Source organism: Ceratotherium simum, chromosome 25, assembly GCF_057802395.1.
Source record: "Ceratotherium simum simum isolate JZ-2026a chromosome 25, ASM5780239v1, whole genome shotgun sequence".
Taxonomy (NCBI): Eukaryota; Metazoa; Chordata; class Mammalia; order Perissodactyla; family Rhinocerotidae; genus Ceratotherium; species Ceratotherium simum.
Window position 1 is genome coordinate 8,292,832 of NC_141924.1, and position 69,465 is coordinate 8,362,296.

Consider the following 69,465-nt stretch of genomic DNA (forward strand, 5'->3'; position numbering starts at 1 on the left):
CATCCTGGAATTTCTTCCACCTTGGCTTCAGTTACCTTTCGTTTGAATAGGAAAGGCATCTCCTTAATCGAATCCTGCTCACAGCGCCAATTATGTTATCAGAGGTTCGGGGATTCGATCGGAGACGTAAAAGACACTTTCCACTCCAAACAAATGGACTGAAGGTATATTTTATTATATAGAGGATAGTAAAGGTGACAGTCTGCAAACAGATCAAATCAAATATTAAGAGGAAAAAACATCAGCCCGACTGGAAAGGGAAAACACCCACATCGGCTGAAGAGAAATGACACAAATCAACCGGAAAGAGAAACACCAGGTTGACCGAAAAGAGAACACATCAAATCAATTACTTCATATCAAATCAATTACTTCACATCAAATCAGTTACTCACAACATCCACGCCCCACTGCCGGGAGAGCCCTGTCAATCGACGCGGCTGGGCAAGGATCACACGTCCTGGGCAAGGTGTCCCTTCCACAGGTGGAACTCTCACCCGGTCTCAGTTTCCAGCAGTTTTTATACCATCAGTAATTTTCAGAGTAAGCAATTACAGAGTTTGCAGAGCAAGCATTTAGTGTTCCCATGCACAAATGGTTATCAGTGGCGTACGTGCACTGAGCCCCCTGGCTAACGTCCCAGCCCAGTAGTTGCGTACGTGCATTGTTCTCTTTGGTTATCGTCCCAGCCCGGCACAGATGGCCAGTCCATCCCGTGCTACGACGCTCCAAGAGCCTTGAAATGTTACAACTTGCAACTCCCTCCGTGAGAGAAGGGCCAGTTCCCACCACGCAGAAAGCAGCCTTGTATTTCTTTTTTGTGCTGGTGGCTGTAGGTCAATGGAGCGGCCAAACATGGCTGTACTCATGTCAAGACACCCCGGTCCCACAGTCCAGGCCTTGGCCAAACTTGAAAAGCAACCGTCTTCAGCTGCCCCTCTCCAACTACCCCTCACCACCTTGCACAGGACTTTGCAGTGGCCCTTGGGTCTTGCTGCCAGGTCACCTTGGCTTGCAGTGCCAAGCCAGCAAAAGTCCTCCAGAAAGTCTTCCCAGAAGCCCTGCTCTGGCCTGGGACAGTGTCCCCACGACCCTCAAAGCAGTCCCCACACTGCTTGCCTGGCCTGTCAGCTCTCTGCCTTTCCACTCCTCCTCTTGGTCATGAGCACCTTGGAGCAGAGGCCCGCCATCGTCTTCTCGCCAGGCTGTGAGTACCCAGCCCAGCACCCAGCACATGGTCTGTCCTGTGGGCTGGAACAGAATCCAAGGCCTGAGCAAGACAAGATGCAAGGAAGGCCTGAAAAACTGAGGAAGGCCAACTGGGCCCCAGCAAGCTACACCCTCTGGCCCTGGTCTGGCAGGAGAATGGGGATGTGGGAATTCAGAAGGGGAGGAGCAGCTTTCACAAGCCAATCAGGAACTGCAAATGATGAAAGCCAATACCAAGAGGCACAGCCCCGGGGAGCCATCTCTGGGTGGCCATCTCTGAAAAGGGGAAGTCCGCAGGCACCCTGGGAAGAAGCTGGTCCTCTTACTGTTGGGGAGTGAGTGAAGGAGAGAACTGGGGGGACACGGGGGTGGGGAGTGCCTCCTGCAGGCCCTGCTTCAGCTGGGAGAAAGATATTCCGGCTGTTTCCAGAATGACAGCTTGCCTCACATACCCCTGGGATCGGTGAGGAGGCCTGACCCCTACCCAGGAAATGCCCCTTCCCCACCCTCTGGGCTCCTTTCCTGTCCCATTTGAGTGGGTTTTGGCTTCAGAGTTCCCATCAGCTTCGCTGGTTTAAAAACTCAGCCTCAAATCCCACCCGTTTTCTTCCTGAAGAAGGATGATGGTGTGGTCGGCGGGCAGTCGCCCTGCCCTGGCATGGTGTGGTCACCCCCCTGCTTGGAGTGGGCAAGAGATAGAGCAAGAGGGAGGGCCTGGTAGCCACAATTCCAGCCGGGAGGTGGCACACACTGGCGCGGGTTGGTGCAGGGTGGTGCCGAGGTTTGCATATTTCCTGAGAGACCACAGAGTCAGGACTGCAAGGGATGGTGCTGGAGCAGGGGGCACCTGGCCCAGGGAAAGGGAGAGAATCCCAGGCTGGCAAAGGGCGAGACCTGAGAATCCACTCCTTGTGGTCCTCAGCAGGCCTGTGAGGGTGTAAAGAAATTACATCATCCCCACTTGGTTTCCATCCCCTTGTCTTCCAGAAAGAGTTTGAGTAGCTGATGTTCAAGGACAAATGACAATGAGGAGGAGGAAGCAGGCCCCCTCCTCTGGGGACAGAGTCGCATCCTCTGCTAAGCCAACCTAGTACCCTGAGCTTCCTGACAGCTCAGTCAACAAGGGCGAGTGCCCATCCCACATTTCTCCAAGACAGGAAAGTGGACACAGGCACGAGGAGATTCATCACCTGGGTGGCCTCCAGAGCTAGGAGGTCAAGGACCCGTTTGTAACCAACTTAGGAAGGGTCTGAGGGCCTCTGAACTGGCTGTCGGGTGACTAGGGAGCTCTGAGAACAACGCTGCTGTCTCCCCACCCCCAGATTTAAACTTGCAAAGGCCACAACCAGTTGGAAATCCCAGAAGCTGAGAAAGGGCCAGCCTGGTGACGGTCCTCAGCATTGCTGCCCGCAGCCTCCAAGCCGGGAGAGGAGAGGCGCGACTCCAGGCAACCAATGAGAACAGCTGCCCTGGTGCTGTGTCTGTATGTGTGTGTGTGTCTGTGTAAGTGGTGCACATATTAATGTGTGTGTGTATATGGTTTTGTGGGTGTCTAAATGTGTGTGTTCATGTGCTGTGTCTGTGATCATGTCGGTAGTGTCTGAATGTGTGAGTGGTTTGTGAGTGTGGGAGTGTGTCTGTGTGTGTTGAGTGTACTAGTGTGAAGTGAGGGACACGGAGAACTTCGTCTCCCCCCCACGCCCTATTGTCCCTCTGATCGTTGTGACCTCCCTACAGCAAGTAGCAATACAAACCTGGGAGGTAAAGGTCACTCAGGAGGAGGCAAGTGAGACATGGGAAGGCAAGAATGTGTTCTGGGGATGAGGCTGTGACCACATTAGGGAGTGTGAGCCTGATATGACAAGTGGGTGGCAGGATTAAATCCAAAGACCCCTTGTTCCTCCTCAGAGCGTGTACAATGCTGGGGAGTCAGGCTGGGGGTGGGGCCTTCCCTTTTCTCTACCCCCACCCCGGGTAAGCACCTGGGGAGGGCAGCAGGGAGAGGATTCTGTGGCCACCCCTGCACTGACCTTCCTTGGCCCTCCCTGCACCCTGTGGCAGCACAGTCATCCCAACAGTCTCAGGTTAGAGTACAAAGGCCAGTCTCAGCTCCCTTTATAAAGAGGACCCAGGCTGGTCAAACCCTCAGGGTTGGTGAGAGTGCCCTGCCTGTCCTGGTCCTAGGTCCTGGTGTGGTGAGGGGTGCCTGTGTGTCCAGAGGAGCCCAGTGCCCACTGAGGCAGCCAGGAATGCTGGGCCCAGGGCATGGAGGAAGGAGCCTGTACCAGTGCTGGGGCAGGAGGAGGGTGGATGTAGCAGAGGACCTGGCCTGTAGGGAAAGTGGGGGAGACTGTGTGAGCAATGACAGGGGGCGGGGCCAGGACCTGTCCACTGTTGGAATAGTCACCAAATGGGGGGAGGGAGTTGGGGGATGGGGAGGAGAAGGCATGGGCATGCAGGGCTGGCAGGGGGTTGGCCTGACCCTAAGAGGTGGGACTGTCTGAGGCTGTGTTACAGTGGGCAGGACTGTGAGAGCAGGGCGGGGGTGGTGGGGCTGGGACCCACATTCACTCATCATTATCACCCAGAGTGCATACTTTACCTTACGATCACTCTTGGTCTTGCACATTCTATGAGTTTGTACAAATGTACACTGACATATATCCACCATGATAGGCTCATACAGAGAAGTTTCACTGCACTAAAAATCCTCTGTGTCCACCTATTCCCTCACCCCACCCCTGGGAACCACTGATCTTTTTTGTGTCTCCATAGTTTTGTCTTTTCCAGAATGTCATATAGGTGGAATCTTACAGTATGTAGCCATCTCAGATTGGCTTCTTTCACTTGGTCATCATAGGGACTTAAGGTTCATCCATGGCTTTTCATGGCTTGATAGCTCATTTCTTTTGAGTGTTGAAGAATATTCCAGTGTCGGGATGTACCACAGTTTATCCCTTCACCTCCTGAAAGACATCTTGGTTGTTTCTGAGGTTTGGCAATTTTGAATAAAGCTGCTGTGAACATCCCTGTGCAGGTTTTCTATGGACATAAGTTCTCAATTCCATCAAGTCAGTATCAAGGAGCGTGATTGCTGGATCACATGGTAAGAATGTTGGGTTTTGTCAGGAACCCCCAAAGTGCCTTCCAAAGTGTCTGTGCCATTTTGCATTCTCACCAACAATGTATGTGACTTCCTGTTGCTCCGCATCCTCCCCAGCATTTGGTGTTCTCAGTGTTCTGGATTTGACCATTTTAATAGGTGTGTAGTGGAAATGTATTTTTTTAATAATTTTAAATCATAAGGAAACATAAAATTTGCCATCTGAACCAGTGAGTGTACAGCAGAGTAGTGTTCAGTATATTCACATTGTGCAGCGGGTCTCCAGAACTTTTTCAGCTTGCCAAGCCCAAGCCCAAACCCTGCAACCACAAATCAACCCGGAGGCGGGCCCTGCCCCGCTCTGGTCCTACGCGTGTTCCCTCCTCGGCCGCGGCCTCCGGCGCCCCCCGGCGCCCGCCTGCGGAACTGCAGCCGCGGCCGCCCTGCCGGAGCCTCCACCTGGATCCCAGCGCTGCGCTGGGCGGGTCGGCACTGCGAGTCAGGTGAGGCGGCCAGGCCCGCGGCCCCACGAGCTGCACGCAGCTTCCACTCTTCCTTTCTGTCCCCAGGGAGGAGAGGAAATTGGAGGGTTTCCTCCGCGGGCGCTCCATGCCGCGGGGGGAGGGGCAAGGCGAGCCAAATGCCACCAACTTTCCCAGCGCCCTGGCTGGTGCTACAAGTCCCTACTTGCCTTCTAGCGCTGAAACCCACCCAGGGTTTGCCCCGCCTCTTTGGGGGTGCTCAGGGCCATATCTGGGTGCTTTGGGTACCCAGGGCCAGGCGCTTCCCGCTTCGCCATCCTGCTGACGTCACCCCTGGGGTCTAAGTCTCAGGCCACAGTGTCCAGAGGGCCCTTCCCTGTGCGGGTGAACACCTGTGACACGCGTGGTCCCTGGGGGCGCTCACCCCTCCACCCCAGCAGCTTCACCAGAGCAGAAGCCCAGCGAGGGCGGGCTGAGTGTGTTTCTAAAACAGTAGATCTCAATAATTTATAGTGTAGAGCAGCAGATTAGAGCCTGCCTCTCGTTTTTTTTTTTTTAGTATTAAAAAAATTATTTTATTGAGGTCATATTGGCTTATAACGTTGTGTAAATTTGAGGTGTACATTATTATATTCCAGTTTCTGTATAGACTGCACGGTGTTCACCACCAACAGTCTAGTTTTTATCCCTTACCATAGGCATGTGCTCCTTTACCCCTTTCTCCCTCCCCCCTCCCCTCTTTCCCTCTGCTAACCACCAATCTGTTCTGCCTGTCTATGTGTTTGCTTGTTAATCTTCCATGTATGAGTGAAATCATACGGTATTTGTCTTTCTCTGTCTGACTTATTTCGCTTAGCGTAATACCCTCAAAGTCCACCCGTTGTCACAAATGGCACACTTTGTCTTTTTTAAAGGCTTGGGAGTATTCCGTTGTGTATATATACGACATCTTCTTTATCCATTCATCCGTTGATGGGCACTTGGGTTGCTTCCATGTCCTGGCTATTGTGAACAATGCTGCGATGAACATAGGGATGCATAGATCTTTTTGAATTACTGATTTCATGTCTTTGGATAAATATCCAGTAGTGTAATTGCTGGATCATATGGTATTTCTATTTTTAATTTTTTGAGAATTCTCCATACTGTTTTACATAGTGGCTGCACCAGTTTGCACTCCCACCAGCAGTGTATGAGGGTTCCCTTTTCTCCACATCCTCTCCAACACTTGTTATTTCTTGTCTCGTCAGTTATAGTCATTCTGATGGTGTGAGGTGATATCTCATTGTAGTTTGTTTGTTTTTTTTTTTTTTTGGTGAGGAAGATTGGCCCTGAACTCACATCTGTTGCCAATCCTCTCCTCTTTTTGCTGAGGAAGATGGGCCCTGAGCTAACATCTGGGCCCATCTTCCTCTATTTTGTTTGTGGGACACCGCTACAGCATGGCTTGATGGGTGGCGTGTAAGTCTGTGCCTGGGATCCAAACCTGCGAAGCCCTGGCTGCAGACGCGAAGTGTGCAAACTTAACCACCACGCAATCAGACCAGCTCTTAAGTGTGGTTTTGATTTGCATTTCCCTAATAACTAGTGATGTTGAACATCTTTTTGTGTGCCTGTTGGCCATTTATTTGTATATCTTCTTTGGAAAAACGTTCATATCCTCTACACATTTTTTGATTGGGTTGTTCATTTCTTTATTGTTGATTTGTATGAGTTCTTTATATATTTTGGAAATTAACCTCTTGTCTGATACATGATTTGAAAATATTTTCTCCCACTTAGTGGGTTGTCTTTTCATTTTATTGATGGTTTCCTTTGCCTTACAAAAGCTTTTCAGTCTGATAAAGTCCCATTTGTTTATTTTTTCTTTTGTTTCCCTTGCCTGTGTAGACATGGTATTCCAAAAGATACTGCTAAGAACGACGGCAATATGTTTTCTTCTAGGAGTTTTATGGTTTCAGGTCTTACATTCATGTCTTTAATCCATTTTGAGTTAATTTTTGTCTATGGTGTAAGATAATAATCTACTTTTATTCTTTTGCATGTGGCTGTCCAGTTTTCCCAACACCATTTATTGAAGAGATTTTCCTTTCTCCATTGTATATTCTTGGCTCCTTTGTTGAAGACTAGCTGTCCACAGATGTGTGGTCTTATTTCTGGGCTCTCAATTCTGTTCCATTGCTCTGTGTGCCTGTTTTTCTGCCAATACCATGCTGTTTTGATTACTATAGCTTTGTAGTATATTTTGAATTCAGGGAGTGTGGTTCCAACTTTGTTCTTTTTTCTCAGGATTCCTTTGGTTCTTCAGAGTCTTTTGTTGTTCCACGTAAATTTTAGGATTCTTTGTTCTATTTCCGTGAAGAATGTCATTGGGATAATGATTGGGATTGCATTGAATCTGTAGATTCCGCTAGGTAATACAGACATTTCAACTATGCTTTATTCTTCCAATTCATGAGCAGGGAATATCTTTGCATTTCTTTATGTCTTCTTTGATTGCTTTCAATAATGACTTATAGTTTTCAGTGTATAGGTCTTTCACCTCCTTGGTTAAATTTATTCCTAGATATTTTATTCTTTTTGTTGTGATTGTAAATGGGATTGTATTTTTGATTTCTTGTTCTGCTAGTTCATTATTAGTGTATAGAAATGCAACAGATTTTTGTATGTTGATTTTATACCCTACAACTTTGCTGTATTCATTGATTATTTCCAATAGTTCTGTGGATTCCTTAGGGTTTCCTTTATATAGAATCATGTCATCCACAAATAGTGACAGTTTTACTTCTTCTTTTCCAATTTGGATCCTTTTGTTTTGAGAGGTTCGGTGGATTCCATTGGAGAAGTAAAAAGAAACTTTCCACTCCAAACAAATGGACTGAATGTACACTTTATTATATAGAGGAGAGTAAAGGTGATAGTCTGCAAACAGATCTGAATAGGTCAAATAACGAGAGGGAAATGACAAAAATCGATTGGAAAGGGAAACACCAGATCAACTGAGATAGAAGCAGATTCGAATAGGTCATATAATAAGAGGGAAAAACATCAGATCAATCGGAAAGGGAAACACCAGATCGACTGAAGGGAAATGACACAAATCAACTGGAAAGAGAAACACCAGGTTGACTGAAAAGAGAACACATCAGATCGGTTACTCACAACATCCATGCCCCTCTGCTGGGAGAGTCCCTTCAATTGACACGGCTAGGAGGGAGTCCGATCGTCAGAGGTCCTGGGCAAGGCGTCCCCTCCACAGGTGAGACTCTCACCAGGCCTCAGTTTCCAGCAGTTTATATAGCATGAGTAATTCCCACAGTAAGCAGTTACAGAGTTTGCAGAGCAAGCATTTGGTGTTCCCGTGCACAAATGGTTATCAGTGGCGTACGTGCACTCCGCCCCCTGGCTATCGTCCTAGCCCGGCAGTTGTGTGTGTGCATTGTGTTCACTAGTTATCATCCCAACCCAGCACAGATGGCCAGTCGGCCCCGAGCTACGATGCACAAAGAGCCTTGTAATGTTACAATTTGCAACTCTTTCTGTGGGAGAAGGGCCAGTTCCCACCACATAGAAAGCAGCTTTATATTTCTTTGTGTGCTGGTGGCTGTAGGTCAATGGAACAGCCAAACATGGCTGTACTTATGTCAAGACACCCTTTTATTTCTTTTTCTTGCTGAATTGCTCTGCCTACAACTTCCAGGACTATGTTGAATAAGTGGCAAGAGTGGGCACCCTTGTCTTGTTCCTGTTCTCAGAGGGATGGCATTCAGTTTTTCACCATTGAGTGTGATGTTTGTGGGTTTGACAAATATGGACTTTATTATGTTGAGGCAGAACATGGCTTATGAAAAGGACCTGAATGGTGCTCTGTGACTTTGACCTCCTGACGTGACCCCTGAGACTCAGTCTCCTCCATACAATGGGGACCATAAAGCCATCTGCCTTACAGGGCTGTGAGGAGGACGCATAGAGTGAGCAGCAGAGCCTGGCACACAAATGCCTGATCAATGGAAGCCACAATTGCACAATGATTGCAAAGGCCGTCAGCCTCATGATTGTACTGTGTACTCATTGTACTCACGAGGTTTCCTCAAGGCTCCCCGTCCTGGAAAAGGGACCCCTAGTATCAGGGGATCTGCCTGAATTACAGGCAGATCTGTCCCTGCCCTTCATATCCAGGTTAGGGTGACTGCTTGGGAGGGCATGACACATCCAAAACACAGGGTGGATAAAGACAGTTTATCCAGGCCACTGTGTGACCAACACTTGGACCATCCTGCCCCCTGACACCACCTGATTCTCTGACAGTCCTGGGTAGAAAGTTGCTGCTCACAGGACAGGACATTCAACTGATGTCACACGAGAGGCCACAGCCTGGATCCCAGAAGACCACAGGGTCCCCCAGACTCTTAACTTCTTGGTCTGTTGAGTGACCTCAACATTGGTCTCGCTGCCTCTTGGAGGGCCAGAGACCCTTGTCCCACAGTCCAGGCCTCGGCCAAACTTGAAAAGCTGCTGTCTTCAGCTGCCCCTCTCCGACTACCCCTCACCACCCTGCACAGGACTTTGCAGTGGCCCTCTGGTCCTGCTGCCAGGTGACCTTGGCTTGCAATGCCAAGCCAGCTAAAGTCCTCTAGGAAGTCTTCCCTGCAAGTCCTGCTCCGCTCTGGGGCAGGGTCACCACCACCCTCAAAGCAGTCCCCCACTTCTGGCCTGGCCTGTCAGCTCTCTGCCTTCCCGTTCCTCCTCTTGGTCATGAGCACCTTGGAGCAGGGGCCCACCATCGTCTTCCCACCAGGCTGCAAGTGCTCAGCCCAGCACCCAACACGTGGTATGTCCATCGGGGATGGAACAGATCCAAGGCCTGACCAAGGCAAGATGCAGGGAAACCCGGGTAAACTGAGGACAACCCAGCTATGCCCCAGCAAGGTACATCCTCTGGCCCTGGTCTGGCAGTAGAGTGGGGATGTGGGAATTCAGGGGAGGAGCAGATTTCACAAGCCAAGCAGGAATTGCAAACATTGAAATCCAATACCAAGAGGCCACAGCTCTGAGGAGACATCTCTGGGTGGCCATCTCTGAGTCAGAGATGTCCAGAGGCACCTTGGGAAGAAGCTGGTCCTCTTACTATTGGGGAGTGAGTGAGGAAGAGAACTGGGGGCACACGGGAGTGGGGAGTGTCTCTATAGGCTCTGCTTCAGCTGGAGGAGAGAATTCTCCAGATGTTTCCAGAATGAGAGCTTGCCTCACATACTCCTGGGATGGGTGAGAGGGCCTGACCCCTACCCAAGAAATGCGCCTTCCCCACCCTGTGGGCTCCTGAACCTTCCCATTTGAGTGTGTTTTGGCTTCAGAGTTCCCATCAGCTTCACTGATTTAAACACAGCCTCAAATCCCACCCCCTTTCTTCCTGAAGAAGGAGGGTGCTGAGGCTGGCTGGCAGCGGCCCTGTCCTGGCATAGTGTGGTCACCCCAATGCTGGGAGGCGGCGAGAGGTAGAGCAAGAGGGAGGGCCTGGGAGCCACAATTCCAGCTGAGAGGTGGCATGCACCGGTGTGAGGTGGTGCTGAGGTTTGCATCTTTCCTTGAGAGACCACAGAATCAGGCTTGGAAGGGAGTGGGCAGGAGCAGGGGTACCTGGCCCAGGGAGAGGGAGGAGGCTGGCAAATGGGGAGGCCGGAGAATCCACTCCTGTGGTCCTCAGCAGGCCTGTGAGGGTGTAAAGAAATTACATCATCCCCACTTGGTTTCCATCCCCTTGTCTTCCAGAAAGAGTTTGAGCAGCTGATGGTCAAGGACAAATGACAATGAGGAGGAGGAAGCAGGCCCCCTCCTCTGGGGACAGAGTCACATCCTATGCTAAGCCACCCTAGTACTCTGAGCTTCCTGGCAGCTCAGTCAACAAAGGCGAGTGCCCACCCCACATTTCTCTGAGTCAGGAAAGTGGACACAGGCCCGAGGAGATTCATCACCTGGGTGGCCTCCGGAGCAAGGATGTCCCATGACCAGTTTGTAACCAACTTAGGAAGGGTCTCCTGCCCTCCAAACTGGCTGGTTTCGTGACTAGGGAGCTCTGAGAACAACGCTGCTGACTCCCCGCCCAGATCAAACCTGCATTGGCCACAACCAAGTGGAAACCGAGGAAGCTGAGCCAGGAGCCCGCCAGGTGAGGGTCCTCAGCATCACTGCCAGCAGCCTCCAGGCGGGGAGAGGAGGGAATCAGCTCCAGGCAACCACTGAGAACAGGTGCCCTGGTGCTGGGTCTGCGTGTGTGTGTGTGCGTGTGTGTGTGTGCGTGTGTCTGTGTGTGTGGTCATGTATTAATGTGTGTGCATATGTGGTTTTGTGGTTGTCAAAATGTGTGCGTTCATGTGCTGTGTGTCAGTCTGTGATCATGTGGGTAGTGTCTGAATGTGTGAGTGGTTTGTGAGTGTTGGATTCTGTGTCTGTGTGTATTGAGTGTACTAGTGTGAAGTGAGGCACATGGAGAACTCATTCTCCACAACCTCCCTGTGATCCCTCTGATCGTTGTGACCTCCCTGAGAGTGCCTGTAACAGTCCTGGGAGGTGAAGGTCACTCAGCAGGAGGCAGGTGAGATATGGGGAAGACAAGAATGTGTTCTGGGGATGAGGCTGTGACCACATTAGGGAGTGTGAGCCTAACGTGACAGGTGGGGGAAGGATGAAGTCCAAAGACCCCCGATTCTTCCTCGGAGCCTGTACAATGCTGGAGAGTCAGGCTGGGAGTGGGGACATATCGTTTCTCCCCCACGCCCACCCAGGATAAGCACCTGGAGAGGGCAGCATGGATAGGACTTCTGTAGCCTACCCTGCACTGACCTTCCCTCGGTCCTCCTGCACCCTCTGGAAGCTCAGTTATCCCAAGAAGTTGGCTCAGGTGAGAGGAAAAAGCCCACTCTCAGCTCCCTTTATAAAGAGGGTCCAGGCTGGTCCAGCCCTCAGGGTTGGCGAGAGTGCCCTGCCTGGCCTGGTCCTAGGTCCTGGTGTGGTGAGGGGTGCCTGTGTGTCCAGAGGAGCCCAGGGCCCACTGACACAGCCATGGGGCTGCTGACCAGGGAGACACTGGGGCCCCTGGCCGTGGCCATGGCCATCTTCCTGCTCCTGGTGGACCTGATGCACCGACGCCAATGCTGGGCCCCACGCTACCCACCAGGCCACATGCCCCTGCCTGGGCTGGGCAACCTGCTGCAGGTGGACTTCCAGGACACACTGCTGCTTTACTCGGGTGAGGAAGGTGGGGGTGGGCACAGAGGTGCAGGGGACCCACATGGCAGCAGACAGTGGGTGGTGGTGAAGCCACAGGCTGGACAGGGAGCTGGGGGAAAGGCGGAGGCTGGTTTGAGAGGCCTCCTGGGGGAGGGCATCTGTGCAGGGCCTGGAGGACAGTCTGAATTTTCCAATCGAGGTCAGAGAGGGCAAAGGCCTGGAGGGGGTGAGACTTGGCAGTGGGTTTGGGATGTAGTGGGACAGAGCTTAAGTTATGTGAGCCTGAGTTCCTTCTGAGGACATCAGGAGGAAGAGTCTTGAGATTGGGGAGAGGAGTCTGGTCATGAGCCCAATTTACATCAGGAAATCGAGGTTGAGAGGGGACAGTGACCAGGGTCAAATCTTTTGCTGCTGTGAGACCTTGGGCCTCACTGCTCACCTCTGTGAACCTCAGTTTCTTCACCTGTAAAATGGGATGCTCTTGGTCTTCTGACAAGTTTGGTGACCTTTGCAAAGTCGTAGGTGGGAGGTCTGATGCAACATGAGGTCCTCAACCATAGAGGAGGTGACCCCCGGGGTCACGAGGCCAGATAAAGTCCTTGCATAGGCTTGGTTCTGGGGGCCTGGGGTCTCCCAAATCTAACCACAGGAGACTGGGGCCAGCAACGTTGCTAGGGGGCAGGGCTTCACCAGTGCCCGTGACCCTCGGCCTGCAGCTGCGGCGCCGCTTCGGGGACGTGTTCAGCCTGCAGCTGACCTGGACGCCCGCGGTCGTGCTTAACGGGCTGGCAGCCATGCGCGAGGCGCTGGTGGACCGCAGCGAGGACACCTCCGACCGGCCCCTGTGCCCATCTTTGAGCACCTGGGCTTCGGGCCGCGCTCCGAAGGCAAGTAGAGGAGGGGAGGACCATGGCCCTGCGGGGACTGGGCGCGCAGTGACCCATGACCCGACAGGGTCAAGTGTAGGCAGGTTGTGGACCTGCGGTGCAGGGAAGAGTCAGAGAATTTGAAGGGGCCTCAGGTGGAGGGAGCAGCCAGAGTGGGGAGGGGGATGTGGGCGGGCCGAGGCCAGGGCTTTACAGGGAGTGGGCGGGCCCCTGGCCACTTTGATGATGAGGTAGGGGATGTCTGGACGGAGGGAATGAAGACGACGGGGTCAGTGTGGGCGGGGCAGAGGGCGGGTCTGGACCATCTCTGAAGCGGAAGCGGGTCACGGCGGGCAGAGCCACGAGACGGGGCCAAGACCGGCCCGCATTGGGGAGACCTGGTGAGCAATGTGGGCGGACAGAGGGTGGGACCTGTCCCCAGTCGAAAAGGGGTGTAAAGAGAGCGGAATTTGCCGGGAAGGAGAACGAGGTTAGAGTGGGTGGGAAAGGGCAGAGAATATGATGGGAAGGGCGGGGGGCGGGGCATGTCGCTGGCTTAGACCGAAAGGCGGGCGAGCCATTGAAAATGGTGTGCGCGCAGAGGTAGGGCGGGGTCACACCAGAGCCACGCCCACATGATCGCCCCGCCCCCAGGGGTGGTCTTTGCCCGCTATGGGCGCGCGCGGCGGGAGCAGAGGCGCTTCTCCGTGTCCACCTTGCGCAACATTGGCCTGGGCACGAAGTCGTTGGAGCAGTGGGTGACCGAGGAGGCCTCGTGCCTCTGTGCCGCCTTCTCAGACCAGGCCGGTGAGTGCTGGGCTGAGGGACAGGAGACAGGGATGGAGGCTGGGAAGAGGAGATGGAGGGGACCCCCTGACCTGCACTGACCCCTCCCAGGACGCCCCTTTAGCCCCAACGCCCTCCTGAATAAAGCGGTGAGCAACGTGATCGCCTCCCTGACATTCGGGCGCCGCTTCGAGTACAATGACCTGTGCTTCATCAAGCTATTTGACCGACCACTGGACTTTCTGAAGAGGGACTCTGGCTTCCTGCCCGAGATTCCAGAGTGGAGGGGGCCAAGGAGCCCTGCAGGCGAGCTCCATGGAGGAGGCTGGGAACTGACTAGTGGAGGTGAACACCTGAGCACAGGGAGGACCCAGAGCCCCACATCTGTGGCTCTGACCGGTGCTGAATGCGATCCCCGTGCTCCTGCACATCCCGGGGCTGGCTGCCGAGGTCTTTCCAGGGCATAGGGCCTTCATGGCACTGGTGGATGAGCTGGTTGCTGAGCACAAGATGGCCGGGGACCTGGCCCAGCCACCCCGAGACCTGACTGACTCCTTCTTGGACGAGGTGGGGAAGGTGAGCTGCCAGGGACAAGGACAAGGTTGGAGGTTGAGGGACCCACGAGGTGAGCCTGGGCACGGTGGGGCCAGTGTATCACTCAGTGATCAGGACCCCGGGCTGATGGGTACAGAGTGGGAGGTAATTTGGGGGTTTCCTCCCTCTGCCCCTGAGCCCACACTCTCTGCATGGCCCAGGCCAAGGGGAACCCTGAGAGCAGCTTCAATGATGAGAACCTGCGCCTGGTGGTGTCTGACCTGTTCACTGCCGGGATGGTGACCACCTCGACCACGCTGGCCTGGGCCCTCCTGCTCATGATCCTGTACCCGGACGTGCAGCGTGAGCCCAGCTTGGGGGTCTGGTGACATGGGCCAGGGAGGAGAGGGACAGGCTGGGGACCCTGAGCTTGGTTTGGTTACCAGGAGCTCTGAGCAGAGGCTGGGCCCTGGCCGAAGGTCAGAGGGACTTCCTCCTCCCCGTGGGTGCAGCCCCTGCACAGGAGTCAGGAGGAGGTTGGGGCCCAGCCCCCTGGCTTCTGACCACTGTGGGGACGCTTGTCTGTCCAGGCCGTGTCCAACAGGAGACTGATGAGGTGAGAGGGCAGGCGCAGCAACCAGAGATGGGGAACCAGGCCCACATGCCCCTCACTATGGCCGTGGTCCATGAGGTGCAGCGCTTTGGGGATATCATCCCACTGGGCTTGCGCCACATGACATTGAAGTGCAGGGCTTCCTCATCCCCAAGGTAGGCCTGCGGCCCTCCTCACCCCAGCTCAGCTCCACCTGCCCCCTGGTAGCCCCAGCGTGGCCACTGCCAGGTGTGACCAGGACTGGAACCCAAGCCACTAATCCTCATTTCCACAGGCACCAACCGTCCAGCCTGGGTGGGTGTGGGGATGAAGCAGAGGCAGGGCTGGCCCTGTGCATTCAGGGACCCAGTAGGGGGCTCGAGGGGGTGACAACCTAAAATATGCCCCAGTGTGTTGGAGGAACCCATGAATGCAAGGACAGGTGGTAGGGATGGCTCCCGTGACAGGCATGTCACTTGGCCCTGCCATGGGGACAGGGAAGGTGTGGGGAATTTCTTAGGCTGAAATGGACTTGGAAGAGTCCATTTGTGTACCAGGCAGAAAGTGGCCCACACATGTTTGGTGTTAGGGGTTGGGGGTGCTCCAGCCCAGACATCACCAATACAAGGCATCTCCTGCCAGGGGACGACGCTCATCACCAACCTGTCCTCGGTGCTGAAGGATGAGACCGTCTGGAAGAAGCCCTTCCGCTTCCACCCCGAGCACTTCCTGGACACCCAGGGCCGCTTCGTCAAGCAGGAGGCCTTCATGCCCTTCTCAGCAGGTGCCTGTGGGGAGCCTGGCTCGCTGCCCCCTCCTGAGGGAGTCTTGGAGGCATAGAGCCCAGGCCCCCAGGCTCACTGACCCCCCCATACCCACCCACAGGCCGCCGCTCGTGCCTCGGGGAGCCCCTGGCCCGCATGGAGCTCTTCCTCTTCTTCACCTGCCTCCTGCAGCGCTTCAGCTTCTCGGTGCCCACTGGGCAGCCCCGCCCCAGCGACCACGGTGTCTTTGGCTTCCTGGTGACCCCGTCTCCCTACCAGCTCTGTGCTGTTACCCACTAATGGGGGACAACCTGCTCCTTGAGGGTGCCCTGGTGTCCAATAAACCAGACTGATGGCTCCAACCTGGCTTGAGTCCCACCAGGCCCCCTGAACAGCCCCTGGCAGAGATGCAGCCTCAGCAGCCTCCCCAGGGCCAGCTCCTACCCCTGCCTGATCCAGCCTCACCTGGCATCTGACCCCATTTGAGAGACAGGTATACTGACGCTCAGAAGATGACAGCTTACCCCCTAGTCACCAATAGAGAGCCAGCACTGGCTGCCCTGTTTGGTGACTAAGTCCATGTAGAAGTCTTGACTCCTGGGTGTCAGGGAGTGGGAGGCGTGTGAATGGGCTTCTGATAGGAATCAGCCCGATCCCTGGCTGAGTGAGCACCCTCAGGTTCACGGATTCACTACAGGCCTCACAGGAGACAGAAAAGCTGTTATACTGACGGTTATGGTCTTTCCAGAGAGAGGATCCAGATAGAATCAGCAGTGGTCAAAGGCACATAGGTGGAGTTCAGGAAGAGCGGGCACAAGCTTCCAGCTGTCTCTCCAGAGGATTCATGCATACAGCGCTCAGTTCCTGCAGTGATGTTTTGTGACACAGCAGAGAGTATTGCTCACCAGGGAAGCTCACCCGAGTCTGAGTGTCCAGGAATTTGGTTGGGGGTCAGTCACTTAGACTTGGAGAGCCACATGGCTGACCTCAGTTACTCAGTCTCCAGCCCCTCTCGAGGTCAAACAGTGTGGCCCCAAATCCCCGCCATCAATCACATTGGTGGCAGGAACTGTGGTGTGACCCCAGCCCCAGGTACAGAGACACTCTTGTCAGGCAGGTCATCCCAAGGGCGTAGGAGAAGTTTCTCAGGAACTTGTCAGGGGCCAGGCACTTTTTCAGGAATGTGCAGGGATTGAAATCCCCAAGCCTGAGTAATCTTATTCCACAGTCCACTCCCCTGGTTTTTGGCTCCTACACTAAAATGGTGTTATTTGTTTGAGTATCTACATTTTGTGTGTGTGTTTGTGGTAAAATACACACAACATAAAATTTACCATCTCCATCATTTTTGAGTGTACAGTTCAACGCTATTAAGTTCTTATATTGTTGTGCAACCATCACACCATCCATCACCAGAACTCTTTCATCTTGCAAAACTGAAACCCTGTCCCCATTAGACAATAACTCCCTATGGCCCGTCCCCATAGCCCCTGGCAACCACCATTCTACTTTCTGTCTCTATGAATTTGACTACTCTAGGGACCTCATATGAGGGGAATCATACAGTATTTGTCTTTTTGTGACTGACATTTCACTCAGCATGATGTCCTCAATGTTCATCAATGTTGTAGCATGTGTCAGAATTTCCTTCCTTTTCTAGGCTAAATAATACTCCATTGTATGCATAGACCACATTTTGCTTATCCCTTCATCCGTCGATGGACACTTGGGTTGCTTCTCTCTTTCAGCTTTTGTGAACACTGCTGCTGTGAACATGGGGTACAAACATCTCTTTGAGACTCTGCATTCATTTTGTGGATATATAAGCACCAGACTGTTTTCCACAGCAGCTGCACCATTTTGCTTTCTCACCAGCAATGTACATAGTTCCGATTCTCCGTACCCTCGCCAGCACTTTCTATTTTCTGTTTTGATAATAATAGCCATTCTAATGGGTGGGAGGTGGTATGTCACTGTGGTTTTGATTTGCATTTCCCTACTGATGAGTGACGTGGAGCATTTTTTTCATGTGCTCATTGTCCATTTGTGTATCTTCTTTGTAGAAATGTCTATTCGAGTCCTTTGCCCATTCTACAATCAGGTTGTGCGTTTTGTTGTTGTTGTTATGAGTTTTAGGAGTTCTCTATATACTCTAGATATGAATTCCTTATCAGATACAGTCATGTGCCACATAAGGACATTTCGGTCAATGACAGACTGCATGTACGGCTGTGGTCCCTTAAGACTGGGCACCATAAGTTGGTACCACATATCCAAGGTGTGTAGTAGGCTGTACCATCTAGGTTTGTGCAAGAAACCCTATGATGTTCACGCAAAGACGAAATTGCCTAAAAATGCATTCTCGGAATGTGTCTCCCTCCTTAAGTGACATGTGGCTGTATATGATTTGCAAATATTTTCTTCCATTCTGTAGGTTGCCGTTTAACTCTGTTGATGGTTTTTGATGTACAAATTTTTTAATTTTCATGAAGTCCAATTTGTCTATTTTCTTTTCTTTCCTATGCATTTGGTGTCATATCCAAGAAATCACTGCCAAATCCAATGTTGAGAACCTTTTGTCCTATGTTTTCTTCTAAGAATTTTCTAGTTTTAACTCTTAACATTTAAGTCTTTGTTGCATTTTGAATTAATTTTTTTGTATATGGTGCTAGGTGAAGGTCAACTTCATTCTTTTGCATTAAGATATCCAGTTTTCCAAGCACCATTTGTTGAAAAGACTGTCCTTTCCCCATTGAATGGTCTTGCACCCATGTCAAAATCATTGGACTACATATGAGGGTTTGTTTCTGGGCCTTCTCTTCTCTTCATTGGTCTATATCTCTGTCTTTCTGCCACTAACACAGTATGTTGATTACGGTAGCTTTGTAGTAACTTTTGAAATCAGGCAGTATGAGTTTTATTCTTCTTTTTCAAGTTTATTTTGGCTATTCGAGGTCCCTTGAGATTCCATATGAATTTTAGGATTGATTTTTCTATTTTTACAAAATGTCAATGGGAGTTTGATAGAGATTGAATTAAGTCTGTAGATCACTCTGAGTAGTCTTGATGTGTTTACAATATTGTTTTCCAATCCATGAACCTAGGATGTCTTCCCATTTATTTGTGTCTTCTTTAATTTCTTTCAGCAATGTTTTGTAGTTTTCATGGTAGAAAGTCTTTCATCTCCTGGGTTAAGTTAATTCCGTGTATTTTTTTTTCTGATGCTATTGTAAATGAAACATTTTCTTAATTTCGTTTTTGGAGTGTTCATTGTTAGTGTATAGAAATACAGCTGATTTTTGTGCATTGATTTTGTATCCTGCTACTTTACTGAATTTGTTTATAAGTTCTAACATGGTTTTTTTGTGGAATCTTTAGGTTTTTCTACACACAAGATCATATCATCTGGGAACAGAGATAATATCACTTCGTATTTTCCAAGTTGGATGGCTTTTGTTTCTTTTTCTTTCCTAATTGCTCTGGCGAGAGCTTCCAGTACTATGTTGAGTGGAAGTGGCCAAAGTGGGCATCCTTTCTTTCTTCCTGAAGTTAAAGGAAAAGCTTTCAGATGTTTACCATTGAATATTGAGTTTGCTGTGGGTTTGCCTATATGGTTTTTGTTATGTTGAGGTAGTTTCCTTCTATTCCTAGCTTGCTGAGTGTGTTTAACAAACACTAGCTTGAAAGAGTGTTGAAGTTTGTCAAATGCTTTTTCTGCATCAATTGAGATGATCATGTAGTTTTTGTCCTTCATTCTGTTAACGTGGTGTATAACACTGATCAATTTTCATATGTTGCATCATTCTTGAATTCCATTAATAAACCGCACCTAGTCATAATCCTTTCCCACGTGTATGATCCTTTGAATATGCTGCTCAATTTGGTTCGCTAGTGTTTTCTTGAGGACTTTTGCATCAGTGTTCGTAAGGGATATTGGTCTGTAGTTTTCTTTTCTTGTAGTGTCTTTGTCGGGCTTTGACATCGGGGTAATGCTGGCCTCCTAGAATGAATTAGGAAGTGTTCCCTCCTCTTCAGTGTTTTGGAGAAGTTTGAGTCGAATTGGTGTTAGTTCTTTAAATGTTGGGTAGAATTCAACAGTGAAGCCATCAGGTTTAGGGTATTTTTTATAGGGAGATTTTTGATGACTTATTCAATCTCCTTATTAATTAAAGTTCTATTCAGATTTTTTCCGTTTCTTTATGATTCAGTCTTGGCAGCTTTTTTATTTCTAGGGATTTGTCCATTTCATCAATAGATTATTCAATTTGTAGGCATATGGTTGTTTACAGTACTCTCTTATAATGTTTTTTATTTCTCTAGAATCAGTAGTAATATCCCTGCTTTCATTTCTGATGTTAGTAATTTGAGTCTTCTCTCTTTTTTCTTAGTCCATCCAGCTAAAGGTTTGTCAGCTTTGTTGATCTTTTTGAAGAACCAACTTTAGGTTTAATTGATTTTCTCTATTATTTATCTGATCTCCATTTCATTTATCTCAACTCTATATTATTTCCTTCTTTCTACTGGCTTTGGGTTTTCGTTGCTATTCTTCTAATTCTTTAAGGTGTAGTCTTAGGTAATTGATTTGTGATCTGTTTTAAGGTAGGCATTTACAGTTATAGACTTCCCTCTGAACACGACTTTTGCTATATTCCCTAAGTTTTGATATGTTGTTCTGTCATTTTCATTTATTGCAAGCTATTTTCTACTTTCTCTTATGATTTCTCCTTTGACCCATTGGTTGTTCATGAATGTGTTGTTTAATTTCCACATATTTTGTGAATTTTCCAGTTCTCCTTCTCTCATTGATTTCTATGTTGTGGTGGACGAATATCCTGATCACTATAAAGCCAATCCAGCATGATTTCCATGCACAGGCAGCATATCAGCTGCTTCATCTGGAAAGTTCCACATGGCATTTAATTGAGGGGAAGAATAATTCCCCTTCTCAGCTTAAAAGAACCTTTTCAGTAGTTTCTTGATTTCGCCCTACCCCCACTTGGACTACGTTCTTGGTGACCAGAGGTCATAGAGGTGCTTTCTGTTGTCCCAGCATAATCTTTCCCTTTGGAAGGAACCCTGAAACAAGTGGCCATAACTTGGAGCAGATGAAATCCCAGCATGGAATAGTGTCACCATATGGCCCCATCCTCTCCTTTATTTTCATTTCAGCCATTACATATAGCAATAACGATGAGATTGTACATTAGCCTGTTTTTTGGAGTTGCTTTTTTTTCTTACATATCCAGTGAGCCAGCCCCTTGGAGGTTAGCTCCATTATTTCCCAATTCCACAGGTAACTTTTACTTCCAGTAACAGACTACAGTGCAGCTGCTGTGTTACACCATGAGTGGTGCAGAAACCATTCAGGAAAGAAGGTTCATCAACCACAATCCCCCATTCTTCCTTTTCCCAAACTGTGCCTTCACCACTTTCCAGAGAGTCAGGTTTCTTCTAGTGAATGCCACTGTTGAAGCCAACTGTGTTTGGGGTCCCCAAGACCATCCTAGCTTTAATGTGCTCCTGGAGGATTCGCAAGACTTCAGAAATGCTGTTATAGTCACGGTTATTCTCTTAGTCTGTTTGGGATGCTAGAACAAAATACCCTAGAATGAGTGGTTATAAAAAGTAAAATTTATTCCTCACAGTTCTGGAGTCTGGGAAGTCCAAGATCAAGGCTCTAGCAGACTTGATGTCTGGTGAGGGCCCACTTTCTGGTTCATAGACAGTCACCTTTTCACTGTATCCTCAGTGTCTGCTGGCAGAAGGGTCAAGGGATCTCTCTGGGTTCTCTTTTATAAAGGCACCAATCCCATTCATGAGAACTCCATCTTCATGACCTAATCACCTCCCAAAGGCCCCACTAACAAATACTATCACATGGGGATTAGGTTTCAACATATGAATTTAGGGGGGACACAAACATTCCATCTACAGCTGCTATGGTTTATTACAGGAAAGGATACAGATTAAAATCAGGAAAGGTAGAAGACACATAGGACAGACAGACAGACACATAGGAGAGCCCAGCAGAGGTTTCCATTTGTCCCTTTCTAGGAGAGTCATAGGGACAGGGCTTAATACCCTAGCAACAAAAAGACACCTGAAGAGAATATTGCCAGTCAGGGAATGGCAACCGAGCCTCGGAGTCCAGGGATTTTACTGAGGTTGGTGTCGTAGGCACGGAGTACCTGTGTGGGTGATGGTGTGACTAAGTCTCCAGCCCTTCAAGAGGCCAGACTGATACAGGGAAATGCAGGGTCCCCAGGACATGTCTCATTGGTAGCATGAATGCTCTGGCATGGCTTGAGGCTCCAGGAAAACAGACACAGTTATCCAGCAGAATATTCCCAGAGCATAAAGGTCATCTCCCAGGAGCTGGTCAGCGGCCAGTCACTGCTTTACCAAGTGCAGGATTTGAACCGTCCAAACCTGCTGACTTTACTCTTTACTGCAAGTGACTCACTCAGCCTGGATACCCACATCCAAGGCCTAATTCTACCCACCACACCATGGGCCAGAGCTCAGCCAGCACCATCAAGTCTGCTGCCCCACTTCATGTATGATGCCCCAGTTGGTGGGGAACTCAGGGAAGGCCGGGAAGGGATGTGCCAAATTAACACCCAGGCTCGGTCCTCAGGTGCCAGTGCCCTCCCTGGAAAGCCGATGGCAGTCCAGGAGTGAGCACCTTGCTAAGCTCTCAGTCACCCCAAGATAGGATGATCCCACTGTCCCAGCCCCTCAGGGATCCTCATGTCCAAGTGCCTTCCCAGTAGGAGTTGCTCACATCCAGGCTGTAGCTGGTGGAGGACACATGTCTGGGATCCAACCCAGGGCACTGTCCTCTGAGTGGCTGGGTCAGGTAGGGCTCTCTGGAAGCCTGGCCAGGGGCAGGGAATAAGCCCTGTGAGCCCCAGGCATGCCCTAGTGTCAGGAATCAACCTTGGACCCTGTTGTAAGAGCTTCGGTGGATTCAATCAGAGATGTAAAAAGGAACTTTCCAACCCAAACGAATGGACTGAATGCACACTTTATTGTATAGGGAAGGATAAAGGCAAAAGTTAGCAAATAGATATGGAGAATACAGGAAGTAGCTATATTCAAAGAAACATCAGACCGGGTACTTATATCATCCAAATAAGTCAGTAAAAAGAGGAAACAAAATCAGATAGATCGAAAAAGAGAAACATCAGATTGATCGAAAAGAGAAACATCAGATCGGGTACGTAGAACATCCACACCCTTACACCAGGGAGAGTCCCTTTAATTGACACTGCTAGGCGGGAGTGCCAATTGAAAGATGTCCTAAACAAGGTGTCGCCCCCACAGGTGAGACTCTCACCAGGCCTCAGTTTCCAGCAGCTTATATAGCATAAGTAATTTCCAGAGTAAGCATTTTGGTGTTCTCATGCACAAATGGTTATCAGTTGTGTATGTGCATTGAGCTCCTTGGTTATCGTCCCAGCCCAGCACAGATGGCCAGTCCATCCTGAGCCCAAAGAGTCTTGTGATCTTACAAATTGCAACTATCTCTGTGGGACAAGGGCCAGTTCCCACCACACAGAAAGCCACTTTATATTTCTTTGTGTGCTGGTGGCTGTAGGTTCTTGGATCGGCCAAACATGGCTGTACTCATGTCAAGACAGACCCTTGTGACAGTAGATAGCCGGAGGAGAAGCAGGCCACATGGGGATGTTGGAGGAGGACACCCTGGCTCTCCTCCTTGCTCTGCCAGGACACTCTGTGACCCTGGGCCACCCCTCCCTGCCTTGGGCTTCTGTTTCCACTTCAGCCAATGAGATGGTATACCAGATGGCCACTGGGTCCTGTGTTCCTGCTCTGACTCTATCGCCATGACCTTGTTAGCCTGGACACCCAGCCAAGGGTAGGGACTGCCATCCTCTCTACTGTCCCCATCGCCACAATTGACTGGCTCTGGACTGAGCACACAGGCAGTGCCCAAGGGTTTATAATGACTGTTGCTTACCCAAGTCTTGGGCAGACCCCCTGCTGCATTTAGGTAACAGCTTAGAGACCACTGACACTCAGGGCAGAAGCAGCCCCTTCAGCCTCTGTTACAAGAGGACCTTCATCCAACAGCATCCCTGACGGGGGTTCCACCAGCGTCTTCTAAGTGCATTCACAACAGGAAGCTCCCAGATCTCAGCAATCAGGGAACTTGGTGTGTCCCTTGGCACTGAGTCAGAAAGCCAGACAGGGCATCCTCAGCCTCTCCAGAGTATCCACTGTCGTGTCAGGGCTTGGTGGCAGAAGGGGGTGCTCCTGCGGCTTGTCAGGACAGAGAGTGTGGACAGGGCCACAGTGGGTTTGAGAAGATGTGAGGCCCCTGAGAGGAGGAGGTGGGCCTGCAGAGGCAGCAAGTCTGTGGATTTACTGATACTTTATCCTTCATGGTTCTGAGTCTTGGGCACGTCAGAGGCTGGGAACGAGACCAGCCACAGCTTCCTCAGGAAGTGGGGCACCTAGTCCTCGGGACTTTCCTCCTTGCTTTCCATGTAAGAGGCCCTGAAAAGCACAAGCAGGCATGCCCTCTGGGTCCCTTGCTGGGAGGACTTTTTCTCAGGGCCAGGGGGCCTCTGATGCCAAGGGAGCAGATCAGCATTGATAAAAGGCTAGGTATTCCTCCAGCCAAAGGGATGTGGCCTCAAGTTCCTGCCAACCAGGAAGGAAGCCGGAGGCAGGGGATGGTCATTCAGGAAGGTCGGGGCATCTGGCTATCTGGGCTTCCTTCCTACTCTGAAGAGTGTGACTTGATTTTTTTGATGTTCTACTTCTGACAACCTTTAAGCATGTTCTCTGTCTCTTTGCCTGCCTCCCACATCTGCAGCAGCTGATAATAAATCCCTGGTGCTCTCTCTTTTGGTCCCTACTAGAGTTTCAAACCACCAAGCCAGTCCCCACACAAGAGAGCCCTCAACCCAGCCCATCATCAAGCCACAGTAAATATCCAGGACAGTCTCCTTTCCTGGCTCTCAAGCCCTTTTGGTCCTGCTTGAGAGGCCAGTCCTGCTCTGCCCAGAGACCTCAATGATGCAAGTAGTAAAGCTTTTCATACGCTCCTGGTATGGGAATGGTGTCATCAGTCCACATCCAAAGAAAATTTTGAATGGGGACGGGGAGTCCCTTCGGCCTTTGCAGAGTGACCATAACAAGAACTTAAGACTTGCAGAGTCTGAAGAATAAAGACGTCTCAGTTTAAAGATCAAGTAGCATCAGACTTCTCAACAGCAACCATTGAGGTAGAAGACAATGAGAATGGTCCTTAAAATTCTGCAGGAAAGTTATTTACAATCTAAAATTCTATACTTGGCAGAACTATTAGTCAAGTATGAATGGAGACATTTAAGACATCTAAGGTCTCATAAACACCCCTCAGGAGAGCAGTGATATCAGCAAAAACGGCAGAGCTCTGAGAATTGGCCACTTCAGAAGAGCAATGAAAACACTGGCAAAACGATCAGATCCTTTTTCAGAAGTCTGGGAATTAACCACTAGGTCACAGCTACTCAGGAGCATTTTTTTCCAAGACACATGGCTAAGTCTCAGGATGAACAGGAAGCTTTGTGGCATTTCCACTTCCCTGGTCCTCTCCTCCACTCTCCAGCTCTGCAGTAACCTTGAAAAGAACTGCCAGTACTCCCAGGGAAGCCTCCTGAATGAGCATAGGACATGGAGCATTTTCAAAGCCTCATTCCCAAAGAATTGTCACTATTTCCCTGGCTGGGGGTTCCCTGGAAGACCCAATGTACATTGGTCTGTGTGTGACCTGAGAGCTCCCCTTTTGCAAATAGCCTTTTTTCAGGAGAGTTTCTTGAAGGTAATCAGAGGCCACTGTTGAAAATCAAAGCTGCCTGAGGGAATGGATAAGAGTTGGGGCAAATGATACACTAACCACACATCTTAAAAGGAGAAGCTGGGGCATGAGGTGTCCACAGGGGCTTTGAAAAGCTCTAGCACATTCCTGGGAATCTAGGAGGCCATGCAAGTGTGTAGGCCTGTGTGCAGCTGTGTGCATCCTCATGAAAGACCTCGGGGGGCCCTAAGGTCTCCCCTCTGACTGACCCTGAGATTCTGTGCAAACAGGAATTGAGGGCAGAGGGAAAGTTGTAAACTCTAAAGCCAGTGCCTGGCTGAGTGTTAAATGTATGTCCCAACACACAGAGAGCACCTCTGTGCAGCAAAGACTGGGAGAGTGATTGGTTCCAGACATTTAAGGAAATCTCTAACCAATCATTAGCTGACCACGAAGCTAACTGAATAGACACTTTAGTGACCACACAGAACAAGGAATAGAGACTTTATTGAACTAGTTCAGAAAAGTCACTAAGCAAAGAAAGAACTATGATGATAACAAACAACCACACAAACCCTGGGGAGCAAAGAGAATCTGATTTCCCAAGTCGCCACAATATCTTCTTTAAAGTGTCTGGTTTCAACCAAAAACAACATAATATGCAAAGGAACATGAAAGTATACACACACATGAAAGAAAACCCATACACATGAAAAAGGAATCAATGGAAACTGTCCCTGATGGTGGAGTTGCTGGACACACACTGCGTATCAGCTAATTCAATATGTTCACAGAACTAAAAGAAGCATGTCTAAAGAACTAAGGGAAAGTGGGAGTATGATGTGTCACCAATTAAAGAATAACTATAATGAGATAGAAATTACAAAAAGGACCAAAGTAGAAATTCTGGAGTTGAGCAGTACAATAACGAAATGAACATTCAATACAGAAACTCAAGAGCAGACTTGTACAGGCAGAAGAAAAATCAGTGAACATGAGGACAGCTCAGCTGAGCTGATCCAGGATGAGAAACAGAAACAAGAATGAAAACATGAGCAGAGATTCAGAAACCTGGGGGCACCATCAGGGATACCACACACACGTAATGGGAGTCCTAGCAGAAGAACAGAGAGATAAAGGACTAGAAGGAATATTGAAGAAATATTGAAAACTGAATACTCCCGAAATTTGATGAAAAACATTAATCTGCACATCCAACAAGCTCAGTGAACTCCAAGTAGGATAAAAACAGAGATCTACACCTACACACATCATAATCAAACCATGAAAACACAAAGAGAGCTGCTTTCTTGCTTTGAAAGCAGCAAGAAAGATTTGAGCAGCTCCTCATCATGAACAAAGGATCCGAACTCAATAACATTGACGTTTCTAATCAGACACCACAGAGGCCAGAAAGCAGTGGGATGACAATATCCCTCAGGAAGTGACGGAAGGATGTCACAAGTTTGGGAGGGGGCCCCCAGACTCCACCAATTGTCCAGTCAGGGTAAATGGTGAGCCCAGAGAACAACCCTTTTGCCCCCCGACACCCAGATTTAAATTTGCCACGGCTACACCAGAGCCTAGGAATCTGGGCTGTGCTGCAAGCCGGGTGAGGACCCTGAGCCCCGCAGGGAGCAGCTTCCACCAGAAGAGGTCCCGCCCAGGCATCCACGGGCCTCGCTGAGAGCCAGGGCACTTGGTGCTCAGTGTGCATGTGTGTGTGCAAGAATCTGTGCACCTCGAGTTCAAGTGTGAGTTTGTTTTTTCACGTGAGTGTTGTCTGAGTGTGGGTGGCCTTGTGGGTGTGTAGATTTCTGTGTGGTGGGTCTGTGAGTGTGTGTGTGTGATAGGAGGAGTCTGGGAAGGTATGAGTGACTTGTATGTGATTACATGTGTCTCTGTGCATGTCAAGTGTGCAGGGTGAGTTGACGGGGACAAATGGAGACCCTCAGCCCCCTCTGTCTCCCTGCCACCCCCTGCAGGGGTGGTCCCTCTCATCAACAGGCAAGTGCCAATGACCTCCCAAGTGAAGGTCTCTCAGGAAGAAGTAGGTGAGACATGGGAAGTCAAGGATGTGTTCTGGGGACGAGGTTGTGACCACATTAGGAGCTGTGAGCCTAATGTGCGGTGGGTGGGAGGATCAAGTCCAAAGATCCCTGATCCTTCCTCAGAGCTTGTACCATGCTGGTAGTTAATCTGAGGGTAGAAAATTGCCTTTTCTCCCAGCCCACCTGGTATCAGCAGCAGGAGATGGGAGGAGGGACAGGACCTCCGTGGCCACCCCTGTGCTGACTGGCCTGGCCCCTCCCTACACCCTCTGGAAGCTCAGTCATGCCAAGAAGTTGGCTCAGGGCAGAGGACAAAGACCAGTCTCAGCTCCCTTCATAAAGAGGGTCCAGGCTTGTCGAGCCCTCAGGCTTGGTGAGAGTGCCTGCCTGGCCTGGTCCTAGGTCCTGGTGTGGTGAGGGTGCCAGTGTGTCCAGAGGAGCCCAGTGCACACTGAGGCAGCCATGGGGCTGCTGACTGGGGAGACACTGGGGCCCCTGGCCGTGGCCATGGCCATCTTCCTGCTTCTGGTGGACCTGATGCACCAGCGCCAATGCTGGGCCCCACACTACCCACCAGGCCCCACGCCACTGCCTGGGCTGGGCAACCTGCTGCAGGTGGACTTCCAGGACACGCTTTCCTGCTTTACTCGGGTGAGGAAGGTGGGGGTGGGCACAGAGGTCCTGGGGACCCACCTAGCAGCATGCAGTGGGTGGTGGGTGAAGCCACAGGCTGGACAGGGAGCTGGGTGGAAAGGAGGAGGCAGGTTTGAGAGGCCTCCTGGGGGAGGGCATCTGTGCAGGGCCTGGGGGACAGTTTGAATTTTCCAATTGAGGTCAGAGAGGGCAAAGGCCTGGAGGGGGTGGGACTTGGCAGTGGGTATGGAATCCAGTTGGACAGATCTTTAGCTGTCTGAGCCTGAGTCCCTTCTGATGACGTCAAGAGGAGAGGTCTTGAGATTGGGGGAGAGGAGTCTGATCATGAGCCTCATTTAAATCAGGAAATTGAGGTTGAGAAGGGACAGTGACCAGGTCCAAATCTTTTGCTGCTCTGAGACCTTGGGCCTCACTGCTTACCCCTCTGACCCTCAGATCCTCTCCTGTAAAATGGGGTGCTAACTTGGCCTACTGACAATGTTAGTGACCTCTTAAAGTCATAGCTGGGTGGTCAGATCCAACGTGAGGTCCTTGGCCATAGAGGATGTGATCCCCAGCATCACAAGGCCAGATACAGTTTTGCTCCAGCAATGGTGGGTGTCCAGGTGTCCCCCAAGGCTAGCACCAGGATACAAGGGCCTGCAGCTGGTTGGAGGCACATGGTCACACTCCTTGGGCTGGCGGCCGTGCTCAGGCGCTGGTGTACCTCAGCGGGGACTTGCCCACTGCTCTTTGGATCTCACACTTGGGTTGGGGTGTCGCCCAATGCAATCAGAGGACGGGTAGACCATGTCTCGACAGAGATTGGGCCCCCAGTGCCCGGATAAAAGACAGCGCCTAACCCACGTGGGTCTCAAACATGAGGCAGAAAGAAAGGCTAGGGAATGGTGGACCCAGGGCATGGATGAAGGAGCCTGTACCAGGACTGTGGCAGGAGGAGTGTGGGCTTCTCAGAGGACCAGGCCTGTAGTGAAAGGGGGTAGGATTGTGTTAGTAATGATGGGGAGGGGGAGCAGGAACTGTCCCTTGTTAGAAGGGGAGTCAAAGTGAGCGGCATTGGGGGCCAGGGAGGACAAGGCACGGGGAGCCTGGGGAGCTGGCAGGAGGTGGGCCTGATCCAGAGATGCAGGACTGTCTGAGCAGGTGCAGAGAGCAGGCCTATCAAAGGGGGTGGGTCTGTGACAGCAGGGCAGGAGGCGGGGCCAGGACCCACATCCACACATCATCATCACCCAGAGTCCACAGTTTACATCAGGGTTCACCCTTGGTGTTATACATTCTATGACTTTGGACAAATGTATACTGACATGTATCTACCATGATAGGATCACAGAGAGAAGTTTCACCGCCCTAAAAATCCTCTGTGCTCCACCTATGACCTCCCCCCAGCCCCTGGCAACCACTGATCTTTCTTCTGTCTCCAAAGTGTTGCCTTTTCCAGAATGTCATATAGGTGGAATCACACAGTGTGTAGCCTTTTCAGATTGCCTTCTTTCACTTGGTAATAGGCATTTACGGTTCATCCATGGCTTTTCATGGCTTGAAGGCTCATTTCTTTTGAGTGCTGAAGAACATTCCATTGTTGGGTTGTACCACAGTTTATCCATTCACCTGCTGAAAGACATCTTGGTTGCTTCCGAGGTCTGGTAATTATGAACAAAGCTGCTGTGAACATCCCTGTGCAGGCTGTTGTGTGCACGTAAGTTCTCACCTCCTTTGAGTCAATATCAAGGAGCACGATTGCTGGATCACATGGTAAGAATGTTGAGTTTTGTAGGGAAGCGCTAAACTGCATTCCAAAGTGGCTGTGCCATTTTGCATTCTCACCAGCAACGTATGGGACTTTCTGTTGCTCCACATCCTCGCAGCATTTGGTGTGGTGTTCTGAATTTCACCATTCTAATAGGTGTGTAGTGGAGATGTATATTGTTTTAAGAATTTTTAAATCGTGGTAAAAAAAAACACAACAAAATTTGCCATCTCAACCAGTGAGCGTACAGTTCAGTAGGGTTAAGTACATTCACACTGTTTTTCAAAGAATCTCCACAACTTTTTCACGTTGCCAAGACGAAGCCCTGTGCCCACAAACCATCTCTGAGAGGCGGGCCCTGACGGGGTCCCCCCTCCCACCCGTGATCCTTCCTTGTCCGCGGGCTCCTGCGCCCCCCGGCGCCCGGCCGCGGAACTGCAGACGCTGCCGTCCTGCTGGGGCCTCCCCCTGGATCCTAGCGCTGCGCTGGGCGAGTCCGCCCTGCGAGTTGGATGACGCGGTCAGGCCCGCAGCCCCACAAGCTGCACGCAGCTTCCACTCTTCCTTTCTGTCCCGAGGGAGGAACGGGAATTGGGGAGTTTCCTCCGCGGGCGCTCCATGCCGCGGGGGAAGGGCACTGCGAGCCAAATGCCACCAACTTTCCCAGCGCCCTGGCTGGGGCTGTAGCTCCCTACCTGCTTTCTAGGGCGCTCTCCCAGGGGTTGTTCTGCATCTTGTTGGGTTCCAGGGCCCAGGGCTCCCTGCTTTGCCATCGTGCTGACGTCACCCTTGGGCTCTAAGTCTCGGTTCACAGTGTCCAGAGGATCCTTCCCTGTGCGGGTGAACACTTGTGACTCGTATCGTCCCTGCGGCGGCGCTCCCTTCTACCCCAGCAGCTTCTCTGGAGGAGAAGCCCAGCGAGGGCGGGCTCAGTGTGTTTCTAAAACAATAAATCTCAGTAAATTACATGTAAAGCAGTAGCTCAGAGCCTGCCTTTTTTTTCTTTTTTTTAGTATTTTTGAAAAATTATTTTATTGAGGTCATAGTGGCTTATAGCAAGTTTCAGGTGTACATTATTATATTTCAGTTTCTGTATAGACTGCATTGTGTTCACCATCAATAGTCTACTTTTTATATCTCACCATACGTATGTGCCACATTACCCCTTTTGCCCTCCCTCCTTCCCTCTTTCCCTCTAGTAACCACCAATCTTTTCTCCTCATCTATGTGTTTGTTTATCTTCTACATATGAGTGAAATCATATGGTATTTGTCTTCCTCTGACTTATTTTGCTTAGCATAATACCCTCAAAGTCCATGCACATTGTCCCAAATGACACTATTTTGTCTTTTTTTTAATGGCTGACTAGTATTCCATTGTATATATATATATATACCACACCTGCCTGGCCTGGTCCTAGGGGCCTGGTGTGGTGAGGGGTGCCAGTGTGTCGAGAGAACCGAGTGCCCATTGAGGGACCCATGGGGCTGCTGACTGGGGAGACACTGGGGCCCATGGCTGTGGCCGTGGCCATCTTCCTGCTCCTGGTGGACCTGATGCACTGGCGCCAATGCTGGGCCCCACGCTACCCACCAGGCACCATGCCCCTGCCTGGGGTGGGCAACCTGCTGCAGGTGGACTTCCAGGGCACGCTTTCCTGCTTTACTCGGGTAAGGAAGGTGGGGGTCAGCACAGAGGTCTTGGGGACCTCACCTACCAGCAGACTGTAGGTGGTGGGTGAAGCCACAGGCTGAACAGGGAGCTGGGGGGAAAGGAGGAGGCAGGTTTGAGAGGCCTCCTGGGGGAGGGCATCTGTGCAGGGCCTGGAGGACAGTTTGAATTTTCCTATCAAAGGTCACAGAGGGCAAAGGCCCGGAGGGAGGTGGGACTTGGCAGTGGGTTTGGGGTGCAGCTGGACCGAGCTTAAGTCGTGTGAACCTGCGTCCCTTCTGATGACATCAGGAGGAAAGGTCTTGAGATTGGGAAGAGGAGTCTGGTCATGAGCCCCATTTAAATCAGGAAATCAAGGTTGAGAGGGGACAGTGACCAATTCAAATCTTTTGCTGCTGTGAGACCTTGGGCCTCACTGCTCACCTCTGTGAACCTCAGTTTCTTTTCTTTTTTTTTTTTTAATTTTATTTATTTATTTTTTCCCCAAAAGCCCCAGTAGATAGTTGTATGTCATAGCTGCACATCCTTCTAGTTGCTGTATGTGGGACGCGTCCTCAGCATGGCCGGAGAAGCGGTGCGTCACTGCGCGCCAGGGATCCAAACCCGGGCCGCCAGCAGCAGAGTGTGCGCACTTAACCGCTAAGCCACGGGGCCGGCCCCATCAGTTTCTTCACCTGTAAAATGAGATGCTAACTTGGCCTACTGACTATGTTGGTGACCTTTGCAAAGTCAGAGCTGGGTGGTATGATACATTATAACGTCCTCCACCACACAGGTAGTGACCCTAGTGCCACGAGGCCATATAGATTCCTTGTACTCCATCGCTGCTGGCGGCCCAGTGATCCTCCAAGACTAGGGCCATGAGACTGGGTCCCACACCTGGGGTGTGACGAGACTTCTCCAGTGCCCTTGACCATCGGCCTGTAGCTGTGGCACCATTTCCGGGACGTGTTCAGCCTGCAGCTGGCCTGGACACCCCTCGTCGTAGTCAACGGGCAGGCAGCCACACGCGAGGCACTGGTGGACTGCAGTGAGGACAGCGCCGACTGCCCACCTGTGCCATCTTCAAGCACCTGGGCTTCGGTCTGCACACAGAAGGCAAGCAGAGGAGGAAGGATCGCGGCCTGGCGAGGACTGGGCCCACAGTGACCTGAGACCCAGCAGGATCAAGTGGAGGCAGGGTGGTGGACCTGCGGTGCAGGGAGGATTCAAGGAATCTGTAGGGGCAACAGGTGAAGGAAGGAGCCTGTGCCAAGGGTGGGCAGGTTGACGTTGGCCGGGCGGAGGGCGGGGCCTTACAGGGAGTGGGCCAACCCCCACAACTGGGAGCAGGAAGGGGATGTCCAGGTGGCGGGAATGAGGAGGGAGTCAGTGTGGGCAGGACAGGGGACAGGCTAGGACCTTCTGTGAAGGTGAAGGGGGTCACGGTGGGCAGAGCCAAAGGCGGGGCCTCGACCTGCCCCCAGTGGGGAGACGTGGTGAGCGATGAGGGCGGGCAGAGGGTGGGACCTGTCCCCAGCCGGAAGTGGGTGTAAGGTGGGCGGGATTTGATGGCAAGGAGAACGAGGATATAGTTGGCGGAGCAGAGCCAGGGCTGCGTGAGATTGGGGTGGGGCTTCACCAAAGTGGGCGAGACTGGGGAAGTAGGGCAGGGAGCGGGACCGAGATCTGTCCTGTAGCAGGGCGGCGGGCAGACGAGCCCGTGAGCGAAGTGTGCGCACAGAGGCGGGGCCAGGGCACACCTGAGCCGCGCCCACGTCCGCTCCGCCCCCAGGGGTGGTCTTTGCCCGCTATGGGCGCGCGTGGCGGGAGCAGCAGCGCTTCTGCGTGTCCACCCTGCGCAACTTCGGCCTGGGCAAGAAGTCACTGGAGCAGTGGGTGACCGAGGAGGCCTCGTGCCTCTGCGCCGCCTTCGCAGACCAGGCCGGTGAGTGCTGGGCTGAGGGACAGGAGACAGGGATGGAGGCTGGGAAGAGGAGATGGAGGCGACCCCCTGACCTGCACCTTCCCCTCCCAGGACGCCCCTTTAGCCCCAACGCCCTCCTGAATAAAGCGGTGAGCAACGTGATCGCCTCCCTGACCTTCGGGCGCCGCATCGAGTGCCACGACTTGCGCTTCCTCAGGCGATTGGACCTAACGGAGGACTTACTGAAGGAGGAGTCAGGGTTTTTGCCCCAGGTGAGAGGTGGAGGGGCCCAAGGAGCCCCGCAAGAGAGCTGCATGGAGGAGGCCTCTGCCCAGCAAGGGGCTTCTGCAAAGGAGGATTTGGATAGAGGGGTGTTGGGTCAGCAGGCCCAGGAGAGGGCTAAGGAACTTGTACCTCCCTTGTTGGAAGCCACTGGAACCCACGAGATGTAGATTTTAGGTTTATCCTTCTGGGGCCTAGGCAAGGAGAGAGGGTAGAACTGCGAAGTGAGGGAGAAATCAGGTCAATGGTGGGGACACCTTGGGAGCGACAGGGACCTGACTGGTGGAGGTGAACACTTGAGCACAGGGAGGACCCAGGGCTCTACATCTGTGACCAACAAGGTGCTGAATGCGATCCCGGTGCTCCTGCACATCCCAGGGGTGGCTGCCAAGATCTTTCCTGAGCGTAGGCCTTCATGGCCCTGCTGGATGAGCTGGTTGCAAGCACAGGATGACCTGAGACCTGGCCCAGCCTCCTCGAGACCAGACTGACACCTTCTTGGATGAGTTGGAGAAGATGAGCAGCCAGGGACAGAGGTGGTGGGTTAAGGGACCCATGAGGCGAGCCCTGGCAAAGTGGAGCCTAATTATCACCCAGTGATCAGGTACCTGGGCTGATGGGTGCAGAGTGGGAGGCCATTTGGGGGCTTCCTTCCTCTGCCCCTGAGCCCACCCTCTCTGTATGGCCCAGGCCAAAGGGAACCCTGAGAGCAGCTTCAGTGATGAAAACTGCACCTGGTGGTAGCTGACCTCTTCTCTGCCAGCATGGTGACCACGCTGGCCTGGGCCCTCCTGCTCATGATCCTGCAGCTGGACTTGCAGCATGAGCCCAGCCTGGGGGCCTGGTGGGCTGGGCCAGGGAAGAGAGGGACAGGCTTGGGGCCCTGAGCTTGGTTTGGCCACCAGGAGCTCTGAGCAGTGGCAGGGCCTTGGCTCAGAGATCAGAGTGACCTCCTCCTCCCCATGGGCACAGACCCTGCCCAGGAGTCAGGAGGAGGTCGGGGCCCAGCCCCCGGTGTTCTGACCACTGTGGGGACACTTGTCTGTCCAGGCCGTGTCCAACAGGATATCGATGAGGTGATAGGGAAGGCGTGGCAACCAGAGATGGGAGACCAGGCCCACGTGCCCTTCACCATGGCCGTGGTCCATGAGATGCAGCGCTTTGGGGACATCATCCCACTGGGCTTGCCCCACATTACATCACGTGACATTGAAGTGCAGGGCTTCCTCATCCCCAAGGTATGCCTGCGGCCCTGCTCACCCCAGCTCAGCTCCACCTGCCACCTGGTAGCCCCAGCATGTCCATTAGCAGATCGGACCAAGACTGGAACCCAAGCCACCTAATCCTCATTTCCACAGGCACCAACCGTCCAGCCTGGGTGGGTGTGGGGATGAAGCAGAGGCAGGGCCGGCCCAGTCCATTCAGAGCCCAAGTTCTGGGGTAGGAGTGGGGGGAGAAACATGTAAATTTGCTGATGTGTGGAGGAGGACTCCATGCATGCAAGACAGGTGGCAGTGAGGGTTCCCGTGGAAGTAGGTCACTTAGCCCTGACATGGGAACACGGAGCGTGCTGGGAATCTTTTTGGGTGAGAGTGACATGAAAGAGTCCAGGTGTGTACCAGCCAGAGAGTGTGGCCCCTTGGGTTTTGGTGGCAGGGGTCAGGGAGTTGTGCAGTCCGGACCTCCCCATGCCGGGCATCTCTTGCCAGGGGATGACGCTCATCCCCAACCTGTCACCTGTGCTGAAGGACGAGACTGTCTGGAGGAAGCCCTTCCGCTTCCACCCCGAGCACTTCCTGGATGCCCAGGGGCACTTCGTCAAGCAGGAGGCCTTCATGCCCTTCTCAGCAGGTGCCTATGGGGAGCTTGGCTTGCCGCCTCCTCCTGAGGGAGTGTTGGAGGCGCAGAGCTGAGGCCCCCAGGCTCACTGACCCCCCATACCCACCCACAGGCCGCCACTCGTGCCTCAGGGAGCCTCTGGCCCGCATGGAGCTCTTCCTCCTCTTTACTTGCCTCCTGCAGCGCTTCAGCTTCTCGGTGCCCACTGGGCAGCCCCGCCCCAGCAGCCATGGTGTGTTTGGAACCCTTGTGAACCCATCTCCCTACCAGTTCTGTGCTGTGCCCTGCTAGAGGGAGACACCAAGCCACCAACCTGATCTCTCGGAGGCGCTGATGTACAATAAACCCGTCTGATGGCTCAACCTGACTTGAGTCCCTCCTGGACCCCCTGATCAGCCTCAGGCAGTGATGCAGCCTCAGCAGCCTCTTCAGGCTAGCATCTCCCCCTCCCTGATCCAGCCTCACCTGGCATTTGACCCCACTTGAGAGAGGCGTATACTGAGGCTCAGGAGGTGACAGCTTACCCCCTAGTCACCCTTGGAGACCCAACACTGGCTGCCCTGGTTGGTGACTAAGTCCATGTAGAAGTCTTGACTCCTGGGTGTCAGGGAGCAGGAGGAGTGTGAATGGGCTTCTGAGAGGAATCAGCCCAATCCCTGGCTGGGTGAGTACCCTCAGGTTCAGGGATTCACTACAAGGACTAACAGGAGTCACAAAAGCTGTTACACTCACGGTTATGGTCTTTCCAGAGAAAGGATCCAGATAGAATCCGCAGTGGTCAAAGGCACATAGGTGGAGTTCAGGAAGAGCAGGCAAAGCTTCCAGCTTTCTCTGCCAGAAGATTCGTGGAGACAGTGTTCAGTTCTCCCAGCAATGATGTGGGACACAGCAGAGAGTATCGCTCATCAGGGAAGCTCACCCAAGTCAGGGTGTCCAGGGGTTTTCTTGGAGGTCGGTCACTTAGACTCGGAGAGCCACAAGGCTGACCTCAGTTACTCAGTATCCTGCTCCTCTCAAGGTCAAACGGTGTGGCCCAAAGCCCCCATCATAAATCACATTATTGGCATAAACTGTGTGGTGTGACCCCAGCCCCAGGTACAGAGACACTCTCATCAGGCAGGTCATCCCAAGGGCGTAGGGGATGTTTCCCCAGAGCTTGTCAAGGGCCGGGCTGTTTTTTTAGGAATGTGCTGGGATAGAAACCCCCAAACCTACTGAGTAAACTTTTTACTGCTCAGGCCACGCCCCTGGATTTTGGCTCTTACAGTAGAATGGTCATATTTGTTTGAGTATCTACTTTTTCTGTGTGTGTGTGTTGTGGGGGGGAATACACACAACATGAAATTGGCCATCTTAATCATTTTTGAGTGTACAGTTCAATGCTATTAAGTTCTCATATTGTTGTGCAACCATCATACCATCCATCTACAGAATTATTTTCATCTTGTAAAACTGAAACTCTGTCCCCATTAGACAATAACTCCCCATGCCCCTCCCTGTAGCCCCTGGCAACCACTGTTCTAATTCTGTCTCTGTAAATTTGGCTACTCTAGGGATCTCACATAAGTGGAATCATACGGTATTTGTCTTTTTGTGACTGACTTATTTCACTTACCATAATGTCCTCAAAGTTCATCCATGTTGTAGCATGTGACAGAAGTTCCTTCCTTTGTTAGGCTGAATAATATTCCATTGTATGTATAGACCACATTTTGCTTATCGCTTCATCCGTCGATGGACACTTCGGTTGCTTCTACCTTTCAGCTATTACAAATAATGCTGCTGTGAACATGGGGTACAAATATCTCTTTGAGACTCTGATTCATTTTGTGGATATATAACCACTGGACTCTTTTCCATAGTAGCTGCGCCATTTTACATTCCCACCAGTAGTGCACGAGGGTTTGGATTCTCCACATCCTCGCCAACACTTGCTTTTCTCTTTTGATGATAGTAGCCATTCTAAGGGTTGTGATGTGGTATCACATTGTGGTTTTGATTTGCATTTCCCTAATGACGAGTGATGTGGAGCATCTTTTCATGTGCTAGTTGCCCACTCGTATATCTTCTTTGTAGGACTGTCTCTTCAAGCCCATTTAAAAATCCCATTGTGTGTTTTGTTGTTATTGTTGTTGTTTTTGAGTTTTAGGAGTTCTTTCTATGTTCTAGATATTCATCTCTTATCAGATGCAGTCACGCACCACATAACAACATTTCAATCAACAACAGATCATACATACAACAGTGGTCCCATAAGATAAGTACCATAGAGCCTAGGTGTGTAGTAGACTATACCATCTAGGTTTGTGTAAGTACACTCTATGATGTTCGAACAGTGACGAAATCACCTAACAACACATTTCTCAGAACGCGTCCCCGTCATTAATTGACATGTGACAGTATATGATTTGCAAATATTTTCTCCCATTCTGTAGCTTGGTTTCTTTACTCTGTTGATAGTATATTTTGATGTGCAAAATGTTTTGATCTTCATGAAGTCCAATTTGTCTATTTTTCTTTTGTTGCCTATGCATTTGGTGTCATCTCCAGAAATCACTGCCAAATCCAATGTTGAGAACGTTTTCTCCTATGTTTTCTTATAAGAATTTTCTAGTTTTAGCACTTTCATTAGGTCTTTGATCCATTTTGAATTAATTTTTGTATATGGTGCTAGGTGAAGGTCCAACTTCATTCTTTTGCATTAAGATATCCAGATTTCCCAGCACCTTTTGTTGAAAAGACTGTCCTTTCCCCACTGAGTGGTCTTGGCACACATGTCAAAATCATTTGACTATATATGAGGGTTTTTTTCTGGGCCTTCTATTCTCTTCCATTGTTCTATATCTCTGTCTTTATGCTGGTACCACAGTGTGTTAATTACTGTAACTTTGTATTAAGTTTGAAATCAGGAAGTACGAGTTTTATTCTTCTTTTTCAAGATTGTTTTGACTATTTGGGGTCCCTTGAGATTCCATATGAGTTTTAGGATTGATTTTTCTAATTCTGCAAAAAGTCATTGGGATTATCATAGGGATTGCATTAAATATGTAGATCATTCTGAGTAGTCTTGATGGCTTTACAATATTAAGTCTTCCAATCCATGAAGATAGGATGTCTTTCCGTTTACTTGTGTCTTCTTTAATTTCTTTTTGCAATGTTTTGTAGTTTTTATGGTACAAGTCTTTCACCTTTTGATTAAGTTAATTCCTAAGTATTTTCTTCTCTTTGATGCTATTGTAAATAAAATTTTCTTAATTTCAATTTCAGAAAGTTCATTGATAGTGTATAGAAATACAGCTGAATTTTGTGTATTGATTTTGTATCCTGCTTCTTTACTGAATTTATTTACAAGTTCTAACATGGCTTTTTGTGGCTTCTTTAGGTTTATCTGCATACAAGATCATATCCTTTGCAAACAGAGATTATGTTACTTCTTCCTTTCCAGTTTGGATGCCTTTTATTTATCTTTCTTTCCTAATTACTTTGTCTAGAACTTCCAATACTCTGATGAATGGATGTGGCAAAAGTGGGCATCCTTTCTTTATTCTAGATGTTAAAGGAAAAGCTTTCCGTTTTTCACCATTGAGTACCATGTTGGTTGTGGGTTTTTCATATATAGCTTTTGTTATGTTGAGGTACTTTCCTTCTAGTCATAGTTTATTGAGTGTTTTTAACATGAAAGATTATTGAATTTGGTCAAATGCTTTTTCTGCATCAATTGAGATGATATGTAGTTTTTGTTCTTCATTCTGTTAACTGGTGTATAACTGATCAATTATCATATGTTGAATCATTCTTGAATTCCATTAATAAACTCCACCTGGTCTTAACCCTTTCCCACTTGTATAATCCTTTCAATATGCTGCTCAATTTGGTTTGCTAGTATTTTCTTGAGGATTTTTGCATCAATGCTCATAAGGCATATTGGTCTGTCATTTTCTTTCCTTGTAATGTCTTTATCTGGCTTTGATATCAGCGTAATGCTGGCTTCCTACAATGAGTTAGGAACTGTTCCAGCCTCTTCCATTTTGTGGAAATGTTTGAGTAGGATTGGTGTTAGTTCTTATTTAAACTTGTGGTAGAATTCAACAGTGAAGCCATCAGGTCCAGGGCATTTCTCTGTCAGGAGATTTTTGATTCCTTATTCAATCTCCTTATTTATTACAGGTCTATTCAAATTTTCTCTTTCTTTATTATTCAGTCTTGGTAACTTTCGTGTTTCTAGGAATATGTGCATTTCATCAATAGGTTATTCAGTTTGTTGGCGTACACCTGTTCACAGTACTCTCTTATAATGCTTTTTATTTGTGTAGAATCAGTAGTAATGTCCCCACTTTCATTTCTGATTTAGTAGTTTGAGTCTTCTCTCTTTTTTTCTTAGTCCATTTAGCTAAAAGTATGCCAGCTTTCTTGATCCTTTGGAAGACCAACTTTTGATTTAATTGATTTTCTCTATTATTTATCTAGTGTCCATTTCATTCATCTCTGCTCCAGACTATTTTCTGCTAGCCTTGAGTTTAATTTGCCCTAATTTTCTGCTTCTTTTTTTGTTTTCACTTTTTTTCTTTTGGTGAGGAAGATTCACTCTGAGTTAACATCCATTGCCAATCTTCCTGTATTTTTTTTTTTTGCTTGAGGAAGATTAGCCCTGAGCTAACACCTGTGCCAGTCTTCCTCTATTTTCTATGTGGGAATGCCTCCACAACATGGCCAATGAGTGGAGTAGGTCCGCACCCAGGATTGGAACCCGTGAACCAAGGATGCTGAAACGGAGCATGTAAAACTTTAACACTCAATCACGGGGCTGGCCCCCTTTTCTGCTTCTTTAAGGTGTAGACTTAGGTAGTTGATTTGAGATCTGTTTTAATGTAGGCATTTACACTTATAAACTTCTCTCTGAACACAACTTTGACTGAATTCCATAAGTTTTGGTATATTGTGCTGTCATTTTCATTCATCTCAAGCTGTTTTCTACTTTCTCTTATGATTTCTTCTTTGACCCATTGGTTATTTAAGTGTGTGTTGTTTAATTTCCACATATTTGTGAATTTTCCAGTTTTCCTTCTGTTAATGATTTCTAGGTTGTGGTGGACGAATATCCCGATCACTGTCAAGCCAATCCAGCGTGGCCTGCATGCAGAGGCAGCATATCATCCACTTCATCTGGAAAGTTCCACATGGCATTTAAAGAAGAGGAAGAATAATCCTTCTCAGGTTAAAGGACAGTTTTCAGTAGTTTCTTGATTTTGCCCTACCCCCACTTGGACTATAGAGGTCATAGAGGTGGCTCCTGTTGTCTCAGCATAATTTTTCCCTTTGAGAGCATCCCTGACACAAGTGGCCATAACTTGGACCAGATGAAATCCCAGCTTGGTGCAGTGTCAGCATATGGCCCCACCCTCTCCTTTATTTTCATTTTAGCTAATTATATATAGCAATAGCCACTGAATTGTATATTAGCCTGCTTCTTGGAGTTTTTGCTTTGTTTTGTTTTGTTTGCATTTCCTTACATATCCAGTGAACCAACCCCTGGGAGCTTAGCTCTATCATTTCCGAATTCCATAGGTCACTTTTACCTCCAGTAACTGACCACAGTGCAGCTGCTGTGTCACACCATGAGAGATGCAGAAACCATTCAGGAATGAAGGTTCATCAACCACCACCCCCTTCTTCCTATTCTCAAAATATGCCTACACCACGTTCCAGTGGGTCAAGTGAATGCCACTATTGAAGCCACTGTGTCAGGGGCTCCCAAGACCATCCTAAGTTCAGTGATTTGCTGAAGGACTCAGAATGCTGAAATGCTGTTATATTCATGGTTATTGTCTTTGTCTGTTTTGGATCTTACAACACAATATCGTGGAATGAGTGGCCTTTAAATAACAAACTTATTTCTCACAGTTCTGGAGTCTGAAAAGTCCAAGGTCAAGGCTCTGGCAGATTTGGTGTCTGGTGAGGCCCCCTTTCTGGTTCGTAGACAGTCACTTTTTCACTGTGTCCTCACCTGGTAGAAGGCTCAAGGGATCTCTCTGGGTTCCCTTTTATAAGGGCACCAATCTCATTCATGAGGGCTCCATCCTCATGACCGAATCACCTCCCAAAGGCCCCACTAACAAACACCATCACATGGGGATTAAGTTTCACCATATGACTCTGGGGGGACTCAAACGTTCCATCTGTACCAGTTATGATTTATTACAGGAAAGGATACAGATTAAGTCAGCAGAGGCAAAAGACACATAGGACAGACAGACACACACACAGGAGAGCACGGCACAGCTTTCCATTTATCCTGTTCCAGAGGAGTCATTGGACAGTGCTTAATTCCCCAGCAGTGATGAGTGACATACGCAGAGTATTGCCAATAGGGAAGTGCAACCAAGGCTTGGTGTCCAGGGATTTTATTGGGATTGGTGTCACAAGCATGGAGCCAGTGTGTGGCTGACAGGAATGAGTAAGTTTCCATCCCCTCCAGAGGCCAGACTGATACAGGGAGATGCAAGGTCCCCACCACATGTCACATTGTTAATATGAATGATCTGGCATAGCCAGAGGCCCTAGGAAAACAGAGAGAAGGTTATCTGGCAGAATATTCCCAGGGCCTAAAGGACATCTCCCAGTAGCTGACAAGTGGACAAGGATTGCTTTACAAGATTCAAGTTCTGCACCCTCCAAATCGGCTGAGTGAGGGACTCACCAGCCTGGAGGCCATATCCCAGGCCCAACTCCACCCATCCGACCACAGACCAACAGCTCAGCCAGCACCGTCAAGTCTGCTGCCCCATTTCATCTACGACACCCCAACACGTGGGGAATCCAGGAATGGATGGGAAGAGATGTGCCAGGTTAACACCCAGGCTCAGTCCTCAGGGGCCAGAGCCCTCCCTGGGAAGCCTGATGGCACTCCAGGATTGAGCACCTTCCTGAGCTCTCAGTCACACCGAGATAGGATAGTCCACCTTTTCCAGCCCCTCAGGGTTGTTCTGTCCAGAGGCCTCCCTAGTATGGGTTGCCTCATGGCCAGGCTGGAGCTGGAGGTGGATACTTGTCTTGGCTTCTACCCAGGGCACCATCCTCTAGGTGGCTGCATCAGGCTGGACTCTCAGGAGGCTTGGCCAGGGGCAGGGAATAGCCTCGCAGGCCACAAGCATGCCGTAGGGACAGCGGTTAACCTTGGACCCATGTGAGTTGGATGGCCATAGGAGGAGAGGCACCATGGGGACCTCAGGGGAGAACACCCTGGCTCTTGTCCTTGCTCTGCCGTGAGACTCTGTGACCCTGGGCCAGTCCTTCCCTGCCCTAGGCTTGTTTCCCCTTGAGCCAATGAGATGTTTGTACCAGATGGCCACTGGATCCCGTCTTCCTTGCCTGAATCAGGGGCTGTGACCTTGTTAGCCTGGAGCTTCGGCCAAGCACAAGGACTGCCATCCTCCACCTGTCCCCATCCCTGCAATTGACTGGCTCTGGACTGAGCACACGGGCAGTGCCCAAGGGTTTCTAATGACTGTCTGCTTACCTGAGTCTTGGGCAGATCCCCTGGTGCATTTAGGTAACAGTTTGTGAACCAGAGACAGTCAGGGAAGAAGCAGCTCCTCCAGGCCTGTTTTCCAGAGGACCCCCACCCAACAGCATCTCTGACAGGGGATCCACCAGCATCTTCCAGGTGTCCTCATGACAGGGAACTCCCAGCTCTCAGCACTCAAGGAACTTGGTCTGTCCCTTGGCACTGGGTGAGAAAGCAAGCCAGGGGCCTCTCAGCCTCTCCAGAGTATCCACTGTCGTGTCAGGACTTGGTGGCAGGAGGGATTGTTGTTCCAGCAGTTTTTTGGGACAGGGAATGTGGACGAGGCCACACTGGGCTTGGGGAGACGTGAGGCCCCTGTGTGGAGGCAGGTGGGCCTGCAGAAGCAGCAACTCTGTGGATTTATTGATACTTTGTCATTCGTCGTTCTGAGTCTTGGGGATATCAGAGGCTGGGAACCAACCCAGCCACAGCATCCTCAGGAGCTGGGGGACCCAGCCCTGGGAACTTTCCTCCTTGCTTTCCACCTCAGAAGCCTCTAAAAACCACAAGGAGACATGCCCTGTGGGTCCCTTGCTGGGAGGACGTCTCCCTTGGCGAGGGAGCCATGATGCCGGGGGAGCAGGTTAGCATTGATAAAAGGCTAGGTATTCTTCCAGCCCAAAGAGAGTGGCCTCGAGTTCCTGCCAACCGGGAAGGAAGCAGGAGGCAGGGGAGGCTCATTCAGGAAGGTCAGGGCATCTGGCTGTCTGGGCTTCCTCCCCACTCTTAGGGATGTGACTCCATTTTTTGATGTTTGATTTCTGACAGCTTTTAAGCATCACCTCAGTCTCTTCCCTTGCTCCCCCACATCTGGACCAGCTGATAATAAATCTGGTGCTGTCTCCTTTGGTCCCCACTAGAGTTTCAAACCACAAAGCCGCTACCCACACAAATGAACCCTCTCCCCAGCCCATCACCAAACCACAGTAAATATCCAGGCCAGTCTCCTTTCCTGGCTCTCTCAAGCCATTTTGGTCCTGCTTGAGAGGCCAGTCCTGCTCTGCCCAGAGACCTCAATGATGCAAGCAGTAAAGCCTTTCATACCCTCTTGGTGTCATCAGTACACGTCCTAATCAAATTTGAGAGAGGAGGTCTCTCCTGCTTTAACAGGGTGACCATAACAAGAACCTAAAGATTACAGACTTATAAAGAAGAAATAACTCTCAGTTTTAGGAATTCAAGTAGCATCAGACTGAACACTAATACTTGAGGTAGAAGACAGTGAGATGGGTCTTAAAAATTCTACAGGAAAGTTATTTGCAATCTAGAGTTCTCTACCCAGCTGAACTATTAGCCAAGTATGAATGGAGACATTTAAGACATCTATGGTCTCTCAAACACCACAGGAGAGCAGTGATATCAGCAAAAACAGCAGAGCTCTGAAAATTGGCCACTGAGGAAGAGCAATGAAAACATTGGCAAAATGATCAGATACTTTTTCATAATTCTGGGAATTAAACAAAAGCTCATGGCTACTCAGAAGCATTTTTCTCAAGACACATGGCTGAATCTGAGAATGAACAGGAAGCTTTGTGGCATTTCCACTTCCCTGGTCCTGTCTTCCACTCTCCAGCTCAGCAGCAGCCTTGAAAATAACTGCCCACACTCCCAGGGAAGCCTCCTGAGGGAACACAGGACATGGAGCATTTTCAAAGGCTAATTCCTATAGAATTGTCACTATTTCCCTGGCTAGGGGTTCCCTGGAAGACCCCACGTGCAGGGCTGTCTGTGTGTGACCTGAAAGCTCCCCTTGTGCAAACAGCCTTTTCTCAGGAGAGTTTGTTGAAGGTAATCAGAGGCCACTGTTGAAAATCAAAGCTGCCTGAGGGAATGGATAAGAGTTGGGGCAAATGATACACTAACCACAAAACTTAAAAGGGGAACCAGGGGCATGAGGTGTCCACAGGGGCTTTGAAGAGCGCTAACACATTCCTGGGAATCTAAGAGGCCATGCACGTGAGTAGGGCTGTGAGTAGCTATTTTCAGGCTCAGGAAAGACCTGGGGGGCCCCTAGGATCTCACCTGTGATTGACTTTTAAGTTCTATGCAAATAGGTAGTGAAGGCAGAGGGAAAGTTGTAATCATTAAATCAGTGCCTAGCTAAGTGTTGAAAGTATGTCCAGACACAGACACAGAGCACCTCTGTGCAGCAAAGACTGGGAGAGGTTTTGGTTCCAGGTATTTGAGGAAATCTCTAACAAATCATTAACCAATGACCACCACGCTGAGTAGAGACTACAGTGGCCACACACAACAAGGAATAGAGACTTTATAGAATTAGTTCAGAAAAGTCACTAAGCCAAGAAACAACTATAACGATAAGAAACAACCACAACAACAAGCCGTGGGAAGCAAAGAGAATCTAATTTCCAGAGTTTCCACATTCTGTTATTTGAAAGGCCAGTTTTCAACCAAAATTACAAGACATGTAAAGAAACAAGCAAGTATGGCCCATACACAGGAAAAAGGAATCAAGGGGAACCGTTCCTGATGGTGGAGTTGCTGGACACAGACTGCATATCAGCTAATTCAATATGTTCACAAAACTAAAGGAAGCCGTGTCTAAAGAACTAAAGGAAAGTGAGAGAATGATGTCTCACCAATTAAAAAATACCTGTAATGAGATAGAAATTACAAAAAGGCGCCAAGTAGAAATTCTGGAGTTGAAAATAGAATAACTAAAATGGAAGTTCACTACAGGAACTCAAGAGCAGATTTGAACAGGCAGAAGAAAAATCAGTGAACATGAGGACAGGTCAGCTGAGATGATCCAGGCTGAGGAACAGAAACAAGAATGAAGAACAATGAGCAGAGATTCAGAAACCTGTGGGGCACCATCAAGCATACTGCACACATATAATGGGAGTCCTAGCAGAAGAAGAGAGAGACAAAGGACTAGAAGGAATATTTGAAGAAATATTGAAAACTGAATACTCCCCAAATTTGATGAAAAACATTAATTTATACATCCAAGAAGCTAAGTGAACTCCAAGTAGGATAAAATCAGAGATCTACATCTACACACATCACAAGAAAACCATCAAAAGTCAAAGAGAGAATTTTGAAAGCAACAAGAAAAAAGTGAGATGCACCTCATCATGAACAAAGGATCCATCCTCAATAACATTGATGTCAGATTTTTAATCAGACACCACAGAGGCCAGAAAGCAGTGGGATGACAATATCCCTCAGGAAGTGACTGGAGGATGTCACAATCTTGGGAAAGGGCCTCCAGACTCCAGCAATTGTCCAGTCAAGGTAAATGAGGAGCCCACAGAACAACCCTGTTGGCCCCCACACCCAGATTTAGACTTGCCACGGCTACACCAGAGCCTAGGAATCTGGGCTGTGCTGCAAGCCGGGTGAGGACCCTGAGCACCGCAGGGGGCAGCCTCCACCAGGAGAGGCTCCGCCCAGGCATACATGGGCCTTGCTGAGAACCAGGGCCCTTGGTGCTGGGTCTGTGTGTGTGTGAGAATTTATGCACCTTGAGTGCAAATGTGAGTTTGTGTGTTCATGTAAGTGTTGTCTGAGTGCGGGTGGCCTGTGGGTATGTAGATTTCTGTGTGGTGGGTCTGTGTGTGTGTGTGCGTGCTTGTGTTAGCATGACGGTAAGAGTCTTGGAATGGATGAGTGGTTTGTGTGTGATGATGTGCGTCTGTGTGTGTGCGTGTCAAGTGTGCAGTGTGAGGTAAACGGGACCTGTGAGGTAAATGGAGAACCTCAGCCCCCCGTCTCAGCTTCCACTCTTCCTATCTGTCACCAGGAAAGAGCAGGAATTGGGGGGTTTCCTCGCTGGCGCTCCATGCTGCGGGGGAAGGGGCAAGGCGAGCAAAATGCCACTAGCTTTCCCAGCGCCCGGGCTGGGGCTGCAGCTCCCTACCTGCTTTCTAGGGCTCTCTCCCAGCATTTGCTCTGTATCACTGGGGAGCCCAGGGCCCTGTCTCCATGTTTGGGGAACCAGGGCCTGGAGCTTCCTACTCTGCTATCGTACTGACATCACCCCTGGACTCTAAGTCTCTGGTCGCAGTGTAACCGAACTCAGCGGGTCCGTCTCTTTGTGAGTGCAGAGCCGAAAAACACAAACAAGGTTGAAGTGGGTGAAGAAAAACTTTCATTGCTTGCACAAGCAATGGAGGACATCAGGGAGAGTTCCTAAAGCAGTGTGTCTTCAAGCTTAGTGCCCATGGAGACTTTACACATCAGAGTGTAGAGGATAATGCACAACTGTGTAACAACTGGGCCCAATCAGGGTGCATGTGCATGCCATTACATAACGAGTTCAAGGAACATATCCTTACCTAATGGGTCCATGGAAACTTTTGGACACTTAGAGGTTGAGCAATTTGCAAAGATCTTGCTGCAACCATGTAAGTTTCACTGTAGAATGGCCACATCTGAAAAACTGCACATTTTCTCCTTGTCTGGAAAACATCTGACAGACCATGTTGGTTATGGAGCAGACTCTCGGTAACCCTTTCTTTGCCTGGTGTCTGGTTACAGCAGTGTCCAGAGAGCCCTTCCCTGCCTGGCTGAACACCTGTGATACCAGTGGTCCTGGGGTACTGCTCACCCCTCTAGCCCCAGCAGCTTCACCGGAGCAGAAGCCCAGCGAGGGTGGACTGAGTGTGGCTCTAAAATAAGAAACCTCACTAACTTACATGTAGAGCAGTAGCTCAGAGCATACGGGATTCTTTGGTATTTTTTTTTTAAGTATTTTATTGAGGTCATATTGGAGTATAACATTGTGTACATTTCAGGTGTACATTATTATATATCAGTTTCTATAGAGACAACATCCTGTTCACCACCAATAGTCTAGTTTTATCCATCATAATACATATGTGCCCTTTACCCCTTTTGCTCTCCTCCCCTTCCCTCTTTCCCTCTGGTAACCACCGATCTGTTCTCCTTATCTATATATTTATTTGTTTGTTCATCTGCCACATATGAGTGAAATCATATGGTATTTGTCTTCCTCTGTCTGACTTATCTTGCTTAGCATAATACCCTCAAAGTCCATCCATGTTGTCACAAGTGGCACGATTTTGTCTTTTTTGTGGTAAGTAGTATTCCATTGTGTATATATGTATATGACATCTTCTTTATCCATTCATCGTTGATGATGATGGGTTGCTTTCATGTCCTGGCTATTGTGAATAATGCTGTGATGAACATAGCGGTGCATATGTCTTTTTGTTCTTATTTTTTTATTTTATTTTTTTTTATTCTATTTTTTTTTAATTTTTTGTTTATTGCAGTAACATTGGTTTATAACATTGTGTAAATTTCAGGGGTACATCATTATACTTCTCTTTCTGCATAGATTACATCATGTTCACCACCCAAATACTAATTACAACCCATCACCACACACATGTGCCGAATTATCCCTTTCGCCCTCCTTCCTCCCCTCTTCCCCTCTGGTAACCACCAATCCAATCTCTGTCTCTATGTGTTTGTTTATTGTTGTTATTATCTACTACTTAATGAAGGAAATCATATGGTATTTGACCTTCTCCCTCTGACTTATTTCACTTTTCATAATACCCTCAATGTCCATCCAAGTTGTCACAAATGGCTGGATTTCATCGTTTCTTATGGCTGAGTAGTATTCCATTGTGTATATATACCACATCTTCTTTATCCATTCGTCCCTTGATGGGCACTTAGGTTGCTTCCAAGTCTTGGCTATTGTGAATAACGCTGCAATGAACACAGGGGTGCATGTATCTTTACACATTGTGTTTTCAAGTTCTTTGGATAAATACCCAGCAGTGGAATAGCTGGATCATATGGTAGTTCTATCCTTGAATTAATGATTTCATGTTCTTTGGATAAATATCCACTAGTGGAATGGCCAGGTCATATGATATTTCTATTTTTAATTTTTTGAGAAATCTCCATACTGTTTTCCATAGTGGCTGCACCAGTTTGCATTCCCACCAGCAGTGTATGAGGGTCCCCTTTCCTCCACATTCTCTCCAACACTTGTCATTTCTTGTTAATTACAGCCATTCTGACGGGTGTGAGGCAATATCTCATTGTAATTTTGATGTGCATTTCCCTAAAAATTACTGGTGTGGAACATCTTTTCGTGTGCCTGTTGGCCATCTGTATACCTTCTTTGGAAAAATTTCTGTTAATGTCCTCTGCTCATTTTTTGATTGGGTTGTTTATTTTTTTGTTGTTGAGTTGTATGAGATCTTTATGTATTTTGGAAATTAACCCCTCTTTATATATATTTGCAAATATTTTCCCCCATTTGGTAGGTTGTCTCTTTGTTTTGTTGATGGCTTCCTTTGCCGTGCAGAAGCTTTTTAGTCTGATATAGTCCCATTTGTTTATTTTTTCTTTTGTGTCCCTTGTCTGAATAGACATGGTATTCAAAAAGATACTGTGGAGACCCATGTCAAAGACCACACTGTTTACGTTTTCTTCTAGGAATTTTATTGTTTTGGGTCTTACCTTCAAGTCTTTAATCGATTTTGAGTTGATTTTTGCGAATGGTGTAAGATAATGGTCTACTTTCATTCTTTTGCACGTGGCTGTCCAGTTTTCCCAACTCTATTTATTAAAGAGATTTTCCTTTCTCCATTGTATGTTCTTGGCTTCTTTGTCAAAGATTAGCTGTCCATAGATGTGTGGTTTTATTTCTGGGCTCTCAATTCTGTTCCACTTATCTGTGTGTCTGTTTTTCTGCCATACCATGCTATTCTGATTACTATAGCTTTGTAGTATATTTTGAATTCAGAGGGTGTGATACCTCCAACTTTGTTCTTTTTTCTCAGGATTGTTTTGGCTATTCGAAGTCTTTTGTTGTTTCATATAAATTTTAGGATTCTTTCTTCTATTTCTGTGAAGAATGTCATTGACATAATGATTGGGATTGCATTGAATCTATAGATTGCTTTTGGTAATATGGACATTTTAACTATGTTTATTCTTCCAATCCATGAGCATGGAATATCTTTCCGTTTCTTTATGTCTTCTTTGATTTCTTTCAGTAATGTCTTGTAGTTTTCAGGGTATAGTTCTTTTACCTCCTTGATTTAATTTATAAATAGGTATTTTATTCTTTTTGTTGTGATTGTAAATGGGATTGTAATCTTGATTTCTCTTTCAGCTAGTTCATTATTAGTGTATAGAAATGCAAGTGATTTTTTTATATGTTGATTTGTACCTTTAACTTTCCTATATTAATTGATTATGTCCAATAGTTCTGGTGAATTCTTTAGGGTTTTCTATACATAGAATCATGTCATCCCCAAATGGTGACAGTTCTACTTCTTTTCCAATTTGGATCCCTTTTATTTTACTCTGGCTAAAACTTCCAGTACTACGTTGAATAAGAGTGGTGAGAGTGGGCATCCTTGTCTTGTTCCTGTTCTCAGAGGAATAGCTTTCAGTTTTTCACTGTTGAGTATGGGTATGTCATACATGGCCTTTATTATGTTGAGGTAGAGCACGCGTCTTGAGATGGCCCCGAATGCAGCTCTATGACATTGACCTCCTGATGTGACCCCTGAGACTGACTCTCCTCCATGCCTTGGGGACCATAAAGCCACCTGCCTTACAGGGCGATGGGGAGCAGAAGTACCTGGCACGCGAGTACCTGATCAATGGAAGCTGCACAATGATTGCAAAAGGCCATGGGCTTCATAATTGTACTGTGTATTCATTGTACTCACGAGGTTTCCTCAAGGGTGCTCATTCTGGACAACAAGCCCTGAGTAGCGGGAGGTTCTGCCTAAATTAGAGGCATGTCTGTCCCTGCCCTTCATATCCACATTAGGGTGACTGTTTGGGAGGGTGTGACACATCCAAAACAAAGGGTGGATGAAGATAATTTCTCCAGGGCCACTGTGTGACCAACACTCTGACCATACTGCCCCCGGCTGACACCACCTGATTCTCTGACAGTCCTGGGTAGGAAGTTGCTGCCCACAGGACAGGACATTCAACTGAGGCCAATGAGATGCCACAAAATAGATCCAGGAAGTCCCCAGGGTGCCCATGGGTCTTGCCGTCCTGGTCTGTAGAGTGCCTCAAAACTGGTCTCCCTGCCTCCTGCAGGCCCAGGGACCCCAGTTCCCCACAGTCCTGTCCTCGGCCAGATTTGTAAAGCTGCCTTTCTCCTGCGGCCCCTCACCCCCCTGCACAGGACTTTGCAGTGGCCCTTTGACCCTGCTGCCAGATCATCTTGGATGCAGTGCCAGGCCAGCCAGAGTACTCCAGGAAATCTTCCCAGAGAGTCCAGCTCCAGCCTGATGCAGTGTCCCCTGACCTTCAAAGCAGTCCCGGCACTGCCGGCCTGGCCCGTCAGCTCTTTGACTTCCCACTCTTCCTCTTGGTCTTGAGCACCTTGGAGCGGGGGCCCACCATCATCTTCCTGCCAGGCTGCAAGTGCTGAGTCCAGCACCCAGCATGGTCCATACAGCTGGGCTGGCACAGTATCCAAGGTCTGCCCAAGGCAAGATGCAGGGAAGGCCAGATAAACTGAGGAAGGCCCAGCTGGGCCCCAGCAAGCTACACTGGTCCTGGGCCTGGCAGAGAGTGGGGATGTGTGAATTCAGACGGGGAGGAGCAGCTTTCACAAGCCAAGCATGAACTGCAAATGTTGAAAGCCACTACCAAGATGCCACAGCCCCAGGGAGCCATCTCTGGGTGGCCATCTCTGAGTCAAGAACGTCCAGATATACCCTAAGAAGAAGCTGGTTCTCTTACTCTTGGGGAGTGAGTGAGGGAGAGAACTGGGCGGACACAGGAGTGGGGAGTGCCTCCTGCAGGCCCTGCTTCAGCTGGGGAGAGACTTCTCCAGCTGTTTACAGAATGAGAGCTTATCTCAATACCCCTGTGATGGGTGAGGGGGCCTGACCTCTACCCAGGAAATGCCCCTTCCCCACCCTCTGGGCTCCTTCCCCTTCCCATTTGAGTGGGTTTTGGCCTCAGAGTTCCCATCAGCTTCAGTGATTTAAAACCTCAGCCTCAAATCCCACCCCTTTTCTTGTTGAAGAAGGAGGGTGCTGAGGCTGGTGGGTATCAGCCCTGCCCTGGCATGGTGTGGTCAACCCCCTATTGGAGGGGGAAAGAAGCTGAGCAAGAGGGAGGGCCTGGGAGCCATAATTCCAGTCAGACAGTGGCACACACTGGCTCTGGATGATGTTGGTGTTTGCATCTTTCCTTGAGGGACCACAGAGTGAGGGTGGAAGGGATGGGGCTGGAGCAGGGGGGACCTGGCCCAGGGAGAGGGAGGAGGCCGGCAAAGGCAGAGGCCAGAGAATCCATTCCTTGTGGTCCTCAGCAGGCCTGTGAGGGTGTAAAGAAATTACATCGTCCCCACTAGGTTTCCATCCCCTTGTCTTCCAGAAAGAGCTGGAGCAGCTGATGTTCAAGGACAAAAGACAATGAGGAGGAGGAAGCAGGCCCCCTCCTCTGGGGACAGAGTCACATCCTCTGCTAAGCCACCCTAGTCCCCTGAGCTTCCTGGCAGCTAAGTCAACAAGGGCCAGTGCCCACCCCACATTTCTCTGAGTCAGGAAAGTGGACACAGGCACCAGGAGATTCATCACCTGGGTGGCCTCCAGAGCTAGGAGGTCAAGGACGAATTTGTAGCAAACTTCAAAAGTTTCTCCCACCCATTGACCTGGCGTGTTGGGTGACTAGGGAGTTCTAAAAACAACCCTGTTGCCTCCTCCACCCAGATTCAAAGGTGCAAAGGCCACAACCAAGTGGAAACCAAGGAAGGTGAGCCAGCAGCCAGCCAGGTGAGGGTCCTCAGATCACTGCCACTGGCCTCCAGGCAGGGAGAGGAGGGGTCAGGGTAGTCAATTCCAGGCAACCACTGAGAACAGGTGCTCTAGTGCTGGGTCTATGTGTGTGTAGCAGTGGTGCATGTATTAATGCGTGTGTGTATGTGGTTTTGTGAGTGTGTTGTCTTTCTGCATATGGTTGTGTGTCAGTCTGTGAGCATGTGGGTAGTGTCTGAATGTGTGAGTCGTTTCTGAGTGTGTGATCTCTCTATGTGTGTATTGAGTGTACTAGTGTAAAGTGAAGGACATGGAGAACTTCATCCCACCCCTCCTACTCACCTTGGTCCCTCTGATCATTGTGATGTCCCTACAGCAAGTGCCAGGAAAAAATCTGGGAGGTAAAGCTCACTCAGGAAGAGGCAGGTGAGACAAGGGAAGGCAAGCATGTGTTCTGGGGATGAGGCTGTGACCACATCAGGGACAGTGAGCCTAATGTGATAGGCGGGGGCAGAATCAAGCCCCAAGTCCCCTGGTTCTTCCTTGGAGTCTGTACAATGCTGGGGAGTCAGGCTGGAGGTGGGGCCTTCCCCTTTTATCTACCCCCCTGCCCTGGGTAAGCACCTGGAGAGGGCAGGTGCTTACCTGCGTGCAGGGATAGGATTTCCGTGGCCACCCCTACACCTGACCTTCCCTGGCCCCTCCCTCCACCCTCTGGAAGCACAGTCCTCCCAACTTGTTGGTTCAGGGCAGAGGGCAAAGGCCAGTCTCAGCTCCCTTTATAAAGAGGACCAAGGCTGGTCGAGCCCTCAGGGTTGGTGAGAGTGCCCTGCCTGGCCTGGTCCTAGGTGCCTGGTGTGGTGAGGGGTGCCAATGTGCCCAGAGGAGCCCAATACCCACTGAGGCAGCCATGGAGCTGCTGAGTGGGGAGACACTGGGGTACCTGGCTGTGGCCGTTGCCATCTTCTTGCTCCTGGTGGACCTGATGCACCAGCGCCAATGCTGGGCCCCATGCTACCCACCAGACACCATGCCCCTGCCTGGGCTGGGCAACCTGCTGCAGGTGGACTTCCTAGACATGCTTTGCTGATTTACGTGGATAGGAAGGTGGGGGTGGGCACAGAGGTCCTGGGGACCCCACCTAGCAGCAGACAGTGGGTGCTGCGTGAAGCCACAGGCTGGACAGGGAGCTGGGGGGAAAAAAGAGGAGGCAGGTTTGAGAGGCCTCCTGGGGGAGGGCATCTGTGCAGGGCCTGGAGGACAGTCTGAATTTTCCCATCACAGGTCAGAGAGGACAAAGGCCTGGAGGGGGTGGGACTTGGCAGTGGGCTTGGGATCCAGTGGGACAGAGCTTAAATTATGTGAGCCTGAGTCCCTTCTGATGACATCAGGAGGAAAGGTCTTAAGATGGGGGAGGAGAGTCTGGTCATGAGCCCCATTTAATAAGGAAATCGAGGTTGAGAAGGGACAGTGACCAGGTTCAAATCTTTTGCTGCTGTGAGACCTTGGGCCTCACTGCTCACCACTCTGAACCTCAGTTTCTTCGCCTGTAATACGGAATGAGAACTTGGCCTACTCACAATGTTGGTGACCTCTGCAAAGTCATAGCTGGGTGGTCTGATCCAATGTGAGGTCCTCAACAGTGCAGGTTGTGACTCCTAGCATCACTGACGCCACATAGAGTTCTTCTACCCACTTACTGCTGGCAGCCCACGGGTCCCCCAAGGCTAGTGTCAGGAGACTGGGTACAGCAGCCTTCCAGGCGCTGGGCTTGGCAAACGCCCTTGACCCTCGGCCTGCAGCTGTGGCGCCACTTCGGGGATCTGTTCAGCCTGCAGCTGGCCTGAATGCCCGCGGTCGTGCTCAACGGGCTGGGGGCCATGCGTGAGGCACTGGTGGACCGCAGCGAGGACAACTCCAACCGCCCACCTGGGCCCATCTTTGAGCACCTGGGCTTTGGGCCACGCTCCGAAGATAAGCGAAGAAGGAGAGGACCGCAGCCCGGCGGTGACTGGGCCCACAGCGACCGAGACCCAGCAGGGTCAAGCGGAGGCATGTTGGTGGACCTGCGGTGCAGGGAAGAGTCAGCGAATTTGAAGGGGCGGCAGGCGGAGGAAGTAGTCTGTGCCAAAGGTGTGGAGGGGGATGTGGGCGGGGCGGAGGGCGATGTGGGTGGGGCGGAGGGCGGGGCCTTAAGGGGAGTGGGCGGGCCCTGGCAATTGGGAGGAGCAAGGGGACCTCCTGGCGGCAGGAATGAGGAGGACGGAGTCAGTGTGGGCGGGCTGGGGCAGGGCGGGGCAGGGGGAGGCCAGGACTTTCCCTGAATCAGAAGCGGGTCACAGTGGGCAGAGCCATGAATGGGGCCGAGACCTACCCCCAGTGGGGAGAGCAGGCGAGAAATGAGGGCAGGCAGAGGGTGGGACCTGTCCCCAACCAGATTGGGGTGTAAAGTGGGTGAGACTTGGTGGAGTGGCGAATGAGGTCAGTGTGGGCCAAACGGGCGCGGTGTATATACAGGGTAAGGGCGAGGCCTGTACCGAATGAGGGCAGGACTGTGTGAACCAGGGCACGGAGTGGACCTTACCCTTGGCATAGAAGGAAGGGCAGACGAGCCCGTGAGCAAGGTTTGTGTGCAGAGGCGGGAACAGGGCACACACGAGCCACGCCCACGTCCGCCCGCGCCCATGGGTGGTCTTTGCCCGCTATGGACACGGGTGGTGGGAGCAGCGGCGCTTCTCCGTGTCCACCCTGCGCAACTTCGGCCTGGGCAAGAAGTCACTGGAGCAGTGGGTGACCGAGGAGGCCTCGTGCCTCTGCGCCGCCTTCGCAGACCAGGCCGGTGAGTGCTGGGCTGAGGGACAGGAGACAGGGATGGAGGCTGGGGAAGAGGAGATGGAGGCGACCCCCTGACCTGCACCGACCCCTCCCAGGACGCCCCTTTAGCCCCAACGCCCTCCTGAATAAAGCGGTGGGCAACGTGATCGCCTCCCTCACCTTTGGGCGCCGCTTCGAGTACAACGACCTGCCTTTCTTGAAGCTATTGGACCTCACAGAGGAAGGACTGAAGGAAAATTTAGGCTTCCTGTCCGAGGTACTAGGATGGAGGAGACGAAGGAGCCCTGTAGGAGAGCTCGGTGGAGGAGGCCTCCACCCTGCCTTGGGCCTCCGTAGAGGAAGATTTGGCTAGAGGGGTGTTCTGTAAGAGGGCTAAGGAACCTGTACCTCCTTCTTTGGAACCCATGAGATGTAGATTTTAGGTTTATCCTTCTGGGACCCATGCAAGTTAGGGTCTAGGGCCAAACTTAGGGAGGAACTAGGTCAATACTGAGGACACCCTGGAGGCAGCTGGGACCTGACTGGTGGAGGTGAACACCTGAGCACAGGGAGGATCCAAGACCCCACATCTATGGCCCGGACAGGTGCTGAATGCCATCGCCATGCTCCTGCACATCCCGGGGCTGGATGCCAAGTCCTTTCCAGGTCATAGGGCCTTCGTGACCCTGCTGAATGAGCTGATTGCTGAGCACAGGGTGACCTGGGACCAAGCCCATCCTCCCGGAGACCTGACTGACTCCTTCCTGGACAAGGTGGAGAAGGTGAGCTGCCAGGGACAGGGATAGAGGTTGTGAGTTGAGAGGCCCATGAGGGGAGCCTGGGCAAGGTGGGGCCTGTGTATCACCCAGTGAGGAGGCTCCTGGGCTGTTGGGTGCAGAGTGGGAGGCCATATGGGGGCTTCCTGCCTCTGCCCCTGAGCCCACCCTCTCTGCACGGCCCAGGACAAGGGGAACCCCAAGAGCAGCTTCAATGATGAGAACCTGTGCCTGATGGTGACTGACCTGTTCACTGCTGCGATGCTGACCATCTTGACCACGCTGGCCTGGGCCCTCCTGCTCGTGATCCTGTACCCAGATGTGCAGCGTGAGCCCAGCCTGGGGGCCCAGTGGGATGGGTCAGGGGGGAAAGGGACAGGCTGGGGACCCGGAGCTTGGGTTGGCCACCAGGAGCTCTGAGCAAAGGCTGGGCTCTGGCTTAGGGGTCAAAGTGACCTCCTCCTCCACGTGGGCACAGCCCCTGCACAGGAGTCAAGAGGAGATCGGGGCTCAGCCCTCCTAGGTTTTGCCCACTGTGGGGACACTTGTCTGTCCAGGCCATGTCCACAGGAGATAGACGAGGTGATAGGGCAGATACAGTGACCAGGGATGGGGGACCAAGCCACATGCCCTTCACCATAGCAGTAGTCCATGAGATGCAGTGCTTTGGGGACATCATCCCACTGGGCTTGCCCCACATGACATCCCGTGATATTGAAGTGCAGGGCTTCCTCATCCCCAAGGTAGGCCTGCGGCCCTGCTCACCTCAGCTCAGTCCCACTTGTCACTGGTACCCCCAGCATGGCCATTGCTAGGTGGGGCCAGGAATGGAACCCAAGCCACCTAATCCTCATTTCCATAGGGACCAACTTTCTAGCCCAGGTGGGTTTGTGGATGAAGCAGAGGCAGGGAAGGCTTTGTCTTTTCGGATCCCCAGTCAGGGAAGGCATGAGGGGGAGACAAACTAAAATGTGTCCCAGTGTTTTGGAGGAGCCATGCATGAGGGACAGGTGGCAGGGAGGGCGCCTATGGGAGACAGGTCACTTGGCCCTGCCATGGGGACAGGAAGGTGCCACAAAGCTTCTTGGGCTGAGATTGACTTGAAAGAGTCCAGGCGTGTGCCAGGCAGAGAGTGTGGCCCATGTGTGTTTGGTGGCAGGGGTCCCGGCGCCCACTAGCCAGGACCCCACCCATGCCAGGCATCTCCTGTCAGGGGACGACACTCATCACCAACCTGTCGTCTGTGCTGAAGGACGAGACCGTCTGGAAGAAGCCGTTCTGCTGCCACCCCAAGCACTTCCTGGACGCCCAGGGCCACTTCGTCAAGCAGGAGGCCTTCATGCCCTTCTCAGCAGGTGCCTGTGGGAGCCTGGCTCACTGCCCCCTCCTGAGGGAGTCTTGGAGGCATGGCGCCGGGCCCCCAGGCTCAATGAGCCCCCCATCCTTACCCACAGGCCGCCGCTCGTGCCTCGGGGAGCCCCTGGCCCGCATGGAGCTCTTCCTCTTCTTCACCTGCCTCCTGCAGCACTTCAGCTTCTCGGTGCCCACTGGGCAGCCCCACCCCAGCGACCACGGTGTATATGGTGTACTGGTGACCCCATCCCCCTACCAGCTCTGTGCTGTGCCCCACTAGAGTGGGCACTAGCCCCCCTACCCACTCCTAGTGGAGGCCCTGATGTACAATAAACCAGTGTGATGGCTCCAACTGGGCTTGAGTCCCACCCAGGCCCCCTGAACAGCCCCTGGCAGTGATCAGCCTCAACAGACTTCTCAGGGCCAGCTCCTACCCCTGCCTGATCCAGCCTCACCTGGCATTTGACCCCACTTGAGAGACAAGTATACTGAGGCTCAGAAGGTGACAGCTTACCCCCTAGTCAACCATGGCGACCTAACACTAGCTACTTGAATTAGTGACAGAATCTACACATATGTCCTGGCTCCTGCTGGGAGGAGATAGAATAGGCTTCTGAGAGACATCATTGAGGCCCTGGTGGGGATGGGGAGGGCCCCACTCAGCCTGGATGCCCACATTTCAGGCCAAACTCCACCCCCTCCACTACGGGCCCACAGCTCAGCCAAAACCATCAAGTCTGCTGCCCCACTTCATCTACGACCCCCCAGTTGGTGGGGAACTCAGGGACGGCCAGGAAGTGATGTGCCAGGTTAACATCAGGCTCAGTCCTTAGGTGTCAGCGCCCTCCCTGGGAAGCCTGATGGCAGTTCAGGAGTGAGCACCTCCCTGAGCCTCTCAGTCACCCCAAGATAGAATGGTCCCCCTTCCCCAGCCCCTCAGGGACACTCGTGTCCTGGCCCCTGCCCAGTAGGAGTTGCTCACGGCCAGGCTGGAGGTGGAGGAGGATGCTTGTCTGGGCTCCAACCCAGGGCACAGTCCTCTGAGTAGCTGTGTCAGGCAAGGCTCTCAGGAGGCTGGTCCAGAGGCGGGGAATGAGCCTGGTGGGCTGCAGGCATGCCCTAGTGAGAAGGTCCAGCCTTGCACCCATGTGACAGTGGGATGGCCAGAGGAGAAGGATGCCATGACAGAACTCTGGAGGAGGACACCCTGGCAGTCATCCTTGCTCTACCAGGACACTCTGTGACCCTGGACCACTACTCCCCTGCCCTGGGCTTCTGTTTCCCTTTCAGCCAATGAGATAGTTGTATCAGAGGGCTGCAGGGTCCTGTCTTCCTGCTCTGATTCTGCAGCTGTGACCTCGTTAGCCTGGAGCCTGGGGCCGAGGGCAGGGACTGCCATCCTCTCTACTGTCCCCACCCCCACAATTGACTGGCTCTGGACTGAGCACACAGGCAGTAACTAAGAGTTTCTAATGACTGTTGCTTACCCGAGTCTCGGGCAGACCCCCTAGCGCATTTAGGTAACAGCTTAGGGACCACCAACACTCAGGGCAGAAGCAGCCCCTCCAGGCCTCTGTTGCCAGACAATCCCCACCCAACAGCATCCCTGACAGGGGTCCCACCAGCAATTTCCAGGTGCCCTCATGACAGGGAGCTCCCCAGCTGTCAGCACTCAGGAACTTGGTCTGTCTCTTGGCACTGAGTCAGAAAGCCAGCTACGGCCCCCTTCAGCCTCTCCAGAGCATCCACCGTCGTGTCAGGGCTTGGTGGCGGGAGGGAGTGTTCCTGCAGCTGTTGGGGCAGGGGTGTGCACAAGGCCACACTGTGTGTTGAAGATGTAAGGCCCCTGAGAGGAGGCAGGTGGGCCTGCAGAAGCAGCAACTCTGTGAATTATTTGATACTTTGTCATTCATGGTCCTGAGCCTTGGAGATGTCAGAGGCTGGGCACCACCCCAGTCACAGCTTCCTCAGGAGCTGTGGGATCCAGCCCCTGGGCCTTTTTTCCTTGCTCTCGACCTCAGAGGCCTCTGAAAAGCACAAGCACCCATGCCCTGTGGGTCCCTTGCTGGGGGGACCTTTCCCAGGGACAGGGAACCCCTGATGCCCAGGGAGCAGGTCAGCGTTGATAAATGGCTAGGTATTCTTCCAGCCCAAGGGGAGTGGCCTTGAGAGTCTGCCAACCAGAAAGGAAACAGGAGGCAAGGGAGGCTCATTCAGGAAGGTCAGGGCATCTGGCTATGTGGGGTTCTCCACTGTGAGGCGTGTGACTCCATTTTCTGGTGTTTCACATCTGACAGCCTTAAGCATCACCTCTGTCTCTTCCCTTGTCCCCCACATCTGGACCAGCTGATAATAAACCCCTGGTGCTCTATCCTTTGGTCCCTATTAGAGTTTGAAACCACTAAGTTGCCACCCACACAGGAGAGCCCTCATCTCAGCCCATCACCAAACCACAGTAAATATCCAGGCCAGTCTCCTTTCCTGGCTCTCTCAAGCCATTGTGGGCCTGCTTGAGAGGCCAGTCCTGCCCTGCCCAGAGACCTCAGTGATGCAAACAGTAAAGCTTTATACCCTTTTGATGTGGGAATGGTGTCATCAGTCAACATCCAAATCAAATTTTGATTGGGAGGTCTCTCCTGCTTTTGCAGGGTGACCATAACAAGAACCTGAAGACTTGCAGAGTTAAAGAAGAAGGAATCCTCAGTTTCAGAATACTCAAGGAGCATCAGACTTGTCAACACCAATTCCTGAGGTAGAAGACAATGAGAAAGGTCTTTAAAATTCTGCAAGAATCTTATTTCCCATCTATAATTCTATACCCAGCTGAACTATTAGCTAATATAAATGGAGACATTTTAAAACATCTAAGATCTCTGAAAGACCCCTCAGGAGAGCAGTGATGTTAGCAAAAATGGCAGACCTCTGAAAATTGGCCACTCCAGAAGAGCAATGAAAAGACTGGCAAAATAACAGATACTTTTTCAGAAGTTTGGAAATTAATCAAAAGCTCACGGCCACTCAGGCACACATTTTTCAAGACAGATGGCTGAATCTCAGAATGAAGAGCAAGCTTTGTTGCATTTCCACTTTTCTGATCCTAACCTCCACTCTCCAGCTCAGCAGGAGCCTTGAAAAGAACCGCCCACACTCCCAGGGAAGCCTCCTGAGAGAGCAGTTGGCACTGGAGCAATTTCAAAGCCTCATTCCCAAAGAATTCTCACTATAGTACTTGGCTGGGGGTTCTGTGGAAGACCCCGTGTGCAGGGCTGTCTGTGTGTGACCTGAGAGCTCCCCTTGTGCAAACAGTCTATTCCTCAGGAGAGTTTGTGGAAACTAATCAGAGGTCACTGTTGAAAACCAAAGCTACCTGAGCAATGGACAAGATTTGGGGCAAATGATACACTAACCACACAGTGTAAAAGGAGAAGCTGGGGCATGAGGTGTCCACAGGGGTTTTGAAAAGCTCTGACACATTCCTGGGAATCTCAGAGGCCCTGCACTTGTGTAGGGCTGTGTGCAGATGTGTGTATGCTCAGGGAAGACCTGGGGGGGGGCCTAAGCTCTCCCCTCTGATTGGCCTTGATGTTCTCTGCAAACATAAAGTGAAGGAGGAGGGAAAGTTGTAAACTCTAAAGCCAGTGCCTGGCTGAGTGTTGAAAGTATGTCCCAACACACACTGGGAGCACCTCTGAGCAGCAAAGACTGGAGCATTGTTGGTCCCAGGCATTTAAGGAAATCTCTAACCAATCATAAGCTGACCACTAAGCCAACTGAGTAGAGACTTCAGTGACCACACACAATAAGGAATAGAGACTTTATGGAATTAGTTCAGAAAAGTCACCAAGGAAAGAAACAACTACAATGCTAAGAAACAACCACAACACACACCCTTGAGAGCAAAGAGAATCTGCTTTCCAGAGTTGCCACATTATCTTATTTGAAATGTCCAGAATTCAACAAAAAATTGCAAGACATGCAAAGGAACTAAAGGCTCTGGCCCATTCACAGGAAAAAAGTAATCAGGGAAACTGTCCCTGATGGTTGAGTTGCTGGACAGAGATGTCTATCAGCTAATTCAATATATTCACAGAACTGAAAGAAATCATGACTAAAGAACTAAAGGAAAGTGGCAGCATGATGTGTCACCAATTAAAGAATATCTGTAATGAGATAGAAATTATAAAAAGACACCAAGTAGAAATTCTGCATTTGAAAAGTTCAATAACTGAAATGAAAGTTCACTGCAGGAACTCAAGGGCAGATTTGAACAGGAAGAAGAAAAATCAGCGAACATGAGGACAGTCAGCTGAGCTGATCCAGGCTGAGGAACAGAAACAAGAATGAAGAACAGTGAGCAGAGATTCAGAAACCTGTGGGCCACCACCAAGCATACCACACACACATAATGGGAGTCCTAGCAGAAGAAGAGAGAGATAAAGGAATAGGAGGAATATTGAAGAAGTATTGAAAACTGAATACTCCCCAAATTTGTTGAAAAATATTAGTCTACTCATCCAAGAAGCTCAGTGATCTCCAAGTAGGATAAAATCAGAGATCTGCACCTACACACGTCACAATCAAACCGTCAAAAGACAGAGAATTTTGAAAGCAGCAAGAAACATGCGAGATGCACCTCATCATGAACAAAGGATCTGTCCTCAATAACATTGACGTCAGATTTGTAATCAGACACCACAGAGGCCAGAAAGCAGTGGGATGACAATATCCCTCAGGAAGTGACTGGAGGATGTCACAAGCTTGAGAAAGGGCCTCTGGGCTCCACCAATTGTCCAGTCAGAGTAAATGGGGAGCCAGGAGAAAAATCCTGTTGCCACCTGACACCCCGATTTAATCTTGCCACAGCTACACCAGAGTCTAGGAATCTGGGCTGTGCTGCAAGCCGGGTGAGGACCCTGAGCCCTGCAGGGAGCAGCCTCCACCAGAAGAGGCCCCGCCCAGGAGTCCAGGGGCCTCGCTGAGAACCAGGTGTTGGGTGTGTGTGTGTGTGTGAGAGAGAGAGAATCTGTGCAAGTTGAGTGCAAGTGTGAGTGTTGCCTGAGTGTGGATGGCCTTGTGCACGTGTAGATTTCTATGTGGTGTTTCTGTGGGTGTGTGTTCATGTGTGAGCATGAGGGTAAGAGTCTGGGAATGGATGAGTGGTTTGTGGGTGATTAGGTGTGTCTGTGTCTGTGCGTGTCAAGTGTGCAGTGTGAGGTGAAGGGGACAAATGGAGACCCTCAGCCTCTCTGTCTTCCTGCCACCCCCTACAGGCGTGGTTCCTTTCATCATCAGGCAAATGCCAATGACCTCCCAGATGAAGGCATCTCAGGAGGAGGCAGGTGAGAAATGGGAAGACAAGGACATGTTCTGGAGATGAGATTGTGACCACATTAGGGAGTGTGACCTAATGTGGCAGGTGGTGGCAAGATCAAGTCCAAAGACCCCTGCTTCCTCCTTGGAGCCTGTACAATGCTGAGGAGTAGGGCTGAGGGTGGGGATATCTTGTCTCCCCATATCCCCTACCCAGTGTAAGCACCTGGAGAGGGCAGCAGGGACAGGACTTCTGTACTACCCCTGCACTGACCTTCCCTGGGCCCTCCTGCAGCCTCTGGCAGAACAGTCATCCTAAACGTTTGGCTCAGGGAAGAGGGCAAAGGCCAATCTCAGCTCCCTTTGCAAAGAGGGCCCAGGCTGGTCGAGCCCTCAGGGTTGGCGAGAGTGCCCTGCCTGGCCTGGTCCAAGGTGCCTGGTGTGGTGCCAGGGAGGGGGGCCACCCTGGAGGGGTGCCACTGTGTCCAGAGGAGCCCAGTGCCCACTGAGGAAGCCATGGAGCTGCTGAGTGGGGAAACACTGGGATCCCTGGCTGTGGCCCTGGCCATCTTCCTGCTCCTGGTGGACCTGATGCACCAGTGCCAACGCTGGGCCCAACGCTACCCACTAGGCCCCATGCCCCTCCCTGGGCTGGGCAACAAGCTGCAGGTGGACTTCCAGGACTTGCTTTCCTGCTTTACTCAGATGAGGAAGGTGGGGGTGGGCACAGAGGTCCTGGGGACACACCTAGCAGCTTACTGTTGGTGGTGGTTAAGCCACAGGCTGGACAGGGAGCTGGGTGAAGAGGAGGAGGCAGGTTTGAGAGGCCTCCTGGGGGAGGGCATCTGTGCAGGGCCTGGGAGACAGCTTGAATTTTCCAATCAAAGGTCAGAGAGGGAAAAGGCCTGGAGGGGTTTGGACTTGGCAGTGGGTTTGGGATCCAGTGGGACAGAGCTTAAGTTGTGTGAGCCTGAGTCCCTTGTAAGAAAATTTGGAGGAATGGTCTTGAGATTGGGGGAGAGGAGTCTGGTCATGAGCCCCATTTATATCAGGAAATGGAGGTTGAGAGGGGACAGTGACCAGGTTCAAGTCTTTGCTGTTGTGACACCTTGGGCCTCACTGCTCACCTCTATGAACCTCAGTTTCTTCACCTATAAAATGGAATTGCAACTTAACCTACTGACAATGTTGGTGACTTCTGCAAAGTCATAGCTGTGTGCTCTGATCCACATGAGGTCCTCAACTATAGAGGATGTGACCCCCGGCGTCATGAGGCTAGACAGAGTCCTTGACCTCGTACTCCTGGGGGCCTGTGTGTCCCCTATGGTTAGCGCCATGAGACCTGTCAGCAGCCTGGCGGGAACTGGGCTTGACAATAGCACTCCACTCTGGGTGTGCAGCTGCGGTGCCACTTTAGGGACGTGTTCAGCATGCAGCTGCCCTGGACGCCTGTGGTCATACTCACTGGGCTGTCGGCCATGCGCGAGGCGCTGGTGTACCGCAGCGAGGACACCTCCGACCACCCACCTGCTCCCATCTTGGAGCACCTGGGCTTTGGGCCCTGCCCAGGGCAAGCAGAAGAGGGGCACACTGCATCCAGGCTGGGACTGGGGTGCACAGTGACCCTAACCTGGCCAAGCCTAACCTGCACAGGTCTCAAACATGGGGTAGAGGGAAAGGCTAGCGAATGGTGGGCCCAGGGCATGGAGGAAGGAGCCTGTACTAGGGCTGGGGCAGGAGGAGTGTGGGCCAGTCAGAGACCAGGTCCTGTAACAAAGGGGGCGGGACTCTGTAAGAAATCACAGGGAGCAGGGCTGGGACCTGTCGTCAGTTGGAAGAGTGGTCACAGTGGGTGCGATTGGGGCGGAGGAGGAAAAGGCATGGGGGAGTTGGCAGAGGTGGGCCTGACCCAAAGAGGCAGGACTGTCTGAGCAGGTGCAGAGGGTGGGAACTGTGTCAAAGGGGATGGCACTGCGTGAGTGGGGGCCGGAGGTGGGGCCGGGACCCACATCCACACATCGTCATCACCCAGAGTCCACAGTTTACATCAAGGTTCACTCTTGCTATTGTACATTCTATGGGTTTGGACAAATTTATACTGACATATATGCACCATTTCAAGATCATACAGAGAAGTCACTGTCCTAAAAATCCTCTGTGCTCTACCTATTCCCTCCCAGACCCTGACAAAATTTTGCCTTTTCCAGAATGTCATATAGGTGGAATCATACAGTATGTACCCTTTTCAGATTGCCTTCTTTCACTAGGTGATAGGCATTTAAGGTTCATCCATGGCTTTTCATGGCTTAATGGCTCCTTTCTTTTGAGTGCTGAAGAAAACTGCATTGTCAGGATGTACCACAGTTTATCCATTCATCTACTGAAAGGCATCTTGGTTGTTTCCGAGGTTTGGCAATTATGAACAAAGCTGCTGTGAACATCCCTGTGCAGGCTATTGTGTGGACATAAGTTCTCAACTCCTTTGAGTCAATATCAAGGAGCATGATTGCTGGATCACATGGTAAGAATGTTGAGTTTTGTAAGGAACCCCCAAACTGCCTTCCACAGTGGCTGTGCCATTGTGCATTCTCACCAGCAATGTATGAGACCGCCTGTTGCTCCACGTCCTTCCAGCATTCCGTGTGCTCAATGTTCTGGATTTGACTACTCTAATAGGTGTGGCGTGGAGATGTATTATTTTTAGTAATTTTTAAATGGAGGTTAAAAAAAATACAACATTTGTAATCTCAACGAGTAAGGGTACAGTTCAGCAGTGTGAAGTATGTTCACACTGTTGTACAACAGGTCTCCAGAACTTCAAGCCCGAGCCCTGTACCCAGAAACCATCTCAGAGAGACGGGCCCTGCCCAGCTCCCCTCCTGCCCCTGTTACCTCCTTGGCCACGTCCTCTGATGCCCCGCAGGCACCCGCCTGCGGAACTGCAGCCGTGGCCGCCCTGCTGGGGCCTCCACCTGGATCCCAGCGCTGCGCTGGGCGGGTCGGCACTGCGAGTCAGGTGAGGCGGTCAGGCCCGCGGCCCCACAAGCTGCACGCAGCTTCCACTCTTCCTTTCTGTCCCCAGGGAGGAGTGGGAATTGGGGGCTTTCCTCCCCAGGTGCTCCATGCTGCAGGGGGAGGGGCAAGGGGAGCCAAATGCCACCAACTTTCCCAGCTCCCTGGCTGGGGCCGCAGCTCTCTATCTGCTTTCTAGGGCTCTCTCCCAGCGTTTGCTCCGCATCCAGTAGGGGACCCAGGGCTGCTTCTTGGTGCTTGGGGGACCAGGGCTGGGGCACTTCCTGCTCTGCCATCGTGCTGACGTGGCCCCTAGACTTTTAAGTCCCAGATCCCAGTGTTCAGAGGACCCTTCTTTGTGCGGGTGAACACCTGTACTGTAACATGCGTGGTCTCTGGAGGTGCTCACCCCTCCACCCCAGCAGCTTCACCAGAGCAGAAGAGCCGCTAGGGCGGGCTGAGTGTATTTCTAAAATAAGAAATCTCAGTAACTTACACGTAGAGCAGCAGCTCAGAGCATGCGTTTTGAGATGGACTCAAATGCTGCTCTGTGAATTTGACCTCCTGACATGTCCCCTGAGACTCAGTCTCCGCCATGCCTTGGGGACCATGAAGCCACCTGCCTTACAGGGCTGTGCGGAGGACACGTGGAGTGAGCAGCAGAGCCTGGCACGGGATTCCCTGATCAATGGAAGCTGCAATTGCACAATGATAGCAAATGCCACCAGCCTCACGATTGTACTGTGTGCTCGTTGTACCCATGAGGTTTCCTCAAGGCTGCTCTGTCCTGGAAAACTGGCCCCTAGTATCAGGGGCTCTGCCTGAATTACAGGCGTGTCTGTCCCTGCCCTTCATAACTTCATTAGGGTGACTGATGGGAGGGCGTGACACATCCAAAACAAAGAGTTGATAAACAATTTATCCAGGGTCACTGTGCAACCAACACTCGGTCCATCCTGCCTCCCGCTGACACCACTTGATTCTCTGACAGTCCTGGGTAGAAAGTTGCTGCCCACAGGACAGGACATTCAACTGAGGCCAATGAGAGAACACAGGCTGGATCTGGGAAATCCCTATGGGTCTTATTCTCTTGGTCTGTTGAGTGGCCTCAAAGCTGGTCTCCTAGCCTCCCGGAGGCAGAGGGACCCAGTTCCCCACAGTCGAGTCCTCGGCCAGATTGGTGAAGCTGCTTCCCTCCTGCTGCCCCTCACCCCGCTGCACAGGACTTTGCAGTGGCCCTTTGGCCCTGCTGACAGGTCACCTCGGCTTGCAGTGCCAGCCAGCCAAAGTCCTCCAGGAACTCTTCCCAGAAAATCCTGCTCCAGCCTGGGACAGTGTTCCCACCCACCTCAAAGCGGTCCCCACACTGCTGGCCTGGGCTGTCAGCTTTCTGCCTTCACACTCCTCCTCTTGGTCATGAGCACTGAAGAACAAGGGCCCACCATCGTCTTCCCCCGAGGCTGTGAGTGCCCAGCCCAGCACCCAGCACATGATGATCTGACCAATGGGGGTGGAACAGAATCCAAGGGCTGACCAAGGCAAGATGCATGGAAGGCCAGGTAAATTGAGGAAGGCCTAGCTGGACCCCAGCAAGATACACCCTCTGGTCCTAGGAGGAGAGAGGGGATGTGGGAATTCAGAACAGAAGGAGCAGATTTCACAAGCCAAGCAGGAATTGCAAACGTTGAAAGCCAATACCAAGAGGCCACAGCCCCGGGGAGTCATCTCTGGGTGGTCATCTCTGAGTGGGGGATGTCCAGAGGCACCCTGGGAAGAAGCTGGTCCTCTTACTGTTGGGGAGTGAGTGAGGGAGAGAACTGCGGGGACACGGGGGTGTGGAGTGCCTCCTGCAGGCCCTGCTTCAGCTGGGGGAGAGAATTCTCTGGCTGTTTCCAGAATGAGAGCTTGCCTCACATACCAGGTGAGGAGTCCCTGCCAGGAAATGCCCCTTCCCCACCCTCTGGGCTCCTGAGCCTTCCCATTTGAGTGGATTTTGGTCTCAGAGTTCCCATCAGCTTCACTGATTTAAAAACTTAGCCTCAAATCCCACCCCTTTTCTTCCTGAAGAAGGAGGGTGCTGAGGCCGGTGGGCAGTGGCCCTGCCCTGGCATGGTGTGGTGTCTCCCCTGCTTGGAGGGGGCAAGAGGCTGAGCAAGAGGGAGGGCCTGGGAGCCACAATTCCAGCCGGGAGGCACTACACTGGCACAGGATAGTGCTAAGGTTTGCATCTTTCCTTGAGGGACCACAGAGTCAGGGGTGGAAGGGATGGGGCTCCAGCAGGGGGGACCTGGACCAGGGAGAGGGAGGAGGCCGGCAAAGGGGGAGGGCCAAGAATCCATTCCTTGTGGTCCTCAGCAGGCCTGTGAGGGTGTAAATACATCACATCGTCCCCACTTGCTTTCCTTCCCCTTGTCTTCCAGAAAGAGCTTGAGCAGCTGATGTTCAAGGACAAATGATAATGAGGAGGAGGAAGCAGGCCCCCTCCTCTGGGGACAGAGTCACATCCTATGCTAAGCCACTCTAGTACCCTGAGCTTCCTGGCAGCTCAGTCAACAAGGGCGAGTGCCCAACTCACAATTCTCTGAGTCAAGAAAGTGGACTCAGGCACAAGGAGATTCATCACCTGGGTGGCCTCCAGAGCTAGGAGGTCAAGGACCAATTTGCAACAAACTTAAGAGAATGTCTCCTGGCCTCCAAACTGGCTGGTTGGGTGACGGGGGAGCTCTGGAACAGCCCTGCTGCATCAACCGCATCCCTGCCCCCCTCTCGCCAACCCCCTTCCCCGATTCAAAGGTCAATGGCCATGACAAAGCACAAACAGAGGAAGCTGAGCCAGCAGCCAGCCTGGGAAGGGTCCTCAGCATCACTGCCAGCAGCCTCCAGGTCGCAAGAACAGGGGTTTCCGTCCTGGCAACCCATGAGAACTGGGTGCCCTGGTGCAGGGTCTGCTTGTGTGTGTGTAAGTGGTGCATGTATTAATGTGTGTCTATATGAGGTTTTGTGGGTGTGTAGATGTGTGTGTATGCATGTGCTGTGTGTAAGTCCATGAGCATGTGGGTACTGTCTGAATGTGTGAGTCACTTGTGAGTGTGTGATCTGTGTCTGTGTGTACTGAGTGTACTAGTGTGAAGTGAGGGACACGGAGAACTTCATCCCACCCCCATCCTCCCTGTGGTGCCTCTGGTCGTTGTGACCTCCCTACAGCAAGTGCCCATAACAAACCTGGGAGGTGAAGGTCAGCAGGAGGAGGCAGGTGAGATATGGGAAGGCAAGAATGTGTTCCAAGGACAAGGCTGTGACATTAGGGAATGCGAGGCTAATGTGACAGCTGGGTGGCAGGATCAAGTCCAAAGACCCTGC

At 50.9% G+C, this 69,465-nt stretch overlaps 2 protein-coding genes and 1 pseudogene across 3 annotated transcripts; all 3 read left to right on the forward strand.

The window, feature by feature from the left end:
- Positions 1-9,577: 9,577 nt before the first annotated feature.
- LOC101394329 (vitamin D(3) 25-hydroxylase-like) lies at positions 9,578-19,555 on the forward strand (annotated as a pseudogene). Its single transcript, XR_015556347.1, has 10 exons — positions 9,578-9,723; positions 10,564-12,040; positions 12,715-12,908; positions 13,542-13,694; positions 13,785-13,940; positions 14,068-14,249; positions 14,429-14,570; positions 14,798-14,975; positions 15,442-15,583; positions 15,685-19,555. The product of XR_015556347.1 is annotated as a vitamin D(3) 25-hydroxylase-like (transcript).
- An 11,755-nt stretch (positions 19,556-31,310) lies between these two features.
- On the forward strand, positions 31,311-41,430 carry LOC147913710 (cytochrome P450 2D17-like). The gene is made up of 5 exons (XM_087448579.1): positions 31,311-31,499; positions 32,428-32,530; positions 33,248-33,427; positions 33,518-33,678; positions 40,609-41,430. The coding sequence occupies exons 1-5, from the start codon at positions 31,311-31,313 to the stop codon at positions 40,729-40,731; spliced, it is 756 nt and encodes a 251-aa protein (XP_087304705.1). The 3' UTR covers positions 40,732-41,430.
- A 13,257-nt stretch (positions 41,431-54,687) lies between these two features.
- LOC101393838 (vitamin D(3) 25-hydroxylase-like) lies at positions 54,688-58,152 on the forward strand. Its single transcript, XM_087448580.1, has 7 exons — positions 54,688-55,012; positions 55,461-55,679; positions 55,771-55,931; positions 56,260-56,436; positions 56,617-56,758; positions 57,683-57,785; positions 57,885-58,152. Exons 1-7 carry the CDS (start codon positions 54,688-54,690, stop codon positions 58,114-58,116), a joined length of 1,359 nt encoding a protein of 452 aa, XP_087304706.1. The 3' UTR covers positions 58,117-58,152.
- Positions 58,153-69,465: the final 11,313 nt, after the last annotated feature.

What these genes read in the sequence shown, in the direction of transcription:
- LOC147913710 (XM_087448579.1), top strand. Translation starts at nt 31,311, where the DNA reads ATGGGGCTGCTGACTGGGGAGACACTGGGGCCCATGGCTGTGGCCGTG. An exon ending in CGCTTTCCTGCTTTACTCGG is followed by an intron (nt 31,500 to 32,427) that starts GTAAGGAAGGTG and finishes ATCGGCCTGTAG; the next exon opens with CTGTGGCACCATTTCCGGGA. An exon ending in CGAGGCACTGGTGGACTGCA is followed by an intron (nt 32,531 to 33,247) that starts GTGAGGACAGCG and finishes GGCACACCTGAG; the next exon opens with CCGCGCCCACGTCCGCTCCG.
- LOC101393838 (XM_087448580.1), top strand. Translation starts at nt 54,688, where the DNA reads ATGCCCGCGGTCGTGCTCAACGGGCTGGGGGCCATGCGTGAGGCACTG. An exon ending in CGGGGCGGAGGGCGATGTGG is followed by an intron (nt 55,013 to 55,460) that starts GTGGGGCGGAGG and finishes CGAGCCCGTGAG; the next exon opens with CAAGGTTTGTGTGCAGAGGC. An exon ending in CCTGTACCCAGATGTGCAGC is followed by an intron (nt 56,759 to 57,682) that starts GTGAGCCCAGCC and finishes TCTGTGCTGAAG; the next exon opens with GACGAGACCGTCTGGAAGAA.